General features: G+C 42.7%; 6 protein-coding genes across 9 annotated transcripts in view; 2 read left to right on the top strand and 4 right to left on the bottom strand.

Moving 5' to 3' along the window:
- Positions 1 to 10,783: 10,783 nt before the first annotated feature.
- rpap1 (RNA polymerase II associated protein 1) lies at positions 10,784 to 26,047 on the bottom strand. The gene is made up of 27 exons (XM_044047964.1): positions 25,978 to 26,047; positions 24,759 to 24,956; positions 24,470 to 24,618; positions 24,277 to 24,369; positions 24,008 to 24,170; positions 23,730 to 23,894; positions 22,896 to 23,093; positions 21,487 to 21,602; positions 21,292 to 21,390; positions 20,801 to 20,902; positions 20,548 to 20,715; positions 20,202 to 20,381; positions 19,259 to 19,393; positions 19,000 to 19,170; positions 17,993 to 18,150; positions 17,417 to 17,584; positions 17,116 to 17,311; positions 16,826 to 16,935; positions 16,127 to 16,322; positions 15,702 to 15,848; positions 15,421 to 15,563; positions 14,652 to 15,084; positions 14,040 to 14,158; positions 13,722 to 13,953; positions 13,402 to 13,578; positions 12,373 to 12,429; positions 10,784 to 11,983 (listed from the first exon to the last, which is right to left on the bottom strand). The coding sequence occupies exons 2-27, from the start codon at positions 24,952 to 24,954 to the stop codon at positions 11,834 to 11,836; spliced, it is 4,221 nt and encodes a 1,406-aa protein (XP_043903899.1). The 5' UTR covers positions 24,955 to 24,956; positions 25,978 to 26,047; the 3' UTR covers positions 10,784 to 11,833.
- A 264-nt stretch (positions 26,048 to 26,311) lies between these two features.
- On the top strand, positions 26,312 to 31,839 carry si:dkey-13p1.4 (transmembrane protein 151B). Of its 2 annotated transcripts, none has more exons than XM_044047669.1 (2): positions 26,312 to 27,099; positions 29,583 to 31,839. In XM_044047669.1, exons 1-2 carry the CDS (start codon positions 26,956 to 26,958, stop codon positions 31,200 to 31,202), a joined length of 1,764 nt encoding a protein of 587 aa, XP_043903604.1. In that variant the 5' UTR covers positions 26,312 to 26,955; the 3' UTR covers positions 31,203 to 31,839. The 2 variants fall into 2 exon arrangements, 1 of the variants encoding a protein (XP_043903604.1); XR_006361999.1 differs by having other exon boundaries at positions 27,051 to 27,099; positions 29,483 to 29,628.
- Positions 31,840 to 32,496: 657 nt separating this feature from the next.
- On the top strand, positions 32,497 to 36,383 carry lrr1 (leucine rich repeat protein 1). The gene is made up of 5 exons (XM_044047670.1): positions 32,497 to 33,037; positions 34,028 to 34,126; positions 34,450 to 34,702; positions 34,930 to 35,404; positions 35,781 to 36,383. The coding sequence occupies exons 1-5, from the start codon at positions 32,855 to 32,857 to the stop codon at positions 36,034 to 36,036; spliced, it is 1,266 nt and encodes a 421-aa protein (XP_043903605.1). The 5' UTR covers positions 32,497 to 32,854; the 3' UTR covers positions 36,037 to 36,383.
- On the bottom strand, positions 36,315 to 39,078 carry dnaaf2 (dynein axonemal assembly factor 2). Of its 2 annotated transcripts, none has more exons than XM_044047667.1 (4): positions 37,609 to 39,078; positions 37,423 to 37,494; positions 36,979 to 37,308; positions 36,315 to 36,878 (listed from the first exon to the last, which is right to left on the bottom strand). In XM_044047667.1, the coding sequence occupies exons 1-4, from the start codon at positions 38,911 to 38,913 to the stop codon at positions 36,603 to 36,605; spliced, it is 1,983 nt and encodes a 660-aa protein (XP_043903602.1). In that variant the 5' UTR covers positions 38,914 to 39,078; the 3' UTR covers positions 36,315 to 36,602. The 2 variants fall into 2 exon arrangements, with proteins under 2 accessions (XP_043903602.1, XP_043903603.1); XM_044047668.1 differs by having other exon boundaries at positions 37,423 to 37,485; positions 37,663 to 39,078.
- Positions 39,079 to 41,749: 2,671 nt separating this feature from the next.
- klf11b (Kruppel-like factor 11b) lies at positions 41,750 to 45,953 on the bottom strand. Its single transcript, XM_044048152.1, has 4 exons — positions 45,730 to 45,953; positions 44,371 to 44,655; positions 42,763 to 43,759; positions 41,750 to 42,539 (listed from the first exon to the last, which is right to left on the bottom strand). The coding sequence occupies exons 1-4, from the start codon at positions 45,766 to 45,768 to the stop codon at positions 42,238 to 42,240; spliced, it is 1,623 nt and encodes a 540-aa protein (XP_043904087.1). The 5' UTR covers positions 45,769 to 45,953; the 3' UTR covers positions 41,750 to 42,237.
- Positions 45,954 to 54,489: 8,536 nt separating this feature from the next.
- The window catches only part of grhl1 (grainyhead-like transcription factor 1), a 20,937-nt gene continuing 7,507 nt past the window's right edge, over positions 54,490 to 67,919 (bottom strand). For both annotated transcript variants that reach the window (XM_044048099.1, XM_044048100.1), the window contains exons 9-16: positions 67,406 to 67,500; positions 63,675 to 63,918; positions 62,867 to 62,994; positions 60,337 to 60,365; positions 58,465 to 58,550; positions 56,805 to 56,890; positions 56,573 to 56,637; positions 54,490 to 55,563 (exon numbers count right to left, since the gene is read on the bottom strand). In XM_044048099.1, the coding sequence (XP_043904034.1) occupies positions 55,449 to 55,563; positions 56,573 to 56,637; positions 56,805 to 56,890; positions 58,465 to 58,550; positions 60,337 to 60,365; positions 62,867 to 62,994; positions 63,675 to 63,918; positions 67,406 to 67,500 (848 nt within the window). In that variant the 3' untranslated portion in view covers positions 54,490 to 55,448. The remainder of the gene's footprint in view (positions 55,564 to 56,572; positions 56,638 to 56,804; positions 56,891 to 58,464; positions 58,551 to 60,336; positions 60,366 to 62,866; positions 62,995 to 63,674; positions 63,919 to 67,405; positions 67,501 to 67,919) is intronic.

The raw sequence follows: 67,919 nt of genomic DNA, 5'->3' as shown, positions 1-67,919 counted from the left end.
TTTATAGAGCTATTTAAAGAATGAACTGTACTAAATAACTCTATAATGTTAGCATTAAATATTAAAGTGAAAACACCTCGTTAAGTCACATTAAATAGAATAAAACAAATGCTTAAATAATAAATCAAGAGAGAAAAAAACTATACTAAGCGCCTCTGTCTGAAAACAACCTAAAACGTGCACAAGTGTTCAAATAACTACAGCATGTGACGTCAAAAATAAAACAAACACAAAAGGTCTAGTTAGGCCAGGTTTGTTCAAGAAATGCTTGAGTGTTATTTACACAAAATGCCAAATATCACAGAATTTGACAAACATAAAAACAGTGGATTTGCATCAGCAAGGTCTAACAACAAGCCACTTTTGTACAGTTTTATTATTATTACAATATATGAGTAAAAACACACACACACACACACACACAGCAGTTCCAAATGACACCTTTGCGTCTATTCTGGGAACTGTTTACTGATGTGGACGGCACTTCCTCTGACCCGACCTGCGACACCGTGGAATCTACAGCGTGAAAACGGGATTATTTTCGCAGAGTCAGTCGTGTTCATGCTGCTGCTCATACGGAATGTAAACACAGCTGCACACACACACACACACACACACACGTCTTCAGGACTGTGCTGTGAGTGAGCGAGTGATGCAGAGGCAGGTGAAGAAGAAGAAGAACAACATCTACTGCTGCAACATCAATATGCCAGGAATGCTGCACATAATAAAAGCACACTAGAATGAGTGAAATGTTAAAATACTGACATTGAGGCTCTCTGTTTTGAGCCCCTTCCATCACATAAACCCAGAGACACACATGCAGGTCATTTCTCCATCGGCGAAACACTCTGACAATAATGATGTGCCATTAAAGGGCCAGTGCGACTCATAAAATGTACACTCCCACTTGACAAGAAGTGATTGCAGCGGCAACCTTGTGACCTTAAGGTTTTTCTTGCCTCAAAATCTCTTGGTTTCATTCATGAGGCTAATATCTGGCAGATTATACCTCACCCATTCATTTTGACTCGTTTGAATAACATTAACTTGCCAGTACAGCTCATGAAATGCTCATTTGCACTTGCCCAAAAGTCATCGCAACTCCTACCTTGTAAGCTACATATTTTTTCTGCCTTGAAAATGACTTGATTTCATTCTTGAGGCTAATATTTGGCAGATTATACCTCATCCAGTCCATTGTACTTGTTGGAATACACTTAAAGAGCCAGTTCAACTCATAAAAAGATTTGTCTTTCCTCAGTATCACTTGGTTTGATTCATGAGGGCACTGTCTGGCAGATTATACCTCACCCATTCATTTTGACTTGTTTCAATTGCCAGTACAATTCACAAAAATGCTCATTTGCACTTGCCATAAAGTCATTGCGGCTCCTACCTTGTAACCTACATATTTAAATTTTTCCTGCCCTAAAATCACTTGATTTCATTAATGAGGCTAATATTTGGCAGATTATACCTCACCCTGTCCTTTGCACTTGTTGGAGTACGCTTAAAGGGCTAGTGCAACGCATAAAATGTACATTCCCACTCTACATCTTGTTTTGTTGATAAACAAAAAAAGAAAAGTCAACAAATTTTGATTGTCGCGGTTCAAAGATGCTTAAAAACTCTCCCTCTCCTTCCACGTCCTCACGGCCGTCTTCTCCTTCACCTGTACGTCCCCACACATCTGCTGCCCATTCACAAGCAGCCTTGCGCCTTTTACAGCCAATACTTTGATCCCAGTCTTTGTCAAATCATAAGTGCCTTTGGTCTTGGATGTGTTTCTGATGTTCCGTTTCCTGTTGTCTGTCTTGTCTGTCTGTATGACACGTTTTCCCTCCTCTCTTCCCGTAAGGCCTGCTTTTCTTCATTCACAGTCTGTGCCTTTGAGTGTCTACAGTTGCGGTTTTACAGTGCATCCTGTTTGCTTTTGGCACCGCTTGTGACTGCGTGTTGTTGTTATGAACAAAGATGTCCAATTGGATTGTGATCCAATAAACAAATCTTTGTTTTACCTATAACAGTTGTGTCTAGTGACACATGTGGCCTTGACTTAACTTAAGCCACATCACTGAGCCATAGGCGGAGTTTGACCTTTGACCTATTCAGTTTTGACTTTTTGTTTTTAAATTAGTTTGTTTATATTAGTTTTTAGAGCGGGTTTGCTCGTTTTTTGGGCAAATGTTTAAGTTTGTATTAGTTTTAGTGTTAGCTTGAGTTAATTTTGTATTATTTTGTATTTTCCAGGTGCAAGACTCACAGGGGCTTTATGAGTCCTCGTCTGTCAGATGTTAAAATCCCCTCTGAGGTGCAGGAACACAGACAGACACTCTGCCTCCGGGGCGAGGCCGGATCATTCCACGCTTCATCCTGTACATCCAGCAGCTAACACACAATCGATGAAACTGTCTGCGTGTGTTTGTGTTAAGTGCATCACGACACACTGAGGGTGTTAAAGAGATAATGATTCGCACAAAGCTCGTTTTCCAAGTCATCACTTCACTATTGATGGTTTTAATGGGTTTATAAGCGCCCTCCACCGCCCCAACACACACAAAGAGCTGTTGGTCTAATTAATGAGCGCGCACTGAATCATCAAATGCTGCTTTAACTGAAACATTTCTCCATTTACGTAGACGTTAACGTGCCCCGAGGTTGCCAATCAGAGCTTAGCTGTTATTGGAGGATTTACAGATCACTCAGGTATGACCTCATAGTGTGTTTGTATTTATCAGTGGTACATTTGAAGGTAAACAACATTATATATAAGGACACACACACGCACACACACACAAAAAAAAAACCTGCTACAAACTGAGTCATATTAAATTGGATGACGTTCATGGAAGCGAAACAGCAACGTCTGAACCGGGAACAGTGGTCATTATCGGTATATTATGTATACGAGTCCTCTTTAAATGAATAATTCATGGGTAAAACATGGGGACAACAGTCTGTGCAGTCTAAAAGCTGTACGTACATATTACGCTCATGAAATAGACATAAGAACATACAATAATACAACAGAAACGGCCACAAAATTAGTTTTCCCTTGATCCTGTCGTGTCAGGGCAGGTTTGAGCGTCTCGATCTGCCTTAACTGGAAGAAACTCTTCTGAACAACACAAAAACAAGATAACGTAATAACTCCTACGCCTTTTTTCCACGAAGGGATGGGAGGATGACCTAAAAAAAAAAAGGTGAGATGTCACAGTGTACGCATGAATGTGAGTGAGTTATTCCCAGACGTTGCCTTCGACTGGCTTGAATGTCACAGGCGCTTACGCTTGAAGATTTTATCACAAATGATCCTCATTTATAGTAACTCTATATCTAACTCTAAACATTTGTTATATTACTTTATGTTTCTTCAAACATCTGTTGCACCCCCCCTCCACCCGTTGAGGAATTCAAAGTAATTACCAAAAACACTGCCTGCGTCTCTACTGACGTATGTCGAGGACCCCCTTCAGACCTGAATACGTGAATAATCACAGAAACCATGTTCAGAGGTAGTTTGAGGACACATGTGGTCACATTCCTGAGTGGCATGAAGACAGTCTGTCCTGAGGACACACTTTCACAGTTTTACGTATGTGGGTACCAGGGGGGACCTCCTCATTTGACCTTGTGCAAGTTTCAATGGTTACCGTCTTCTTCATTGTGTCTTTTGGCCAAAAAATGAAATAAAAACGTATGAAACCAACTGGAATGGAAAGTGTTGTGCTAACTGGAGCATGTGCACTCGTCACATACAGTCCAGGCGGCGTCAAATTGATAATGTTGTCCACAGGGATGGGCAGGAAATGGTGAAATCTGCATTACAATGACACCATTACGCAATATAAACAGCCAAACCAAGACACCAGGCATCTGGACCTGATCCACTATCTCAAGGCTTACTAACTATATTAGGCCTGGCACATGCTGCTCACCAGAACCATCAGAAGTACTTCACTGATTTGCACTTAGCTTTGTATTACTAGAATAGGGGGAGTATTTTTGAAAAATTGTGCCTACCAACCTCAGTTTCGAGTCGAGAAATATCTTCATTCTTTTCTTTGTTACGTGCCCACCAATGACACTTCCTGTTAGCATAACTGTTAGCAAAGATAGTGGACACTGTTTACATTAGAGATATCTTCATTCTCTTCTATGTTACGTTCCCACCAGTGACACTTCCTGTTAGCATAACTGTTAGCAAAGATGGCGGACACTGTGTTTACATTAGAAATATCTTCATTCTTTTCTATGTTACATTCCCACCAGTGACACTTCCTGTTAGCGTAACTGTTAGCAAAGATGGCAGACACTGATTACATTCTGGGAATGAGGTCCCGTCCCCCTACGAGTGGGTCTAGAAAGTGCGGAATTAGCGTTGCAGTTTCAAGGCTCGGACCAAGTGTCACTGGTGGGCACGTAACAAAGAAAAGAATGAAGACATTTCTCGACTCAAAGCACAATTTTTCAAAAATACTACCCTTATTCTAGTAAGTAAATGCAAATCGGTGAAGTATTCCTTTAACTCATCACTGACTCCACAGGTTCCATCATAGATCATCAAAAATCTCCGTAACAACGTGCAGCTTTTTTACAACCATCCACTCTCACGCTCACATCTACGGTCAATTTAGAGTGTCCAATTTGCCTAATCCCCATATTGCATGTTTTTGGACTGTGGGAGGAAACGGGAGAACCCACAGATCCCTCCCCCCACACTCCAAACTCCATCTCCTTGCTGCAAAGGCTAGAGTACCTACAGTAAATGTCACGTGATCTAAATGCTCCAAACTTATTTTTCCCTCTACTTCTTCCTATTTTAGTATTCTCTTCTCGTTTCTCACTTCAAACACTCACATTACAGACAGTGGAAGTGAAGCAAGTCCCAATGGCTTTAGGCAAAAAAAAAAAAACTTGTCTTTTTTAAAATAAAATCAGCTTCTCGAGGGGGTCTGACTGAGAGAGGAATCTTCTCTCTTTCATGCGGCAACACACGGCCCCTTCATGCTCGGCGAGAGCGGCACGACCCTCGTTAGCGAGGTTTTTAAATATTTAATACCCCCCCCCAGCTACAGAGAAGGACAGAGGCCGCATGTGGACAAGATACAAGAGACAAGCAGCAGGAGGCCTCGTGAGGCAAACACAGAGTGGCAGCGAGTTTGAACGTGTGCCCAGCAAATGACGGTAGAAGTCTGCATTAAGGCAATTTCAGTGGGGATGACATACGGTATATGTTTAAATGAAGACAACTGACCGATGTTTTCTGTCTAAGTGAGGACACACAGAGATGCTTTAATGCTTTCCATAGACCCTTACCCTAATCGTAATTACATTACGCTAACCCTTAACGTCACCCTGACCTCAGCCTTAACCCCTTCTGTGTTTTTAAGTTTTTTTTTTGTGGTGCTTTACTGGACAGGACAGTGATGCATGAAAGGGGGGAACAAAGCACTATCCTGGGTCACTGCAAATGGGCCCTTTGCCCTACGGGGGCACCAGCTCTACCGTATCAACTTCACTAAGTCTTAACCCTAAAAAAAGACTTGTAAAGTCGCAGGGACCATCCAAATTTGTCCTCACAGCCAACTACAGACATGCACACACAGAGAGACACAAGGGACCAACCAACCTGACCGAATGTGTCCAACATTCAGGAGAGCAGAGAACCCTGTTATCTGTGGGGAAATCCACGCAGACACATGCAAGCTCCACACAGAAAGGTCCCAGATTGGGAATCGAACCCAACACCTTCTTGGAACCCCACCGCACCTACCGCCTATATACATACATACATACAGACACTGTACTGACTCATGGATGCTCTCGCTGCTTACCCAGCTGACAGCTTTTGGTTGCCAGAACGTTCCTCACAGGTTCCCCTGTGGTTGCTATGGAAAGTTTACCTAACATTCCCCTAATGTTAGTTTTTGGTTGCACATTTGGTTCCTACTTTGTCACAACCTTCATACAACCTTCAGAGAACGTTCTCTAAAGGTTTCTAGAACATCCCAGTAACCACTTTTGTCACAACCTTTAACGAACGTTCTCTTTTGGTTCCCCTAATGTTACTTTTATACAACCTTTCTAACACCTTTAGAGAACGTTCCCCTAACGTTATTTTGTCACAACCTTCATACAACCTTTATAGAACTTTCTCTAAAGGTTCCCAGAAAATTACTTTGTCAGAACCTTCATATAACCTTTAGAGAACGTTTTGTAAAGACAGCATTAGTGCTAGACAATGAATGAATGAATGACCTATTTGTCTATTTGTTTTCTATTACCACTTTTATAATTATCATCATAATTATTATTACTAACATTAGTAGTAGTAGTCATAGTATGGACAAAACAAGGACATATACTATATCATTTTGTCCTAAATTGTAGATGTTACCATGTACCTTTATATTCTGACATTTTAAATAACTAAAGTGTGGGAAACATTTGCATGTCTAGCATTTTTATTCCCTTGTCCCTCTTTCCCAACCCCAGTCTTCTAGTTTTTCAACCTGCCATAACACTGGCTGTGGCCTGAAGGCAGGCTTTGTTGGCCAGACATCGTGAGAGCATCGTGTCTTCCGTGTAATATAATCACTTTCAGTGAATGCAGTGCCTCATGCATTAGGACCTGGTGACACTCATTTAGTCCACTTAAGTGCCCGCATGTCTCAGACTTTAGAACTTGAACAGAAAGAGCCGAGAGAGAGAGTGACAGTCGTCTAAACAGCATCTCTTCCCGGTGTGACGGGGGAATTACATTTTTTTAAATTTTTCACACTGAAGGATTCATGAGCGCAAATCTATTTCTCCGAAGCTGTCAGAGCCTTTAAAGAAGACCTCTAATCCCGGCTCAAGGCTTCCTCTGAATCATTTGCTGTCTTTTTGACAAAATAGATTTAGCCTTGAATCATCACACTCTTGCGTTTAAATTGCAAGTAAACAGAAGAGTCAGTCGCTGTAATCATTTATTAATAACCAAATACAGACTTTTCTCTGATAATCACACATTGATTGCGCTCTCACAGCATGCGCGGCGCCCAGAGGCCTTTGAAGAATCTCGGCACGCTGTGATGATTCTGAAAATGAGCAGCACTCACACTCGACAGAGGAGAAGAGAGTTCTTCTTCAGATCTCACTTCTTCTGACGTAAAAGAAACTAAGAGTAAACGGTAAACTCGGTGCAGCAGGTGGTCAAAAATGATACACACACTGTCTATTATGGATGTTTAATGATCACGACCTTTCAGGTATTTTCTTTTTCAAATTATAATTATTATTATTATCAGGGGCTCTGTTGGCCCTGATCTTTCCAGACAGAGATGTCAGCACTTTAACTTGATAAATGAATTATGTGAAAAGTACATTAGTCAATTTAAACAATTAAATGTAGCGCATGTTCACCAGCAAAGTACATACAAACACATAATGTAATAATATGGTATGAAACATGTACAACAAAGTACATCATCACAAAATAACACCACTGAAAGTTGCCTCTAAAATGAATTGTGTGTAAATGATTGTGTAGTAAACACAGGACGGGCGCAGATCAGCTCAGCCTTCAAAATAAAGCGTTGGAGAATAAAGTGAATGGATATTCTGGTTTTAAATGAATACATGTTTCATTGTTCACGGTCTCAACCCCATTTGGATGCAGAGTAAGGAAACGCATTGGAACATGGGAAGAATCCAGAGGTGGAAAGTAATGAATTACATTTACTCACGTAACTGTAACTGAGTAGGTTTTTTGTGTACTTCTACTTCAATTTTTAAACTTTGTAATTTTACTTTGACTTAAGTATGTTTTTTTACATCCACTACTGAGTAAAAAAAAGATGTTGGCTGGAATTTAAGGAAACCGGCAGTGAATGAAGAGGACAGGTGAATGATGACAACAGGTGAATGTTGAGGACAGGTGAATGATGAGGACAGGTGAATGTTGAGGACAGGTGAATGATGAAGACAGGTGAATGTTGAGGACAGGTGAATGATGAGGTGAATGTTGAGGACAGGTGAATGATGGACAGGTGAATCTTGAGGACAGGTGAATGATGAGAACAGGTGAATGTTGAGGACAGGTGAATGATGAAGACAGGTGAATGTTGGACAGGTGAATGATGAGGACAGAAGAGGACAGAATGATGAAGACAGGTGAATGTTAGGACAGTTGAATGATGAGAACAGGTGAATGATGAAGACAGGTGAATGATGAGGACAGGTGAATGTTAAGGACAGGTGAATGGTGAGGACAGGTGAATTGGAGTTTATTAAGGTCCCTGAGTGAGCGAGAAAGTTAAAGCATTTGTGACCTTTGACCTATTTTGACTGATACATTATGTGTTTACATATTTTATTTTGTCAGCACTTTCCTTTGTAAAGGTTTGCCTTTAATTAAAAACAATTCATGTGAGATGTTTGTCCCCTTGTCCTTTTGCGTGACACGAGAAAGAAGCCCCAGTCACTTTAGTACATGAGTACATATTTAAACCAGTACTTTTACATGTACTTAAGTAAAATGTTATTAAAATAGTGGTACTTTTACTTGAGTAGAATATTTACTGGAAGTATCTAGTAAGTGACTTGTGTTGTACTTGGATACTTCCCCAGTATTGACAGTAACTCTCCTCTTGCTCTTGCAGCAGCTGTTTACACATCACAAACACCCCGTCTGTGTCCGACACCAATGTGTCTCACACTCCCATCGCTTAAATCTCAGAGTGAGCTCACTGTCAGTTCAGAGATCTGCAGATCTGCCCCCCCGCCCCCGCACCCCGCCCCCGACACACACCGCTTCATGCAGCACACCTCACTCACATCTCCATCCCTTATATGGTCCACCACGTCTCCATCCATGCTAGTACACGGAGGTACTGACAAGACCATCCAGGATTAAGGGCTTTTCACTTCACGGTGCATTTATATGAGAAGAATTCTGAAGGCAGGAGCTTTTAAAAGAGGAAATCATGAATTAAGATTTTGAGTCGTGCCCTTTGTGGCGAATAGTTTATGCTTCTCCCGGAACAGAAATAAAAACAGAGCAGCCACTCATTTTCGACTTCGTCACCCGGTTTAATCTCAGCGGCGCTTGACTGCACGCTTCTTCCTTCCTTTTTAATTTCCTGTGTGAAAGCAACGGGGTGTGACTCAGAGAGAAGTTTTCAGCAGTAAGATGTTGGGAGCGGTGACGCGTCGCGCTCCCAAACGTGTTATTACATACAGTATATTAGCTGGCGGGAAAGTGAGGCTTCGGTGAGACTGCACAGCAAAGGACGGTGAGGGAGGGCGTCAAGTGGGCTTTCAAGGAAGGATTCAAACAGGAAACCTGGCTGCAGATATCTCGTTTTTGTAGCCAAACTATTTTTTTTATTGTTTTTTAACGGCTGTCGGGACCGTGTGACGACTGATAATGTCCACAAGCAGCAATTCATTGAAGTGGGAAGACTCAAAGCAGCAAATAAATCACTAGACGCGTGAAAACAAATGAAAGATGCCACCAAAGTTATAATAGTTTGGGATTTTTCATTAGTTTTAGGTTTTATTTAATTAGTTTTTTGTTTTTTTTCAAATGCTTCGTTTTAGTTTAGTTTTTATTAGTGTCAGTTTTTTGTAATATGGAGTATTTGCCAGGTGCAAGATGAAAAAAGTTCATTACAAGTACTGTGTGTCCTAAAAACCCAACAAAAGACGCCGTTTTAAAAATGTATTATTAGGAAACATGAACAGCTATTCCTAATTTTAGTTTTCAATATTTCTTCGACTTTAATAACCTTGGCGCTATTGTCTTTTGGTGGCAATCCACTGAAGCGGGACAACTTAAAAGCAGCAAATAAATCAATAGACACGCGAAAACAAATGAGTCCAATCAGAAACAGAAGCGTTCCGCCACCGCTGGACGACACAGGGACTGTTAGAAGACAACGGTTTAATGGTTCATTTGATATGTATCAGTATCTGAGACACGCAGCATGTGTGATACTGGCCACGCCTGCGTGATCTTCACAAATGTTTAACATCTATCTGGAATTGTGATACATCCATTTGTTTTTTGTTGGACCCAATCTGAATCCACTGTACAAATGTAATCACATCTACATCATGGAACACACAGGACCAGACCACTGTGGTCTCCTCTCTCTAAAATTCATTAATTTCTGTTTTGATGCCTTATTATTTTACTGCTAAAATGTGTCACCCCTCGGCCTTGTCGCCTCTGTGATTGCCCGTTTTCTTCCCCCCTTTCTTTTTTAATTAAAAATTAATTAAAAAATTAACTCTTCACATGACAGACATGAAATACACGCGAACCATTTGAGTCGTAGAGGAAATTAAAACTCCCTCCAGAAACATCTCAGAAGGTGGACGACGTATTTTACAGCCGCAGTAAAAATCGGAATGCCATGTGTTGCACACATCGGGCAAATCGAGAGTTCTACGTTTTCAAAGGCAAATGTTATTGTCGAGTACTTTTAGAGCAGGATTTGTGCAGGTGCAGGGCATTAAACTGGGCAGTCTTTTATAGGTCCTTCATGTGATGCACTTCATTTGTTATCTAATCAAGCACCACAGGGGATAGAAAACACAGTACCTTATGGGCATTTTCCAAATCTAATGAAAGACTGTAAACGGTGATGGAAAAACAAACGGTCACAAAGGGACTCCAGAGTGAGTGTTATTGATCAGTGACACTGAGACGGATCAATCTGCATTTAAATAGTGGCCACTGGCTGCTATTACAGAGCCGACTTAATCAAAAAAAAACAAAACCCATTCAAAATGACATTATAAATGAAAACTGTTTAATTTAAAAGAAAAAAGACAATTGCAGGCACATGTGAAGTATTTCCCTTTACTTTTCTGCGTTTGGTTCGAAAAGCGTGGCAGAAAAAGTGCTGGTGTCACAAAGAAAAACATCACATTTCTTCCATTTGGCTCAGAGCAGAAACGTGACTATTTTGCGTCCCGCTGCATTGTCGCCTAACTCTTAGTGCTCACGTGAGCGTCCATGGTCATTTGCCGTGGGAGTAATACATGATTCATTTTATACTGCATTTTTAGTTGCGATATAAAGTAGAAATAATTGTCCAGAAGTCACTAAATAGATTGTTTTTCTTTTCATATATGAGCCGCGTGAACTTTGAACTGTGACAAATTCCATCCGATATTAAACATTATTAGTACTTTTTGCTCACGTGTGTTTATAAAGTTGGTGAATAAGATTTCTTTTTTTCATCACATTGTCTAGGTTGGGCTGGGAAAAGAAAAGGATATAAAACACAAGTCTTATATCCTCTGTATATAGTGTATGTTTAAACATAGTAATGGAAAAAAGCAGCCAGAGCGCTCTGTGTTCTAAGGGTTAAACATGTTTGACTCCGTTTAGAAATAAACCTTTGAGATCATTTTCAGAGATGCTGCTTTATTACTACCAGCCACGGCGATCGGGCTGCTTTTATTCATCGTGAGTGTGTTTACCCTAAAGGATTTATTTGTTCTAAACTACACATTTGCCTGATGGTTTGGATGATTTCTGCGCTAAAAATGGTTTGCAAATGATAACTTGTTTGAGGGTTGAGCCACATCGACCTCAGGTTTGATTTCCTTTGTGCCAAAGACACCGCAGAAAATCTTCTTGTGACCATGATGAGGCAACTTAACATTTCTAACAATGGCCTCACTCGTGCTCCCATCACCTACCTTCTCTCTTTCCCAGTATTCACACCTCGCAATCATCTCTCCCCTTCCATTACCTTCCTCTTCTTCACTGTCACCTCGAATCATTTTTCAGTTTTGAGCTCACAGAACTCCACTTTTGATTCCGCTTCGCTCAGTCTCCTTTGTCCTCGCCGCTGTTCTGCAGTCCCAAGACAGTCTGCAAGCGCTTTTCCCGGATGGCGGGCAACTGCTCGTACAAATCAAAGCCAAAGTCGGCCTGTTGCTGGGGAAGACGGAAGAGCAGCATGTGGTTCTTCAGCACCTGCAAATGAATCCCAGGGGACAGAGGGAAGCGGTGAGAAGAGTGAAGTAGCAGCACAAACAAGAACTGACCGCAACAGTTCCATTGTATTAAATGACTGTGTGTCTGTATTAAGCAAAAATGATATTACTTAAAGAAAATAATACAAACAATGACATAAATAACATAAAAACACAAAGCTACTTTGAAAAGAGAGGAAAGAAGTCAAGCAGGCCAACTGTGATCAATAAAAACAGCAACTGACAAATTAGTCAGAATAATATGTGGGAGAAAAAACATCATTAGTGACTTATGTGAGAAGGAGGTCTAATCAATAAACACTTTGCAGCGTATGAACATCAAAGAGAGTGAAGGGAAGACGTGGCATGGCTTTTACAAAGGAAGAGCACCTCATCAGTCAGGTAGTAGATCTTCCTCAGCATGCTGTGTCGAGCTGCTTCAACCTCCTGGAAAAAAAACAAAAACCTCGTGAGTGCGTTGCACCGATAACTGTGTATTTTTCAGCTTCACCGATGTGGAACAGTGCGTGTAAATAACTCGCAAAGTGAGCCAAGTTGTTCCTCTGACACATAATTAATAAACGGCCACTTTTGTCGTCTCGTACGGTCTAATGCATCGAATGAGCTCACTAAATCCTAGTGAATGGAATGAGCATTTGCCACGAATCAGGACGTCTCCAGCAGCATGTGGCAGTTTGGCCTCAGGTTTGGCTGTGGCTGATTTAACAAAGTCACAAAGCACAGCACTTAGCATACACCACATAACCAGAGGATTTCAGGGCGCAGAAACAGACTTCATAAATAAAAGATATTCAGCTTTTTAAAGACATTTGTGTTTCTGGTTAAAACGTTTCTAATTCTAAACAGGGGTCCCCCCCCCCCAGAAAAGAACAAATTGCCATCAGCGTCTGTAAAGATCCTGGAGAGCTTCAAACTCTGCTAGATGTCAGGCTTCCAATATTAGACATTAAGTTAAGAGGACTTGATATACTATTCGTTAAGCTTCCAGGTTATTTTCTAAATGTAGATTGTACATTTCAGATGTTTTAGCAGCAAATGAAGTTAATATTCCAACATGTTCAGCTTACGTATCCTCAGAATTAAGCTTCCAACTTGGCCACTATTACTTGTACAAACAAGGCGACACCTTTTCAGATAATTCAGCCTCTTTCTGTCATTAGGATATGCAATTTTTGTCCCAATTTTTTATTTGTTTTTAAATCCTTAACCCTAGAACTTTAAACTTTCTATGGTATTTTCTTGTTTTATTGAATGTTTTACTGTTGTTTTTAGGTCTATTGTGTTTTTTATATTTTATTTGTCTTAATATCTCTGATGTACAGCACTTTGTAAACAAACAAGCTTTATAAATGAAGTTGGATTGGATGGTTTTTTTTATCAACTGTGTGTGTGCATTACCTGTGCTGCTGCATCCTGAGAAAAGATGAAGGAGTTGACGTGACACACGGCGACCACATACAGGATGGGACACCAAGACAGCTTCAGGGTTCCCGTCACCAAAGAGCGGAAGTAGAGGTGGAGGAGAGGGAGGGAGTCTTCAGGCGGAGAGGTAAACCGCTCAATCGGGATGGACAACTTCAAAATGAAACACATTCAAATAAATTCATCACAGGGCGCTCACAGAATATTTGTGTTATAATGAAACAGTCAAAGAGACGGAAAAAAGAAGGTCACTGATAATAAAAAAGCAGCAGCATCATCATCATCATCATCATCACCTTCTCCAGAGTGACTCCCAGTGACCTTAGCATTCCCACATGTTCCCCAAACACTGCCAGCCTCATGGTGGCGCTGTACCTCCTCTGCAGGGGCAGGAGAACCCAGCAGCCAAACAGCCAGTCTCCAAATGACACAGCTTCATACTGAGCCAAAAGGGCTGAGTACAAGTCCTGGAATGAGGCCAAACCTGGAGGAGGGACATTCAGGTCCAAAGAGTCCATCCGGGATTGCCTGTAAATGAAAGACGGTCCATTTAGTTTAGAACGACCTCCTTAAAGGGCAAGGATTTGAAACATTAAATGAATGTTATATCAGACCTGGTCAGCAGTCTGAACAGACCCCAGGTCAGTTTCTGCACAGGTCTCTCCAGGAACAGGTCACTGGAACACAGGAACACACAGGAGAGGCGGGCAAACTTGGCCACCGGGGGGATCACCTGTGATAGGAAAAAAAAAATGAATGTTACAGTGACTAATGGCGGCAGAAGTCAGTCTATAACTGAATATTTAGAAGTTACATCAGCCTTTCGCAAACGTGAGAATGTCACAGGCCAATTTCAATTCTGAAATCCTTCCGCAGCCCATAATACACCACTCTAATCAAGAGACACTCCCCTCCATCATGACTGAAGAGTCCAGCATCAACTATGATCTGAGAGAGATGTTTTTAGAGAGTAGGAGGGGATGATAAATCCTGCAACATCTGCTGTACTAGGTATGAAAAGCCAAATAAAAACAAAATTGAATCCCAATGGTTTTGTTGTGTTTGTTCTATAAGTCGATCATAGATATTTCTTGGCGTATCCTCAAAAATAGACGATTTATTGTTCTGGATGTGCAGTAAACACCGGGTTTTGAGGGGATTTTTGAGTGCAGAGACAGATAAATGTTGCACTGAACAAAGAAAACCAGCTCGATTTGAATGTGTACCTTTAGAGCCTCCTCTCTCCACACCTCCAGCAGCAGCAGCCACTGCAGACAGTGGGTCACCACCTGCAAAGCTCCCTGAGGCAGCTCTTCCACGGCTAACACGCCACCGCCGGAAAGCCCGGTTCGCGTGTACAGGCTGACGAGTGGAAGGTAAGGCCAATCGGACGGCAGAGTGGGCCCAGTGAGTTCTGGGAGGAGGTGGGAGCTGATCCAGGGGTTGTGGCCGAGGAGAGCATCTCGAGACAGCAGCACGGCTGACTCCAGGTGGGCCAGTTGAGTGAGGAAGCACCCGCGAATGGATGGCAGCTGGACGCAGGCTTCTCTCAAGAGAGAACCGACAGTCTGGAGAGAGGGAGTGGTGTGGTGTTGTGTCGTCTCATGGAGCTTTAGCTCGCCCAGCTCGATGGCTTCGGGTCCTCCACTGTGGCCCTCACTAGAGGGCAAGCAATCCAACAAATGTACACATATAATAAATATAATAAAATAAACACAGGGAGTGAAGCACGTCAACCATAACTCTTGGCAGTGTGATTTTAAATATAATGTAATTTGAGAAGTTAGATTATCGTTATGACCTCTATACAAGCTAAATGTGATGTAGGGCAAACTAACCACTTCTCATTTACTTCAGTTCTAAACTGCACAAGTGAAACGACTACGATCGACACAATACACAGAAAAACACAGACAAAACAAAAAGGTCAAAATAAACTTTGAAACTGAGGGTGATGATTATTTTGGCACTTACTTGCACCTAACGCAAACTTACGATATGAAGTCCTTGCTGAAGACGACGGTGGAGAGCAGTTCATGTGCCAGGTACTCACTGCCTGGTAATAACCATGTGAGCAGAGCCAGCGCCACCTGGTGGTACAAAGACGCATGTTTTGCTACTTCCTGCTCAATGGGAACCTGAGAAAAGACAGAAAGAACACAGAGTTCACGTGACATTTCCATGACAGGATGTACAAACATCAAAATAACATGTGATCACACAGCAGCACATATTTATGCAAAAATAAAAACGGCTTCGACTCATCGTCTGCCTACCAGTCTGACTGCCAGCCGGAGCAGCAGGTAGAGGAGATGGTGTTCGTGTCGGAGAAGCCAGGCTCCGGTGAGAGACAGGGTGGGTGTGGCCCGACTGCAACCACGAAGGTAAACAATCACAGGTTCTGACAAGAGGAGACCCTTGAACTACACGGCGTAAAGGACAAAAAGCAGACACAGAAGAGAGAAAAGAGTTAGATAAAATACATTTGGGATGTCACAACAAGAGGGCAGCAAGATGCAAACCACAGACAGGATGCAGATTAAGATTAAGAGCCTAACCACAGACTAAATAGTTTAGTAATTTGTTTCCACGCTGACTGGAGATCAGAAAAGCAGTAAAGTAAACCCCATAATCACCTCAACTCTTTTCTCTGTCCTAGGATTACATATAATACATATAAAATAATACTATAAAAACCTACCTTACAGCTGAGACCTTTGTGGATGCCTGTGATTGTTTGCAGAAGGAGACTCAGCCCCGTGAGAAGAGGGAAGGGGGAACCTGGGACAACAAGGCCTGGGCGAGTCCTCCAGTCAGAGCACACCAAACCTGGAAGACTGGGAGTGGTTTCTGGACCACGACGACTAGACTGGACAGTGCACACTACTGAGGAAGACCTGGTGTCGCAAAAGCAAAAAAAGAAATGAATAAATAAATATTTTTACCACATCACAACTAATAACGTAGCTGATACTGAACGTATGATTTCCAATCTCGCCTTTTCTGTCGGAGGTAAATAACAAGCAGAACATTCTGATGCCACATTGGTTTGGTTTTAACCCAAACTTGTTCAGTAAGTTCACAGCGGCCGAGATCTTTCACCTAATTCTATCTAATCTGGTCCTTTTCAGCCAAATGTAATCATCCTCCTTCCTTTATGGAAATGTGATTTTCTCAGACACACACGATAAATCGCGGTCACATCACGCAGTGACAAACTTGTGACCATGTGACCGCCCAAATCAAATCAGTTTGTCTTTGAGTTTCGTTGAAAACGTGAAGAGTTTCTGAGATTCCTGAGCAATTACATTCATGAGAGAGGGATGGAGAGAACAATGCTTTACGCTACCGCAGTTTTCACATTAACTCTTTCATCTGACTTAAGGTAAAGCAAACATACCTGAGGTTTCCCATCAGGTCTTGTACGACATGGTGAGAAAACAACGGGAGGAGAACCTCCGATGTGAGCTGCTCCAGTTCTTGAAGAGTCTCCACTGGCTTAAAGCAATTCTGAGAAACAGAGTTTGATTAGATTGATTGATTAGCTTGCATTTTACACTACATACATTACTATTTGTCAAGTTTTGTCTTGTCATTTTACAGAAATTCACCTCAGAAACATTCATGGATTTGTTCACTTAACAAACAAAGAGTGGCTGTGGTAAAGAAGTGCAAAAAGAGAGATAATACCTGTCTGGAGAGATGATGATAGTAAGCGTCTAGGTAGACCAGGTAAGCAGGTATGAGAGTGACACTGCTGTCTTTCTGACCTGGATTATCAAGGCCTTTCACAAAGCCTTTCAAATGGCCCAGCAAGGACGTGTGCAACCCTGTGACATGACCCCAAGACACTGGCGGAGGAGGGGGGCACTCTTCTCCCTGAGAGCTGTGGTAAAAACATGGAAACGGTTTTATGTCAAAATAACCAGTGATGTTGTGCGACGACTCCAGGGCAGCGCAATTTCATTGATCCCATTTCAGTCGTCCGTACCTGACCATGCCAGCCTGGAGCTCCTGATGGCATCCGGCGGTGTGTGTGACCTGTGTGAGTAAAGAGAGCAGAGCCAGAACCCGCTGAAGCTGCAGCGGCAACAGATCCGACGGGTCCAGGGATCGGTGAACCGACTGTAGCGCCTTCACTAAAGCCGGATACAGGTCTCTGAGGAGAAATAACGACAAGCCGAGCGCTGCGTAAAAACCATGGGCAGCATATAAAAGGTGGATTGAGTCTTATTGAATAGTCACCAGGGGGTGATACTGCATCTGAAAATGAGCCTGTTTCTTGCTTGATTTATGGCGTCAGTAGACATTTTCCTTAGGAGTTAATGGCCTCAATCGCTAGTTTTATCCTTCTGAAGTTCCTCATGATGTCAAGCTTGTACATTATGCTCCCATTTATAAAGATAATAGACGATAAAGCACGACACACAGTGTAGGAGGTTCAAAAACTCATGGTGACTGTCAAATCTTCCACTTTTTATATACAGTCTATGAGAAGGACCGACGAGGTAAGTATCCAGACATAGAACACAGAATGAAATGAAATCTTTCACAGATATTAACTCACATGTATAAGTTACAGGCCTGTCCATAGCCGGCTGCAACGGCCCACAGCCTGTAGGCTTCAGTGGAGACCCTGAGAGCCTCTGTGGGCTCCAGCAGCAGCTCACTGAACTCGGCGCTCAGGAGACAAGACAGACGCTCCCTCACTCTCAGAGAGTTTAACTGAAGAAAGAAGAGAGAGGAAGATATATTATTAATGCATGAAGACATATGAAAAGTCAAAAAGGTGCACAGATCTTTAACAGATGTTGCAAATCATTGTTGTTCGCAGTTTATTTTAGAAAATTAACCCTTCTGTTGTCACTAATTCTCATTACCATAACTCCTAGACCGCTTGTGATATCTAGAATATTCAAAAACTACCGGAAAGCAGAGAAAAAGAGCTTAGAGGGACCATATACCTTATATCATTACGGTAGCCCTCAGGACTTCTCAGTACCTGAATATCATGGTAAGAACCCTCTTATCATATCATATATATCATATAATATATTTTTGTATGCAATTTGTGTAATGACTTACTGATGACTTACTACATTTTGCTATTTGCTATTTTACAGCTCATTTGTGATGGAGTTAACGGCAATAAAACAAAATAGAAGAGTAGTAGATAGAAGAGAGTAACAAAAGACTATATCTGAGGCAAATGGACACGGTTGTACGTTTGAGGTTGAGCCTGTAACTTCTGTAAAGTTTTTATTATATGTTATTTTCTCATTTCTAGGGTCAATTTTTCTCAAACTAAACTTTTCTTACACAGTTCACTGTGGTCACGTGGAAACCAAGCTGCACAGAGAAGGCCTTGTCGTCGCATCTCTACCACAGACCATTGTCTTCTTTCTTATGCTCGTGCTGAGTTTGGTCACAGACTAATTATGACATCACTCACAAGCTGTCTGTTCTGCTCTATTCTGTGGCAGACCAAAGGCGAGCAGTTATGCGAGATAAAAGTAAAACTTTAGGATGAGATGATCTCTTTCATACATCATATTGTAGCATTTTCACACTTACGAGTCTGGCACACGCATGTCTGCCAGAGGAAGCAAGAACTCTCAAGAGCTTCACGGCGCTGGTCTGTGGAAGTCCGTACACTGACTGAGGAAGGGGCGACGATGGTGGCGCCCAAGAGGTGGGAAGAAACTCTGATATCACGGTCTCCATCAGACGAGGACAGTCCAACACCTGAGGAGTGAATACATCGCTGATAAATTTGGCCAGAAGATGTTTTTGGATGATAATAATCCAGTGAAAGACTGTTACTGTCGTTTACCTGTGTGGCAGATGAAGAGGAGTGCCGGGCAATACGAGTCAGGATGCCCAGGACATCCTGGACCACTCGGGGAGATGGTCGCATCACCTCGAGGATGTAACGTAACCTGGGGAGCAGTTTCATTTTAAGCAGACCCTGAAAAAAACGACAAAGAATAAACAGTCAATCTTCATTTACAGGACTTTGTGTAAAATGTAAGTGAAATGATTTACCTCCTCCTTCTTCTGGCTTGTGTACAATCACATGATTGTATAAACTGTTGTTTTTTCTATGCCTTTACATTATATCCATAGCTGGGTCAGCTCTACGGAGGCTGACATTTCTTTCTTTCTTTTTATTTTGCTCCTTTCATCAAAGTGTCGAGTACAATACAGTACAATGTTACACAAATCCTTAATTGCTTTTGAGACAACACTTTCCACGATTGGAAAGGATCAGTGAGAAGAATATAATTCTTATTTATGTCGGCCCCTTACTTAAACTCAAAGAATCTTAGATGGTCTGTCACTTACAGTTAGCTACACCCCTTAGATTACATCAACAACAAAAACAAAAACAGTGGTCATTTTCAAGACCAAAATAACAAAAAATGTAAACATCCAATCAAATGTCCAATGTATATTTTATCACGTTTTGTTTTTTTTTAAATGAAAAACGTGTTCTGTTGAGAATTCCAGGATTTTACACCAAAAACAGAAGCACACATTTGCTTTATGGTGGTCCGAGCAACTTTAAATCAACTCTCCTCTTATGATTTTCATCTTCTGACGTGAACACAAATGCAATACTTTGTTAAACATCGTCAACAGTGTCTGTAATTCTATTATCTCTTTAAGTTTCAACAACCCTGATTTAAGAAAACACCTTTAATGTCATAGTAATAAAAATGATCTATTTCAATAATAATACAAATATTATCGGATGATGTTATCTGCTTCTTTACCTTGACAACATCCTGTTGGGCCACATCATGATCACTCTTCCTCTCTTCCTTCTCCTTGGCCGTCTCCTTCATAATTTCATCCAGCCCTTCATCCTCCTCATCTTCTTCCTCCTGAGCAGATGGCAGCAGAGGGAAGGTGGCCAGACCACAAAACCAGGAGAAGGTGTAATCCAAACACTCCTGAGAGGGAGAAGACACAGAAGTGAAATACTTTTACAAATAAATAGTGACACAACATAAATAACCACTCTGTGCTTCTGCATGTTTTTAACTTGACAGAATCACTGCACAGTCACATGCTTGTCAACGAAAACGAGTGAAGGCTCTGATTATGTCGTTGGCTTACCTCGTCTTCTGCACACACGAGAAGTGCTTTCAGTGCATGCACAGACGCAGACATCACTCCTTCCACGCCGTCGTCCAAGGCAAAGCGGAGCAAGAAGAGCAGGCCGGCGTCAAGCAAAGTCGCCGTCATGCTGCTGTTGAGAAGGGACAGGTATTCTCCAGCACGTGCCTGCAGGGTAAAAACAATGAGCAGAGGGAGTAAAGGAGCTGCCGATGTGTGTGTGGCATTATGCGAGTGTGTTTATTTTGTGTACCTTTGAGAGGATGTTGGCTAAAGTGCCGAGGGCCAGACTCCTCTGCTGGATCACCTGACTCCGAGACAACAAGAAGAGCTCCTGCAGGGAGTAACCTGCCCGCTGGGGGTGAAAAATCCTCAGTGTCAAAAATTGAGTCATTAAAAAACAAACGGACCAGGGGCTTTGTGTATATTATGTATTGTTTTTTGTCTTACTTTAATCGATTCATTGTCTATTCTGTTATCTGACCGACTTTTTGATTCGGTGACAAGTAACTTTCCCCGGCACAGGACCAATAACGATAAATGTATTACATCTTTGTCAAGAAAGTAAAATATGACATGACCCTGACCCAAACTATTTGTTTGTAGGGAAAAAATTAAAATAAACTAAAGATAACTAAAGAGTTATTAAAGAGCTAATAACTAAACCTGAATATGGCTCTAAACATTATAGCACTGCAAGATTTATACACACGAGACAAACACATTTTCTTGGTGCCTACAAACCTCTGGCTCCTCTCCATGATGGTGCAAACCCAGGTGAGTGGGCAGATCCTTAGTGGGTGGTATCAACCTCCCGGCAAAGTCAAAACGAGCCTGCATGGCCTATCAGGACACACAAAAGACTTGTATTAGTCTGGAAAACTGAGAATGGTATACGTCCTTTTCTTCTGCTGGTACAATGAGGAATAATCTCCCTACCTTCTTGGTTCCTTTCCTTCGTGGTGCGGGCAAATCTCTCATCCACTCCAGCTTCTCTGGCTCCAGCTTATCCATATGGACCCACTCTTTCTGAGGCTTTACTGGCAGATCTTCTTCTGTATAATCACACATACACACAGTCAGATAACAGACAAAATGCATGTAGTATGTAGAGATATATGCATAAAATCAACTAAGCGTGGGCTTTTCTTGGACACCTTGACTGTGGGACACACATTTTATTAGGTACACATGATAAAGTGTCTGTTAACGCAATATCTTATCAGAAATTCAATGCATTTAAGTTCAGAAACATGGTCAGGATGACCTGCTGAAGTTCAAACTGAGCATCAAAATGGTGATTTAAGTGGTTGTTGGTGCCAGATGGGCTGCTCTGAGTATTTCAGAGAGGTCAGAGGAGAACAGCCAGACTGGTTCAAAATGATTAAAAGGTAACAGTAAGTCACAACACTGACACAAATTACTACTTGTTACAACATGTCAATCTTGAGGCAGATGGACGACAGCAGCAGGAGCGCAATTTTGATTTCATTTTTAATCTAATGTGGCTAAAAAAAAAGGAAATCTTACCCTCAGCACTTCTACTTCCAACAGCTAGAATTAAAAATGCTCCGTAAGAAGATGAGGCAATGTCTGGCTATTTATTCTCAACCCAAAAACGAGGACATGTCTCAAAGGGAAAGGTGCAAGAAGCAATAAATAATGTTTGGCAGGGACAACAAAAACAGCTTTAGTCTTTTTTTTTTTTGCAAAACAGAATGGTATAAATGATGTGTAAGACATGTCCGCCTGTGATCCATGAGCAATACTTTCATCAGGACTGGGAGCATTCTCTCAGTGATCTGCAGTAACTTAATTGCAGAGAGTGGCTGCTTCTGGCTCCGCCTGCTCTTTCTTCTAATCACACAAAGTGAAGTCAATGATCAGTTTTATGTCTGGAATTACGCCATGCAGCACAAGCGTCCTGCATGAATTACACAATTAGCAGCCAGCCTTTATACACAGAGGAAAAGGCATAGAGAGGAAGGAAGTAAAGAGCAGGAAGCTCAGGACAGACGAAAACAAGGAGCGACAGGAGACGGTGCCAGGTTTGCTGATGTGCAGTATCACTGATGAAATATACAGATTCAGCAAAAGGGATCACAATTTGACTAATCTGAATGAAGAAAGAGGTGATGTGAAATAATTACTGACATAATAGAGAACAGAAACTGGCAAGATGGTTGGGGCACCAGTTAGCTCAGTTCATAGAGCTGGCACCCTGTAGGGCAAAGGGCACATTAAGGGTTCGATTCCACAGTGAATCCACCCACGATTACCCCCACACATCCCCCCAAAAGGCAAAAAGATATCTTTAAAAAAAAGGTTAATATTGAAAACATGCGTACCTGTTATAGATGACGGCACTTCCTCCTCCTCTTCCTCCTCCTCTCCTTCCATCTCCACCTCTAGAGGTTTCTCAAACAACGCAGCGTTGCTGGAGGAGCCTGACTCACTGCTCCCAGTTTCAATGTGTTTGGATGGGGGTGCTGAAGACGGGACGCGCTGGTCTTTGCGAGATCTAACAAACTCCACGAGTCTCGGATCTGGGAAGCAGAAATAATTGCGTTACACACTGACGAACGTTCCTGATGTGCTACACATTACGGTCCATGTTTTCATTTAAATCTATCAGTGTTACCAATTATTTATCTGAAGTGTGACTGCCCACACTTCTCATAGTAACATAGCAGTAGAAAAGGTCCCAACTTATTGCCATTGCAATAAGACTAAGACTTATACTTTGGCGCTACTGGCTGCTGATTGTTTGTTTATACGTGCACTCAGATTAAAATAATGACCAGGTTCTTCCTTAGTGTCTGAAATAATATCAGCGATTTATTTTCTCCCAATGTCGACATTAAACATGCATGTTTCTATTAGCAGTAAACGAATCAAAAACAAAACAAACCCGAGCACAGTAGAAAACTGTTTGCCTCATCAACACCTGAGTAAAGTGACTCAAAGTGACTCAAATAACCCAGCATATAAGAAATTAAATACAACTCAGGCCACATGGTTGGTGTAGTGGTTAGCACTCTTGCCTTTGCAGCAAAAAGACCCAGATTCAAGCCCCGGTTGGAACAAGGGCCTTTCTCCCTGTGTTTGCGTGGGTTTTCTCCGGGTTCTCCTGCTTCTTCCCAGTCCAAAAACATGCAATATGGGTATTAAGTGCTTCCTACCAAGCTGAGTTAAGAGTTTCTTCTGCTCCTCCACGATCTCAGACTGAGACATCGTCTGGAGTCTGGCCTGGTTCTCCCTGTGAATCCTCATGGTTTCTCCTGAGCTATCAGGTCCCCCAAGACCCTGACCAGACACCAACCTCGGACCAGAGACCAGAGGTGGTTCTAGAAAACAGAAAGAGGTGAGAATTAAATTATAAAATGTTATAATACACAGTATAACATCCTCACATCACAACGTGAAGTTTACTCATATTCTCCTGCAAAATCACACTGACCTGTCTCCATACTAGTCTCAGGAGGACGATTCTGCTGCCTTGTTTCAGGTGTTTGAGCAGATTCAGTAGAACAATGTAACAGCGTCTTCGCTTCCTTCAGTCTTTGAGCTGCAATCTGACGAGCAAAGATGCTTTTCTTTCCTCCAACTGAAGACAGAGGTGCCTGGTGACAGAGGAATGGATTCATTTGAATTAAAAGATAGTGTAAAAAAGTGAGTTTGTCATTTGAATTATGCACTTTGAGAAGAATGGCTGTAACGTCTTTGTACCTGACTGTTGTTTTCTGAGCGGTGAACTACTTTGGGGAAAGCCACACCAGTAAATGCTGGTAAAGATATTGGTGTTGAACTTGTGTCTCTCTCCTTAAAATAAAGAATAATATTAATTGTACAGGGGTGGGGAAAAAAGAAAAACAAGCAACTGAAACTTTGTATGGTGCGTCGACTCACAACCAACACTTACAACAATCCTAGAGAGAACAGCACTGATGTGAGTGTCGTGCCTGTCCAGCCTCTCCCCAGGATCCTCATCCTCGAAGGTGACACGACTGGCTTTGAAGCGAGATTTCTTCGGTGGCGCTGGAGTCAGAGAGGGGAGCTGGTCTGGAAGATCTACAACAAACACAAAGATCAACAGTATGACTGTAGTTGGTGTAGCTGGCTCTTGGTTCAGATCAGCAGTAATATAATTTAATCTCTACTTCTTGTTAAACACATCAAAACGTGGACTGTCAGCGAGTACATTTTCATACCTTCTATGGAAACCACATCCCTCTCACGTGCTCCAGTCTCCCCGTTGTGTTCTCCTCCGCCCACACCAGCCTCGCCTCTCCTCTTGTCAGGACGGCGGACCACATTAGCAGCAGATGGGGCACCAGAGGTCAGAAACCGCTCCTGCTCTCTCAGGAGGTCTGCCTCCGAGTCGGTTGGCTTGGGACGCCGCAACATCCCTTTTAAGGGCACAAAAGGTTGATATTAATGGCAGTGCAGTGCAATGATACAGTCAACCTGGGCCAAAACATGAGGTAGACCTCCATTGTTTTCATGTGCATTTAAGATGTGCTCTTTTGGAATATCACATTAATGCTTTTTAGTTTGTTGAGTAAATGACAAACAACGCCCAGATATCTTGAGACTAAAACTATGCCCCAGCTTTGGCATTTCCCTGCACTGGAAAAATAGCAGAAATTGTGTAATAGAGGTGGTGTGTCAACTCAGAGGAAGAAGCTAATATTACTACAATAATACATAGGAAGCAGCAACAAAACACAACCATGTATCAACAGCAACTAGTGCTCTAAATTTACATCATAATGTGGGGACTACCTGCTGCTTAATAACAGCAGTATATGGAAGTCTTCCATTGATCACATTTTAGAAAATTTGACTACATTTTGCAAAAAATTTGACTATAACCCAAGTTATTCATGTCCCAAATCCAGCAAATACAGGAAACATGTATGCAGTAGTAAAAGTATGTTGAACCTGGAGTGTAACCCTAATTAATGGTATTGGTAAAACCTGAGTTTGTCCAACTATTCAATATCGAGAAATGTCTGCGCTATAAATTAAATTCAACATTAAGTCGTTCCCACACACATGTCACAGACTTTGACAGACCAAAAATCAACAAAGTTGGTGCTGCCCTGAGAGTTTAGCACATAGTTCCTTTCACTGTCCAGCAAAGGACACACGGGGCCAAACTTGGACGAGTTTGGACAAATTAATGGCCAGTTTTAATGTGACCAAAACACACACTGCCTCGTTTTCACGTGTAGTGTTACTAAGTTTACATTGAACACGCGCCGAGGGGGAATTGTATCGTGCCGTTAACGTTAGCTTAGCCTTAGCTTGACGTCACTGACCTCTCTCAGTCTAGGCTTTATATCATGAAAAGCGTCGCCAGACTGTGTAACGACAGTGTGGATGTTTTCTACTGCTGTAAAAGCGTGTGTTGTTGTGTCAGCTAACCTTCATTTAAGTGCAGGACTCCGCGAGTGTGTTCTCATCCCAAGTGAACACACGGAAGACTTTCAACGTGACACTGAGTCGTTGCCTTCAAAATAAAAGTTCTGTCGACATGAACGGAAAAGGTCGACGAGAGAAGACTTCAACAAAATCAAAGATATTCAGAATCTCAAATATTTGAAATAAAGCACTATAATGACTACTTTTAGAAAGATATTTGCACATTAATTGTTCCTTTTCTTCTCTTTGTTAACTATATATATTTCTTGGTTTGTACAGTGTTAATTGTCTAACACGTCATAGCTGTTTTTATTTGCAAAACTTTATTTATAAAAGACAGTGTACAAACAACACAGGAAATACATGTGATTCAATGTGAGAGCACAGACAGTGCAAATCATTCTTACAGCGCATTTTCTGAGTCGGCTCTTAGAACCGGCTCCTTCACTAGTCCGACCTGGCACGAATCGGACGGCACACTTTAGATCCGGATCAGAGAATGACGTGTAATTTAGGGGTTTGCGTATCTTGAAGATAACGTCATTCTTCGCTCTACTCGACATCCGGATGAACACACACTGCAGTGCTGTTTGATTATGTAAAGTTTCATTCCGTCATTTTATTTCCCCTGCTGCAGACCACTGTGGCCAGTGACAGGAGCCTTTGCTGACTGCATCATGGTCAACCTCTGCTGTCTCTGCTGCGGTGAAATCCCTCAACCCCGCCCTCGTCCGTCCGGTCAGTCTGCAGGACCGCCGCGGGATCCCCGCTCCTCTGCGCAGCAGCAGCAGCCTGTTGGCTCCGGCCCAGACACTGTGGCGCTGCAGGGGGCGCGACAGCGGGGAGCAACCGGGGAGACCTCAAGAACTGAGCATGTGAATAAAAAAGGAGTGAGTTTATAACCTATCATCTCCCCACTCTTTGTCACGGACATGAGAGAAGTGCAGCAGCGGCAGCAGCAGCAGCAGCAGCGGCAGCAGCATGCTCTCCTCCGACCAGGACCCTGCGGAGGACACGACAGCCAGCGCTCCCAGTGATGCTGAGGGAGAAGAGGAGCAGCAGGTGCAGGAGCAGGAGCAGGAGCATCAGGACTCACCGGCTCAGAGGAGTGATGTCGTGGAGGAGGTAGATACAGACTTCATCACAGATTATTTGATAGTTATCAATAAGTAAAGTTGTTGTTTGGGGGGAAGAATCCAGTGACTGTAGAGGCAACAACCCTGTAATAAATCACTTCATTTGCTCATGCACCTGTCACCATGTTACAGGTGATGTAGATTCAGCTGTGCTCTGCTTCATACTAGTGTGATGTAAGGTGCAGCTTTGACAGGGAGGTGGGACAGGTTGCATTTGCCTGCTATTGATTATTTATTTATTTATTCTTACCTGTGTTTTATGTCATTTTAATGTTATTGTACAGCACTTTGGGCAACTGTGTTGTAAAGTGGATTGAATTGGATTGCTCTTGCAAACTTTAACAGACCCCGGCTGCAGCAGATTTGACTGAAATCTATCCCCAGATAACCTTATTTAAAAATGGCCACAGTGGTTGGCACACTTGTTCAGGCCAAGATAGGCAGCATCAAACACGACACACTCAACACACTTACAAATTTACACAATTGAAACACAACGGACAGGGGCAAACACACTGCAACGACCAAAACACATGCAGAAGGAGAAAACGAGCTGCAGAATCTCACTACGCCCCAGAGCAAACTACTGCCCAATTAGAACACTGATCATCCTCTTGTGCTTTTAATAAAGTAAGAATGAAGTAGTCCCCGAATATCCTGTGTTTTTTCTCTCCTGCTTGTGTTTTCTCTCCTGCTTGTGTTTTTTTCTTGTTGCTGTCGTTTTGGGATTTGTGTGTGTTTTTGCGTCGTTTTGTTTCTGTTGATGCGTGTGTTTTGGCTTTCTACAAATCATTTTTCTCTTTTGCAGCGCGTTTCTCGTGTTGCATTTGTTTTTGTTTTCATTTGCACTCTTGAATGTGCAGCGATTGTGAATATGCAGCTGCATGTGTTTTGGGTCGTTGCAGTGTGTTTACCCCCGTCAGCAAACTAAAAGCCATCTTTATTTATTCTATTAAACACATTCACACAAGTAATCACCCAAGGAAGTCCATATAATGTCTGCATTTAGGAACGCCTGCTCTGCTGAAAAGCACGTGAGAACTGAATCTCTATATTTTCTCCTTAGCTAACTGAAGTGGAACCAGCAACGTGACATCACCGCCCCCTGTGTCAGTGCAGTAATGGACGGCCAGTTGTCAGCATAAATCCTTTCACTTCATAAAACACCAGAGGAAGTGCACAACAGTGCACGATCTCATTGGAAGAAACGTCACCACAACAGTTACACAATTATATATAATATAAAGTGCCATGAAGGCGTTCCAAAATGTGTGCGAGATGTCGGCTGGTTGCTGGTTTAATCTCCTCATGCGTAAAAAGGGTTCAGCTCTGCTAGTGTTTCTCATGAGAATAGCTTTGTGTCTTTGCAAGATCATTTCTGCTAAGTATTGTGAGTCACTGTGAGTTACTCACAATAGTGCTTGTGTAAAGTCAACAATTTGAAATTGAAATCAATCACATCACTATATTGATCTCTGACACCTGTGTGTGTGTGTGTGTATAACAGCGTGACTTGTATTATTGTAATCTAAATAAGAACTTTAGTAGTACATTTTATAGTATCAAATATTAGTTAAATTCTAGCTATTAATCCAGGATTTGTAGTCTCCTGTCTGCGTTTATACAAGAAATAACCTGTGATGTTATTTAGACGTCTTTACCAAAATAAAAAGTAAATTTCCTCAATTAACCTCAGTTAATCCTTAGAACACGGAGCATTAAAACGTACAGTACATACAGAGGCTATAAAAATGTGCAATATAGAGTGTTTTATATCCTTTTTTTCAGCACAACCTATATAACCTATACAATCTGATTAAAAAAAAAACCTATAATCATTTTCACCAACTATATAAACAAACCTGAGCAAGTAGTCAAAATGTTTAAAATCGGATTGAATTTGTGAAATCTAATCTAATCTAAAAACGTCTAATTTTGTGACTTCTGCACAATTATTGCTACTTTATATCACTACTAAAAATGAGATATAAAATCAATCATAACTTTGACATAAAACAGATTTTTAAAGACAGAATATGTGACCTATAAACACACACCCCCAGGATGTCCATATAAGGAGTTGTGTATTATTCCCAGGGCAATTGACCAAGGGTGCACACTAAGGGTTAATCCAGGATTTGCAGTCTCCCGTCTTATGAGCAATAACCTGTGATGTTATTTACACATCTTTATTACCAAGTATATTTGCCCCTAAAATTAAAAAGTCAGTAAATTTCCATGATGGATGTGTGAAAACACCTCCGTTAATAATTGTCTGACAGCTGCATTAATGCACATCCATGGTTTCATTGAATTCCAATGAGCTTTCTCGACTCTGACTTACTGCATGCTTTTTTTTTGCAATCTTACAGCTCAACCTCCACTATTTGCATTTTTCCCACTGCAAGCCCTGACATCACTGCCGTTGCTCTAACCTAAGGCCCGTTCCTCCATGTGTTCCTCTCCCTGCAGCAGTGTCCAGTGCAGCAGTCCCTGGGTGCTTGTGTCTGCCGGGAGTCCCACTGGCGCTGCCTGCTCCTCTCGCTGCTCATGTACAGCTGCATGGGTGCCGTGGCCTGGTGCCAGCTCACTCGGGTCACCAAGATCAGCTTCAACTCCGCCCTCACCTCCTCCTTCACCGCCTCCTTCACCTCCTCGCTGCGCGGGGGGTCCGGCATGGGCGTCGCGGGACACTCGATGATCTACCACGACAGCCCCTGCTCCGACGGCTACATCTACATACCTCTGGCCTTCCTGCTCCTGCTCTACGCTCTGTACATGGTGGAGTGCTGGCACTGCAGAGCCCGGAGCGAGCTGCAGTTCAAGGCCAACGTGGACGGCGTGTACGAACGCGTGCTGCGGATGCAGCAAGCCCAGCCCTGCATATGGTGGAAGGCCATCAGCTACCATTTCGTCCGACGCACTCGCCAGGTCACCCGGTACCGCAACGGGGACGCCTACACCACCACGCAGGTGTACCACGAGAGGGTGAACACGCACGTGGCGGAGGGAGAGTTCGATTACAACCACTGTGGCATGAAAGACGTGTCACGCGACCTGAGGGGCTTGGAGGGACATCCGGCGACTCGCCTGCGCTTCACCAAGTGTTTCAGCTTCACCGAGGCGGGTCCAGAAAACGACTACCTCAACCAGAGAGCCAGGTTCTTCTCCGAAATCGAGGGATTGGACGATTACATGGAGGCCAGGGAGGGGATGCAGCTGAAGAATGTGGACTTCAGAGAAAACCTGATCGCCTTTGTAGACCCAGATAGAATGCCTTGGTATAATTCCCAGGTTGCTTTCTGGCTTGCAGCATTCTTCATGCTGTCGTGGCCTCTGAGAGTACTCATCGAGTACCGCACTGCTTATGTGCACTACCGCATAGAGAAACTATTTGGGTTAGAGTACAGTCAAAGTAGCCCGTCTCCTCTCGATGAAGTGGGGGCCAATACTGGCTGTGCTATTCCGAGAGTAGACACCTTGGACAGCACTGAAATGGAGTGGCACATACGCTGCAACCGCCAGGTGATTCCCAGCTACTCGGAGGCCGTGCTGATAAACTCAAACTCGCTACATGACACTGAATGCACCACGTCCTCAAACTGCTTCCTGTTGGACAGCGTCCAGGCCGCTCAGAGTTACGGCGCTCTCCAAAGGCAGGACCAGTGCGAGCAGTGCAGCGAGCTGACCGGTCAAGGGGACGGCGGCGGCGACGGCAGTGGCAGGAGGAGGACGGTCACGAGCTCCAGCTGCTCCTCCATCTTCTCCTGCCGCGGAGCGCTGTTCCAGTCCCACCTCTCCTCGGACACGTCTCGCCTGTCCCTGTGCCGCATGTACGGGTCCCACCGCACCGTGGCCCTGTGGAGGAGCCGCAGCAGCAACCTGACGGACCCCTGCTGTGTGGAGGAGCAGTGCTGCAGGTCCGAGTCCAGCCAGCTGGCCCTCAGCGACAGTCCGCCCACCTACAGGGACGCTCGCTTCTTCCCGGTCCTCATTGTGCATCAGGCCGAGGGCTGTGGCAGTGAGGACGGGAGGGAAGTGAGGCGTTATTATATACGGAGAGACTCGTCCTGTGTGGACACGTCTCTGTGAAGGACCAATAGATACAGTACGTAACCATTGGACGGATGACGCCAAATCGTCTATTTTAAAACAATCCCACTGTAAATATGAAGCAAAGAAACAGCTGCAGGATGTCACCTATGCACCGAGATGTTCTCGTTGTCTTGTAGCAGCAACAGTGTGTCATCGACTGTGTGTGTGTGTGTGTGTGTGTGTGTGAACATCCCTTTGAGACATGGCACTGCATGATCTGATTATTCCCCACGTTTAATCACAGATTTAAGTTGTCAGAAATCAGGGTGAGAGGAAACTTGGCAAATTCTCATGTGCGTGTTTAGTTTATTTGGGGCTTTGATGGATGATTTTTTGCATGTGACAAAATCTCTTTTTGTTGGTCTGTTGACAAACGCCAAGAAGGAACCAAAGACATTAGTTTTCTCCTCTTTATTATCATTTTATGTGGCGTAGACGACATGAAGTGAATGTTTTAAGTGCAGGAAATAAAGGTGGTTCCAAAGATCGTTGCATTTAAGTACCTGTTATCCGTTTAACAACATCTAATGTTTTTTTTGTAAATTAATGTTAAAGTTATTGTCACTGAAGAGGATACGTGATCTTATCTGACACAAAGCTGAAATGTTTTTACCAGTAAACCATTGTCAAACTCTTCTGCTGATATTCTTGTCTGATATGAGCCCCCATCAGTTAAGGTTTTTGGTTTGTTTTTTTTGATTTCTCAAAAGTGAAATGATGTGGTGGACTGTAGAAAAGAAGGAAAAAAAACAAATAGTATTACATTATTATTATTGTCATTATTATTATTATCATATATGGGATTATTATAATGTGCCACATTTTATGCACTATCTTCAAATTAGTCACTATAAATCACTGTCCTTATGTCACTTATGTGTAAACAGTGCCATCTTTTCTGTGGACCATTCTTTCTGATGACCACTAGATGTCGCCATTGTCAGAGACAATACTGAAGGGAAATGGTGCTGATGTGATGTCAGTCCTTACACGTGAACGTTGTTTCAAGTTTAAATACAATTTTAAACGTTTTCCCCCCAGATTTAATAAGAGAATTAATTGGACATACACAACGTGAGTGTACCTTCATTGTGTGCGATGTTTAAACTAGTTCACGTTTAACCATCGATGACAAACACATCATCAAGATGTTAAATCAATATAGTCAAAAGAACACACATCATTTAATTAATTAAACATTTAATTTAACTAATGCAACTACTATTTAATTTAACTAGGTAGGTAAAATGTTTTGTGTTTTATTTTGAAGTGCTCCAGCACGACGCCCTCCCAGTACGCTGACGTCACTTCCCGCGCGCGCGAGATCGCGCTTCTGCTACTGACAACAAATGACATCTTAAAGTCTGAAAGACACCCGCGGTTTGATGAAATCTTAAGAGTAAAACTCACCTGTGCTCGACGCGGACCGTGTCCCCAGCTGGGGACTGAATGTAGAGTCTTGCACGGACGTTGAGGACCAGTTATGGTCTGTTGTTGACATCCATGGTTAGCACGGATGTGTCCCCAGCTCCCGCTCGCGCTGCTGTTTTCGCGGAAGTTGTCCTCGTCTGGTATGCATTCAAACCTTTAGTTCGCTCCGGCTCGGCGTTCGAAGCCGGACCTCGGTCGGTCGCCGGTGAGTCGGTGCGATGAAGCTGCAGTGTGATGTCGAGGTGGTGAATCGGATGCTGCCCACGTACGGGATGAGAAGTCGGGGGAAAGGGGCGAGAGCGGTCCTCAGCATCGGGAGACATGTGGACAAAACAAGCCAACGCAGCAACATATACATGATGATCTGCACGGCCAAAGACAGAGCAGGCTCAAAGTACAAGGTCTGTATTGTTGCTCTAATACCTCAGTGTTTATGTAGCTGTCGTGTTCCTACATCAGGCCGATCATAGGCCAGAAATGACATAAAATGTCAGATGATTAAAGACTGAAAATGGAGGGAGCTAGTCCAATGTGTCTTTTTTAAACTTCCGTGTGGACAGAAAACAGCATTCATTTGTGATGATCGATATTTAATATCCGTTACTGATATCACAGCCTTGAAATCCTGCCGATACTGACATCAGTCCGATACGTCTACGAAGAAGATATGACTGTCAACACCTAACTATAGTCATTTCAAAAACATAGTGCTACAACTTAAACTTCGTTTGGGATCTCACAGAAACTTGCGTGATTTAACGTGACTTCAGAGTGTAAACAGACATGGAGGCGGAGACTGTCATCAGTTAGTAGCTGAGAAACTGTGGCTAAAGTTTCGGTTCTATATATGTATGTATATATAAATATGTATGTATATGTATATATATATATACACACATATATACATATATATATATACACACACACACATACTTTTGTTCAATGTAAAATGAAACAGTGTGTGTGTATCAGACACTGCATTTGTGAACTAATTGGAGCCTGAAATATTGTTTTCTTAACAACCAGGACATCATACTAGTTAGTATAGAGTTAAAAAGGCAATATTATTAATTTATCTATTTTACTTTCAATTCAGCTCAGTCCCCAATTACACTACGAGTCACTCGAATCCACTTTTTTTGAATTATTCATCATATTTACCACCGATTGGAAACCAGAGGAGTGTTGTTTTCAGAGTCAGAGATGTTATCGCCGCGTAACCGTCTCTGACCTCTGCAGCATCAGAGCGAACCAGCGTGATGACGTAGGGGTGAACATGCTTTCGGTATTCATGTCTCAACATGCAGAGTGAATGAATCACTCGCCGCCCCGGCCCGTTGTTGTGAAATGTGTTTTTTCCACTGTTCACGTTTGCCAACTCTCTCTTGCAGCTGAAAGACAACATAGAGAAGTTCTTCACGTGGTTTGTGGAGGAAGGCAAGGCCACCGTCAGATTAAAGGAACCTGCGGTTGACGTTTGTTTAAGCAAGGTATGACACCCAGCCTGCCGTCACTTCAATCTCTGCACGGTGATGAATCAACTCACGCCGTTGTTTTCACGGCAGCCGATGCCCGGGCAGAAAACCAAAGCAGAAAAAAGGACGAAAATGACAATCTCAACTTTAGAAAGTAACCCGTGATGCATCGTACAGGCATTTAATTCGCCTATTTTTCATGAATCACACACATTCTTCTCCCAACAGAGCAAAGTTCATCATGTTAATTCAAAGATATTTGTGGTAAATGAATAAAAGAAAGTGCGAGACATCCCATCTGTCCTCCTCTAACCATTTACTTGTTCACTCATCTTCAGGCTGACGCTAACAGCTTGAAAAACTTCCTCTCGGCCGCTCGCCTCGCGGACAGAGGAAGCGACGCGAGCAGCCTCCCCCTCTCCACTCTCACCCCTGTGCGCGCGAGGGACGTGGAGCAACCCAAGAAGAAGATGACCATCGTCTCCAAGAAGGACTATCCGCTCACGTCCAACTTCCCCTACTCTCTGGAGCAGCTGCAGGTGTCCTACTGCAAACTGTCGCGTGTGGACATGCGGATGTTGTCCCTTAAAGGTAAAGTGGATTGATAACTTTTTTAAATTTTTTTATCTTTCTTGTGTAATGTCTTCTGAGTCTGAATGGAGCTTTTTAGTGAGCTGCAGTCTCAAAAACACAGGAAATGGATTGTGCCAAGAGCTTGACAGTTAACGTCATGGAAATGTTGATTGTCCGGGAATGTCTTACTAAAAGAAAACAAACCTTTGAACCCTTGAAGTTCTCATATTTTTTTTCTTTTGCAGCCCTCCGCAAGCTCGACCTCAGCAACAACCACATCAAGCAGCTCCCCGCCACCATCGGTGACCTCGGCTGTCTCTCCGAGCTCGTCCTCCACAACAACCACCTGGAGACGTTCAGCGACGCGCTGTGCCTGTCCACCCTGCAGCGCACCCTCCAGCTGCTGGACCTCAGCCAGAATCGACTCAAGTATTTCCCGCCACATTTCTGCCAGCTCAGGGAGCTGGTCAACCTGAAACTGGACGACAACGCGCTCGTCTGCTTGCCGTCGCACGCCGGCCGACTCCAGAAGCTGAGGTTCCTGTCGGCGGCGCACAACCAGCTCACCGTGCTGCCCGGTGACTTCCGCAAGCTGAGCCTGGAGAACCTAGACCTGTTTGGAAACCCCTTCATCCAGGCCAATCCTCTGGACCATGAGATGCAGCTGACGTTTCCCCTTTCACTTCAAGAGATGGCGTCCAGAGTTGTGGCCAACCTCAGGTTAGAATTAGAGCTGATTCTTTTCATAAAATGTCAGAAAACCTTCAATAATGTTGATCGGTGTTCGTCAAACCTGGAAATGATGATGTTCTCAAATGTCGTGTTTTGTCCACAGACCAAAATGATTCACTTTTAATGATTTCTTTGTTATCCAGAGCAAAGAAATGAAGAAAATAATCACATTTAAGAAGCTTAACAATCAGAAATGTTTTAGTCATGAAAAAAGCTTGGAACCGATTCATCGATTATCAAAATAGTTGTCGATTAATTTAGTAATTGATTAATAATCTATTCATTGATTATTGTTTCAGCTGTAGTTATAATTAAAGTCATGTAATCATGCTTGTTTTGATCTCATGATCTCTTCACTTCACAGGATACCGTACGGACCTCACCTCGTCTCGGCCCACTTATGTCGGGACCTCGACCGAGCCAAGACGTGCGACTGCGGCTGCGTCTGCGTCAACTTCTTCATCAAGACGGCGGTCAGCATGAACCTGCACCAGGTGTCGCACACCGTCGTCCTGGTGGACGACATGGGAGGCACGGACGCGCCGGTGCAGCGCTTCTTCTGCTCCCTCTCCTGCTACTCTGAGTTTCTGGACAACTCCCTCCAGAGGGGAATCAGATGAGCAGGAACAAAACGAAGCTTTTGTTGGAAAAAAAAAAAATGGGGTGCAGTGGTATTGACTTTAAATATCAACGTTGACTCCGTTATAAGTTTCGAGCAGCTCGTTTTACACTCCCCTTCAACTTGTGACGCACTTAACACGTGGTGGGCAACAACACTTATGCCGCTTTTTCCACTACATAGTACGGGCCATGTCGAGTTGAGTCGAGCCGTGCTGGGACCATGTCGTGGAAAAGTGTCTCCCTGCCTCTACGAGTAAAACACAAACATTAGACTCCGTTAAACTGAGCTAGTTTTTATTCACGTACAACCTACTGTGTGAAAATGTCAATAAAATATAAAAGCATTCATTGTCTTGACCCTGAAGTGATTTTTTTGTGTGTGTCATTACGCCCTCCGGTTGTTTTTGGTCGAGGAGCGTTAGTCAAAAGGCAAAGGACGGACATTTTTTATGAGGTCACAAAGGGAACAAATTAGATTTAGGTCGTGGTCTGGATATGTCGACACTGAGAAAGAGCAGAAATTGGTGGTTTGTGTTCTCTTTATAGTGTTTTTGTCGTGTCGTTCTCAGTCCAACGTGTAAATCAAGGTGTTTCGAAAGACGAACCCAGCAGACGTGGAATGGTCACTGATCACCTTCTCGTTTCCGTCCGCGTCCTTTTCCCTCAACAGAGCAGCCTCTGGTCCTTTGGTTTCAAACACCTGCTCCGTCTGCAGGTCGTCCTCGTCCGTTTCCTCGCTCTCATCCCGCTTTCCTGGGCCTGAGAGGGAGGCGGAGCCGGCCTCTGCGGTGTCGTGAAGTGATGCGGTCCTCGTGGCTGTGTGGGATTCATCTGCTTTGACCTTAAATACAAAAAAAAAAAAAAAATCAAATATGGAAGGTGATAATGAGGTGAGGTCGACCTGACATTTCTACATTTGACCTGGTTAGATCTTGTCTTACTTGCACGTTTTCTTTTGTGTTTTCAGTTTCCCCGGTGACGTGCGGAGTCTTGACCGCGGCAACCTCTCCTTCTCTGTTCTGTTCCTTCCATGTTGCCTCCTCCACATGAATCACCACTTCACTCTCTTCTCCCTCCCTCCTCTGCTTTCTACATTTTTCCTCCTGACCTTTTACACCTTCCCCCAAATCTTTACCTTCCAGGACCTTTGTCATCTGCTCTTTTCTTTCCTCCTCACCCTCTACATTTTGTTCTTCACCTTCCAGGACCTTTGTCATCTGCTCTTCTCTTTCCTCCTCACCCTCTACATTTTGTTCTTCACCTTCCAGGACCTTTGTCATCTGCTTCTCTTTCCTCCTCACCCTCTACATTTTGTTCTTCACCTTCCAGGACCATCTGCTCTTTCTTTCCTCACCCTCTACATTTTGTTCTTCACCTTCCAGGACCTTTGTCATCTGCTCTTCTCTTTCCTCCTCACCCTCTACATTTTGTTCTTCACCTTCCAGGACCTTTGTCATCTGCTCTTCTTTCCTCCTCAGTTGTTCTTCACCTTCCAGGACCTTTGTCATCTGCACTTCTCTTACCTCCTCACCCTCTACATGTTGTTCTTCACCTTCCAGGACCTTTGTCATCTGCTCTTCTCTTTCCTCCTCACCCTCTACATTTTGTTCTTCACCTTCCAGGACTTCTTCTCTGTCCTCTGCTGGATCTTCTCCCGACTTTGTCTGCTGCTTCAGCTCCTCCTGTATCCACTCCTCTTCAACACCACTCGGCTGCTCCACACCTGTTGAACCTCCCGTCTCATTCTCTTTATCATCATCATCATCATCATCATCGCCTCCTGCACTCCCTTGAGCACCTGGACTACCAAACATAGCAGAATCCCACGCCTCTGTGGACGGCAGGACGGGCAGTGTGACGGTCAGCTGCCCTCTCTGCTTGTTGAACTTGGCCTGTCCTTTGTCTTCGTCCACAGGATACGCTAGAGGCAGCTCCAGCCTGTACGCTGGTTTCTTGGAGTCCAGGAGGAGACGTCTCTCCTTCACCTCGAGGTCGGCGTCTCTGACGGACTTGAGCAGCGGCAGGTCGACGGTGACGACGATCTCTTTGGGCCTCGGGCTGGTGGCCGAGTCTCTGGAGCACCTGTAGTCCTGCAGGTCAATAAAGGACCGATATTTCACTGTAAAACGTGGCTTGGTCGGCGCTGAGGCTTCCTGTGGTTGGATCTGGACGCTTTCATCAGCTTTGGAGTCACAGTTGTGTGTCGCGTTGGGTCTGATTTCGTCCTGAATCGGGAAGGCCAGAGGGTCAGGGTTCTCCGAGGCCTCCTTGGCTTTGTATCCACTTATTGGTTTCCGGATGACGCACGGCTGAGGCGTGCCCTTGTACTTGGCGTTCAGCTGTCGCACGTTCTTTTTGTCCAGTGTCACCTTTAAAGTGTCCTGGATCCCGTTGACGGCCGTGCTCACCACCAAGTCCATGAACCTCTTGTCTTTGCTCGCTATGTGGAGAGTGTCCGGGTGGAAGACCACATCGTAGATGATGACCTTGTTCCCCTTTGGGTCTGAGTCCTGTCTGCCTGGGAGCAGACTGTGAGGCAGGGTCCAGTGCTGCCCCCTGCGGCCGTCCTCTGAAACGCCACTCTTGCATTCAGGCTTTCCAACTTTATCACTGGCGCAGATGTTAATGAAACACTTGTGCTTGCCGTCCACGCTGGTCTTGAGCGCCTTGAAGGGCGTGGGATGGATGAACTCGATGTTGTTTCCTCTCTGCTGCTCCAACAGTGTCATCTCCTCCTCGTATTGTCTCCGAGTCTCGGGGTCGGATATTTCCTGCACGTACTCGTGCAGCATGTCCCGGAATCGCTCGTCTTTGAGAGCTTTCCCGAGTCGGTCCACTTCCTCCGACGTCAGGGTTAGTTTCTCTGGATTCTCCATGTTGAGGATCGCGAGGGAGAAAACCCAAAAAATTGAAAATAAAGTTGATCAAATACACAAAATACAAACAATGCGGCTCGTTTCTGGAGAATCAAAGGATCAGCGCGGTTGAAAGGTCCAGCAGACTCATGTTGGGGCTGTGTAACCATGGCAACGCGTGACAACAATGGCAGTTGCCTTGTATCCGGCACTTGTTTATTTATCTATTATTCATTTATTTAAATATGAATAAAAGAGGGAAAAAATAAGGGAAAAACAACATATTATATAAATTAATTGCCATCTAGTTGCTGAATGCATCAGTTTTACATGACATGGTGAAAAGTACTTAAATGACATAAAATATTTACTTCCGTCATTTAGAAGGAAACAGGTTTGAGCTGATAATGGCACTATATGTTACTTAATTTTGAACCATGTCACGAATACTTAAAAACAGAAAAAATCAACAATTTGTTGCTTTATACTATAGATAATTAGTTGATTAATTGATAATTTTTAATTTAATTAAATCGTTTTTAGCGTTATTATAGTATAGTAATGTTCTTCTACAAATTCTATTATTTTTTGACACGTAACTCCTAACTACAACGTGTACAATATGCAATACTTACAACACAGTATATAAAAATACTAGTCAGTCAAAATACAATAAGCAGTACAGAAATCTATAGAAAATATACGAGAAAACGAATAATTCATAATATTCACATTATGTCCACCTTTCATTACATGCGTTTCTATTAATTAAACAACGAAAATGATGTATTATTCGCTGTATTTTCTTTGTTTATGTGTGTGTATATAGATATACGTTATTAGTGGTCGTGTGCCGCCAGCAGGTGTCACTGCAGAACACGGCTCGGGTGGAACATGCCGGTCAGTGAGGCGAAGGGGGCGGGGACGTCGGGGAGAGCGCTGATTGGTCGCACCCCCGGCAGTTCATGTTTCCTACTGTCTCATTGGCAGGGAGTTACTGTTGCTAGGTGTGTGTGTGTGTGTTTCTATTCAGTTTTGACTTTGTTTTTAAAATTAGTTCGTTTTAATTAGTTTATATAGCGGGTTTGCTAGTTTTAATTTTTTTGTAAATGCTTAGTTTTAGTGTTAGTTTCAAGTTTTTTGTAATAAGGCATATTTGCAAGGTGCAAGAAGGTCATAATTAGTATTGTGTGTCATAAAAACCCAACAAAAGATGCCATTTTAAAAAAGGACAAACGAACAACCATCTCTAAATCACCTGCTGAGTTTAGATGCAGTTTGTGTGAAAGGTAAAAATCAAATAGCCAACAGACGAAAGACACACATGAACATAACATAAATAAATAATAATGATGATAAATAACCCTCATGAGACACATACATCACATTGTTTGTGAGTCAGGAGTCTCAGGAGCTCAATCTGAACAACAAACCCAATAAAAGACTAAAGGTTTGATTCACCCAATTAACTACATAACCAGTGTTATGTTTAACGTGTATAACCTTGTGTCCCACATTGTAAACAAAAATGTTATTATGAATGAAAATACACTTCATATGAACCCACAAGGATTATGTGTGAAATAAAATGACGAAGACGAAAACTAAAGCACATCTGTTAGTTTTGTAAAACACATGATTCAGTTTCAGTTAGTTTTTATTTTGTTTCAGTTAATGAAAAAAAATTTATTTTAGTTTTCATCATCTTTCATCGTTTTAAAGTTAGGGTTAGGACAAGGTTAGAACCCAAGGTTACACCAGTAGTAATTAAGGTTAAGTTTTAGAGTAAATCAAGGAAATTCATTTTAAGTCAAGTCAAGGTTTTGGGTTTAAATGTGCAAAATTCTGGGTTCAGTCTGTTTCTGGATGTCTTTACTGGATTTCATTCATTGAACACACTTTCTTTTTTTTTGTTTCTTTATTTTGAAACTTCGATTGGCCGTGTTTCAACTGGTAAGGTGGAAAAAAAAAACTTTAAACGCATATAAACATCACTTAGTGCATGTACAGCAAACATTGGCAATCCCCCCAAAAAATGCATCATGCACATAGTTTCAAAGTATTTAGACATAAATCCAAGTCTAACAATTGAGCACATTTTATTACAAAAATTAAATGTTTAAAGGCAAAAACTCCATCTACACACCAGAAACCAGGCCAAAGCTCACCGGCTGCTTCTTCCTTGTTTGAACAAGCCTTCCATTGCACACAGTGGGTTCTGGATCCTCAGTCTTTGTCAGCTCTCACTCACTCTGTACTTGTTTACTCCCACTGTGAGTCTGTGTCACACTGTGAGTGTGTGTGTGACTCCAAGACCTGGTGATGAGCAGATCACCCTCAGCTGGTGCACTCAGGCTGGAAGGGGTGTGTCCCACTGTTCACTGACGTTTATTGTATTGAGTTTTGATTGTATAAATCTCTTGTGGAGTGTTACGCAACAAGCCCTCTGCTCCACTGCCTCCTCGCTCCAACGTGACCCGGGCCGAGGCCTCAAATCATCCGTAAATGAACTCCCAACACCAGGCCGGACTCTCTTGACTCATTAGGCATTCTGAGCTCTGAGCTACCGGACGGGACGCGATGTTCTGCGACGGTCTTGAGACCAAAAAAGCTTCAGTAACAAAATACAAGTGACTTAATTCAGGCAGCAGGAAGCCACACATTTTCAGGACGTGAGTGAGTTTCACTGGACAAGAAAGAGCGTGGTCGTGTGGGCACTTGCTGTGTGACGCACACAGCAAGTGGGTGTGCGGACACTCACCGAGTGACCTGAAGTGATCAAGTGCTTTTGTCTGTCTATGATTAGTTCATTAGGAAGTCATAAAATAAGCAATGAAATGGACCAAAATGTCACGGATGTTGTTGTTTTTTTTTATTACAAATATGTATTAAATAATATGAAACGTTAGACAGGGAGATATAATCAAAGGTATAATCATAGTACTGTTAATATTCATATTTACATAGTCAATATTTCCCCCAGATATGACAAATAAATGCATTCCATACATCACACAATACATATATATATATATATATGTATATGTATATATATATATATATCAGAATGAACACAAACAAAGTGTTGCGGGAGGACAATAAGGTGAGACAAACATCATAGAAAGGCTTTGGCAGGGGTGCATACAAATAACCACTTATATCAAAGTAAACAAAAGAATCCTTTAAAGGAAAATGCAGTAGAGAGAACGGGGGAAAAAAGTCCAGTGCATTTGTTTTCTCATTCCCATGAGTAGATGAGGAGCAGCCTTGTGTGCTTGGGTGCTCCCTGTATCCCTGTGGCATCTTGGGGGGGTGGGGAGTGGGTAGGACGGCAGTGTCCATAGTCTACTTGGAGCTGGCAGGTACCAGCATGCTCAGCGTGGCAAGGCCAGGTTTCGAGGCGGGTAATTTGCCGGCGACCATTTTGTTCAAACTCCGGACGTCGGCCTGCCAGGAGGGGATTTTCTTTGTGGTCATGTGGCGCCGCGCGTGTTTGGTGAGGTGGTCGCTGCGCATGAACCGCCGGTCGCACACGGGACACACAAACTTCTTTTCCCCCGTGTGCGTTCGCCGGTGCCTGGAGAGCTCGTCGGAGCGGGCGAACCGCTTGTCGCAGCCGTCCCAGCTGCAACTGAAAGGCTTCTCACCTTCAGGAGGGGGACAGGAAAAACAGGGAGTCAGCAAATGAGTCACATTTAAGTCATCACAGACCAAAACAATGAGCTCACTCTCTTCCCATCACGAGCAACAAGGCCAAAGGAATGCTTTACAAAACAGGATGGAACACTCATCTATAGTCGTCACTTTCAATTCCACACCCTCACCCGCTACAAACAAACCACCCTCTCCCCCTGTGCTGTAAATGCTCACCTGTGTGTGTTCGCAGGTGAGCCTTGAGGTGCGAGCTCTTGAAGTACGTCTTCCTGCAGCCGGGGAAGTTGCACACGTAGTTCCTCCTGCGAGAAAAGTCCATCTTTGTGGGCGCAGCGCTGCTGCCGCCGCTGCCCCCGCCGCCACCGCCAGGCCCTGCAGGCACGTACACGGGGGCCGGCGCCAGCGGTAGCAGCTTGGTGTTGCCCAGGGTCATGACAGTCTGAGGGCAATGAGAAGCCTGAGCGACCGAGGTCTGAGGGAGCACCAGCATCACCGTGCCCTGGGGCACTGCCGAGCTCACGATCAGGGACTGCTGCACGGGGGAGGTGTTAGTTGTGGTGGGCTGGGTCAGGATGGGTGTGGTGCTGGTCTGAATGCCGCCATTGGACGTCTGAACGGTGCTCGGAATGAAGGCAGAGATTATACCTGATTGGCTGCTGACGGGGAACATCTGGCAGATGATTTGAGAGCTCCTGACTGTGGGTGGGGACAAGGTTGTGGCAAGAGAGGGAGGAGGGGGCGGGCTGTTGAGCAGTTGAGTGTTGAGAGGAGTGGGTGTGAAGACACTGTCCAAACTGTGTTTTTTGGGACTGGGCTGCAGTTCTGACTGGGGTGGCGTGAGAGGAGCGGGAGGGGAGGGAGGTGAAGTTATCTGCTCAGTCCTCGTGACGTGCTGCCGCTGCTGTTGATGCCGTTGTTGCTGACAGACTGCCGTAGTCACTGCCATGTCTTTAGTCCTCTGCGGATTGGGGGCCACTGGAATGCGGCGTTGGCAGGGGGCGCTGTCTGCGGTGTGCCGGATGACGCTGGTGGCCATGGCTCGGCAGGGCTGTGGCGGAGATGGGAGGGAGGAGGCTTTTTCGGCACTGGGTGCCAGGAAAGGTTGATGGAGACCCGGCCCACAGCGCTGTGAGGACACAGCCAGGCTTGACTGCGGGCCAGTGCTGGATGTTGAAGTCTCAACAAAGCTGGGACTGTGAGGGGGAGTCATGCACTAGAAAGAGAAGGAAAACATGAAAGAGGTTGAGGAACTAAAGACCACTCCAGTACCCTCGCAGCAACAAGGCGACATGTAGGTGTATCAAGTATTTTTTAAGAGATTTTTACGATCCTGCATTTCAAACTTTGTCCTAATAGTCAACCATGCATCTCATATCATAAACCGTGTTAATCTTTGGACATTACATCAAAAGGCCATCAGATTTAATCCAGACCTTGACGTACTTATCATTCATCAGTTATCTCTGTGACTTTAAACCACAGACCGCGCACAAAAAGTGCACGTAGTTGTCCAGTTTGTCCGTTGAAGCTCAACAGGAAGTGAGACTTGTCCTGAATGTCTTTGTTCGAATTAAAGTGTACAGAAGAACGACCCTGTTTTTACATTACATTACATTAATTACATTGATTTAACATTTTTCCTGAAGAGTCATGAATAAAGCGTGGAGTGTATGAACTGGACACCAGTGTGATTGACAGCTGGTATTGTCCAGTAGGTGCCTGGGTTGCAGAACGTCCAGATTCTTGTGCGCGATTGATTGACTGACACACGTGTTAAGTAAATGGCCGGACACCTGTGCAGTAGTATGCGGAGGAGGCTCTTACCAGGGATGAGAGAGACACAAAGTCCTTGGGGGCCTCTGGAATTTCTGGCGGCAGGAGGGAGTCGCAAGAGTCTGAAGCCGGGGTGAGGGGTCTCGGCTTGCAGGGGGGGTTTGGCCTGTTGCCGCCCCCGAGGAAGAGGCTCTGACCCCAAGAGCTCATGCACACGAGCGCTTCGGCTGCCTCCAGGTCCGTGTACTCCAGGCCCGAGGTTCCACTGGAGAGAGACTGCTCGCTGTCGTGCCGCTTCCTCTTTGCGATTGAGCCACAGTGGTCTAGGTAGTCAATCTGCAAAATTTAAAAAAGAATGTGTCAACATGGTATTTCAACAGTGTTCATTATATATGTATACATTAGATTAAGTCTATTTCCTTTCTATATACTGGGCCACTTCACCCAAAAACATAATAAAGTTTTTTACTAATTTCCACAGATAAATGTGTTATTTGATCATCAGATACAGATGAACAGAGGAAGTTGGGATGGACAAAAATGAAGAAAATAACAGCCCTGCACTGCTCTTCACTGTATTTATATTTATAACATGTTTAAAGAGTAAAGAAATCTGAAAAAAATACATAAATTTAATCTAAATCTGTAATTACGTGATTATAGGTGTATTCTTCATTTGACCAAGTGGTAAAAATGGGTGAATTGACTATTTCTTGTACTTCTATTTCGTTATTTCGTTACTTCTATTACTATTCTTACTGTACATATGACAATAAACTACAGTGAACTAGAAGACAAATGTCACTTCTATCACCTGAAGGAGACACAACACATTTTCTATTTAGATTCTCTCAGTCAGCATGAGCTCAGTCAGTGTTCCTGCGCTTGTAATTTCCCGGGCCAAAACTGCAGGATAGATGCCGGGTGATGGTGACTTCACCTCGGCCCAGCACGCACGCACTCACTGCCTCTGGCCCGGAGCCAGGTCACCTCCCACTGCCAAATATAGACCCAACAGTGACGTGCAGCCCCGAGATGAGCCATGTGAAATCCCCGTGAAGCGGGCTCGAATCAGGAAGTGGGCTTATTGTTTAAAAACTGTTATGTCATTGTCTTTTACACTGAACAAAGCATATTTATTATTTTTGTTACGCTTCACTCCACAGTACAAAAACGCAACACGGTGACACTGACAGGCTTCCGTACGTCCTGACGTAACAGTAATAACCTCATTAATATGAAATTGTTCACATTAATTTGACAAAAAAAACGTTGTTTTTTTTGTTTTTTTTAGAAATTATTAATTGGCTTATGATTTAGCTTTAAGACAAACAAAATGTCAAATCACCTCGTAAGTGAAGTGATTACACAACACAAAATAATAAAAAAATAACGGTGTAAATAACTCACCCCGTGTGACTCCATGTCCGTAAATCTTCGCGACGGCATCGAGTATTTTTTAAACTGTGACTTTTTTTTATTCTGTTGTTTGTTGTTGTTGTTGTTGTTGGCAAAGCCAGTGTAGAACAAAGAGACGGCGGTGCTGATGCTGCTCGTCGCCGGGTTTTTTCTCCTGACTGCCTGCCTTTTCTCTCAGCTGTGTGTGTAAGACATTGGGAGGAGGGAAAAGCAAGAGAGGAAAAAAAAAATGGAGAGAAAAAAAAAAGAAAAACAAAACTCACAACACGCACTGGCGGGTGGCAACACTCGGCCAATCACAGCCGAGTGTGTGCAGACCTGCGGCCAATGGCAGAGCAGCGAGCGCGTGAACAGTGCGTGCCCGCTGGACGGTTGGAGGAAATAGGGTGCGTGGCCGTTGGTGGGCGTGGCCGCGGAGTCAGCAGTGTCAGTGTAAACCCGATGAACTGCCAGCCGTTAAACTGGGCGAAAGGTCGATTCAGTCTATGAGGCGTTCACGGACCGCAGGAATAACGAACCCTCGACGCTCTGACAGCCCCGATATATACAGTGTATACATATGTATATATTTGAATATTTTATGTTTGGTGTTGTTTTAGCGGGATATGATGGAATGTTTATGAGACATTATGTGCCAGAATGTTTGCGGTGTTTCTCCTCTTGTGTGTATACACATATAAATACATGTGTATATAATGTTTATGATACTTTCTGTGCCAGAATGTTTGCGGTGTTTATCATCTTGTGTGTATATATACATAATACACGTATATACCTATATATACATATATGAAATGTCTATGATACGTTATTTGCCAGAATTTGCATTGTTTATCATTTTGTGGATTTATACGTATATATAAAGTCACATCCTTATAAAACAATACCAAACAAATGAATATATATTCATTATAATCTACAATCAAGAGAGGGTGTATGCACACAACACTAAATCTGTATCTAAAATGCTACATTTAAGATGGATTATATTCTACTATATACTATCAAAATATGTGATATACTACTAAATACTACTTCCCCTCAGCTGATTGACTGTAAGACGTGCTGGTTTTACAACCGTTTTTTGTTTGTTTTTTTGACAAGAAAGTGAAGGAACCTGCCGAAGAATCATTAGCACCACTTTTTCCCCTACAACACCTGAATGCCACACCAGTGTGAAATATTGCGTGGTTTTCTATCTATTACTATTGTTGTTGTGTTGCTGCTATGTGAGCAGTTTTCTCATGGAAAATGAGCACATATGCGAGGGCTTTAATTGCCACGTGAATGTCTCACTAATGGACAGTTAAAGATGCATTTTTAACGCTGTCGCTCAGGGGAATTCATTTGTCATTTTTGTCCCTTTAATATGCTTACAACAGGTGATGTCGACTACTGTATGTGACCTAAAGGGCCACAAGTAACTTAACTTTAAACACGGGTCAACCCCACTAATGGTCATGATCTTGATGTGTCTGTTTTTTAAACCGTGTCTTGGGTGGAGGCGACAACATAGCTGCCTTTAGATCCACGTGAACGACGCGGAAGAACGCCAAAGCTGTATTCTCCAGCCACTGAATGCCTTCCTTTAGACTTAATATACGTGTTATTGTACGTGTGGCTGCTTCTCCTTCTTCTCTGAGATCACTCTCAAGAGTCAGAGAGTTCAAAATTGCGTCCTGACCTACATATGCCGTTACATCACCAACTGCATTTAGACAAAGACTCAAGTGTAAGAAGTCCAGATGAACTCTTCAGAGCCAAGATATGGGGAAAAAATATACATTATTCATCTAATGTAGCTTTATTTTACTTTTTTTACTTATTATGTTCATTTTAAGTTGTATCCTCTGTGTTTTTCAGGGTGTGGTTTTCATATAAGCACACCCTAACTGAACTGAAAGTGAAATACTTGATGTTTGGGATGTAGAGGGATGATTTAGTGAGGCCTGGTTGACCAAGTATCATTTTCAGGAGCACACACACATAGTAGTTTAAATTTTTTTTTTTTTTAAATAAGTGTTTGTGTTCTAAAAAAAACAAAAAAAAAACGGTGTTTGCACACAAATTCCACAAACTCGTCTCGTGCAGCAGGTGTGCTGGTCCGGACGAAAAGGCTGCACCCGACTGTACCACAGTATGACTCACATCACATATGAGCGTGACCCCAGGAAGCAACGAGGGCCTGGAGGAGCTGGAGCTGGAGCGACCACAGTGCAAGGCAGTTAGAGGGAGGAGGCAAAAAAAAAAAGGAGTTAGCATGACAAGCAGCACCAGGCCAAGGGTTCAACTGCCTGTTTGTGATGTAAGTAGGGTAGTCGACTTCAACTTAGTTAGGGAATCTGGAGGAAAGGTTACACTGGCCCTATCTGGGCCTCAAACACACACACACCTCCCCTGTATAGTCCACTCCCCCAATTCAGGAACTCCAGGAACAGCTCAGGGGGTGAGGAGGGACAGGGGGGTGGTGTAATTGTCCCACCAGGGTTAAGGGCTATATTTTACCAAAGGCAGCTACAGGCAAGTGCCACATAAACCTAGTATGTGTTATGACCGTATGAAGCCCAAGTGGGCAAGGGATCTTGGCTTGTAATCAGAGAGTCGCTGGTTCAAATCTCTGCCAGGTCAAAAGGTCGGAGTGCCCCCGAGCAAAGGTGCCCATCACCCGAATACTCAGTCTCTCCTAATTCTAGGAAGGTTCCTAGAAGAGGGTCAAACACAGGGAGCTATTTCCCAACAGGGTTTCAGAAAGAATAGAAAATAATGTTTATGTACAACGTGCTGTACATGGAGTTTAAAGCCTCTGAACAGTATAATAACATATACATGATTAAAGTGTGTTAAAAGTGCGCTAAAACACACATCTACATGCTAAAAATGACATGACACATTCAAATGTAAATGCATATACATCACAACTACATGCTAAACACATGACACAGTCAAATAAACCAAATATACCTAAAAAAACCTTTTTCCTTTTAGCCAGCACTTAACCTTAGTTGTAAACAAGTTTTATATTTCTGATATTAATCTGATTTCGGTTGGCAATGCGTTCCAGAGTTGACGGCCCGTAATGGGAACAACAGCGTTTGAAATAAAGAGTGTAAAGCTGACGTTACACACACACACACACACACACTTGAACGTTTGGAAAACATGACTCAGTCAGTTGCTTCTCCTCGTCACAACAACCTGGAATCTGGGTGAAAGGACAGGAGTAAAAATCCCAGGCTAGAAGGGAGACCTTCCTTCCTGTGGGGGCCACATGGTGGGTGTAGTGGTTAGCACTGTTGCCTTTGCAAGCAAGAAGACCCGGGTTCGTGACCCGGGTTGGAACAAGGGCCTTTCTGCATGAAGTTTGCACGCCCTCGTGTGCGTGGGTGTTCTCCGGGTTCTCCGGGTTCTCCGGTTTCTCCCCACAGACCAAAAACATGCAATATGGGGATTAGGTAAATTGGACACTCCAGTGTGAGAGTGGATGGTTGTTGTGTGTTTCTGTGACCCCGCCTATCGTCCTATGTCAGCTAAGATTGGCACAGCGCCCCCCGCGACCCTCATGTGGAGGATAAAACGGTAGAAAAAGGATGGATTTAATGTGTATTACTCCTAAAATAAACCTTCTTTCCATAATTCATTCGTTTGTCAGTCATCCCTGACGGATGCTTTACTGTATGTATGTACCACACATCCCCCCCGCCCCCCACCGCCTCTACTCCAACACGTTAGAATGGAGCCTCAACTCAACAGGGTTTCCTCGACAAGCAGCGGCTCCTGATTGGTCGGGAATCATATTCTCAGCCCAATCTGTTGCCATGCAACACTGACTCATGTGCTGCCGTTCCACTGTCTGTTGTCCTGACAACATGAGGAACAGGAGGCAGGATCGAGTGCTCCCTGGAGGAGTTCCCGTGGCGACGGTCTGAGCGCGTGTGTGGTTGCCTAATGATGAAGGCTCAGAATACGTGACATTATTAAACATTATATTATATTATATATATCGTGGAATTCATGCCGCTTCAGTCTGTAATCACTAGCAGTGCACTGACCAGATGTAGCTTTCTGTATTATTGTCTCATTCTGTTCTCATGTGATCGTTTTTGCATGACATGTCTGCAGAGTTCTGGATCCTTTATGGTCCCGGTGCTTTGATAGGGGGTCACTTTCATTGACCATTGTCTCTGACTTAACAGTCACTATATTACAAGGGTTATGTTTCTAATCCCCCCCCCCAATCTGAAGTAGGATTACACATGATGATTAAGTGCAGAGTCAAAATTGATTGAACACATTCCCACTGAAAATACTTGTAAAAGCACTTTTCAGTTCTGTTATTTGAAGTCTGGTTGTCGGTGGCTTGCATATGCCGTTCTCGTGTTTTAAAATTGCCTTTTATTTATTTGCACTGCATGTAAGAGACATGATATTTATATATATAGAGAGAGAGAGGGTGGAGAAGCAGAGAGTCCAGTATCTGGCTCTAAGATGTTAAAAATGTCCAAATATCAGAAGTTTGAAATGAACAAAAACAAACACAAATGAACAACAAGCTACATTGGAAACATTAACTCAGTCGCTAACGCCGAGATGACTTCAGTACATAACTTGCCAACGTTAGTTTGAATGAATTTAAAGCTGTAGTGTGTAACTCTAACTTGTAAATAAATGTCTGTTCCATTCAAACCAGTGTCAGATGAGTTTGTCTGTTCTAAATAATAATGTAAACCTGCAAACCTAACCCATACTGCAACTTTAAATGGCTAAATGAACACTAAACCTATTCAGCGCACAAATGGGCCTAAAGGTATAAAAGTCATTTATGTTAAAGTGCTATCTAAAGCCCTTTTTCTACCACAGCGACTTTTCTCATTTATTTTGGAAAACCTTCTCTTCGCGTTTCCACCGAAATGACCTCGGGGAAAAACTTTCCCTCAACCGGGAACTCAAGAGGGGCCAGCCCCGCCCCTCTTGAGTTCCCGGTTGTGCTGGAGAACGCTGATTGGTGGAGCACATTTTGCAGCTGTTTATGTAGCGCTTGTCTAGTCTTGATGACCACACATGACCCATCAGCATGTAGACGAGAGGAGACGGCAATCGATTCCACAAAGTCCCGGTTGAAAGACAACTCGTCTCTACCGCTGAACTTACAGCCCAACGTAAGAAGAAGGAGAACTTTGGTCATTTCCAAAATATGGTGCAAAAGAAGAGCGGGCGGACGATGAGGTCCAGGCTCTTTCGAGGTTCGGCGGTACTTTTCAGTAGTGACCAAGTGTAAATCCGAATAGCGCGTGGAACTGAATGTGCGACACACGCCAAACCAAGTCCGCGGAAAGCTAAAGAAACTTAAACAGGAGAATAAGAAGCTCCCCCGGATGAAGAAGATCCTGGTAATAAGAGTTGGTGGGAAGACGGGCTTACGAGCTGTGGACAGGGCTGCCAAAAATAAACACCTCAAGGACATGATCAATTTTTCTCCCCAACGCGGAGAAAAACCTGGCGACCGCAGACTTTGTTGGCTGCTGATTGCGCAAATAGTTGAGATGGATTTGCAGATACTTGATAACGGCGTAATAGAACGACGTGTCGTTGGATAAAAGAGTCTGCTGCAGTTTGTCCGGCGGGCCGAACTTCATGTGAAGGAGCGTAATCATGTTCTTGGTGACCTTCTTGAACTCTTTCTCGAATATCTGCGTGTTCAAGTGAATGTCCTCGATGGCGACCTTCAGCATTTGTGAGAGGCGCACGATGATGGTGTCCACGTCCTTCATCCTCGGCGGTCCCAGGTCGTGCCTCAGCAGTTCAGTGATGAGGCTCTGGGAAAAGGAAGTGATGAGGTGCCTCGCCACCTCCTCCTTCTCGTCCTCATCGAGAGGCAAAACCGCGCAAAACCTGCTTTTATAGATCTTGTACTTGCGTGCGGGGAAATCCGGTTGCTGGTGCACGTGGGAGGTCAACTCTGACGTGGTCGCCATCGCGATTAAATCCTCAATGTCGGCGATCGCGCCGGCCACGACCTCGCAGCAGGTGGTTTCTGCCGATTCGTTGTACATCCAGAGAAGCACCTGCTGCAGGAACTTCTCCACTGCGTCCTCGATCAGCGCGTACAGCACCTCGGGTGAGAAGTAGGAGTTGTCTACCCTCACTGTGGACTCAGAGAGGACAGAGTCAGAGAGGCAGGTGCCCGAGGGGACCTGGGGTTTTGGGTATGTCCGGTCAGGCATGAGAAAATCATAGATTTTATCGACCAATTCCCAGGAGAATGTCATGATCTTGCCACTGGACTTCATGTTCCCCAGTTTTTCGGATGCAAGTTTCTCTTGCTGGTTTTGTACGTTCAACAGAAAGGCGGCCTTGAAAGTCTCCTGACGCTGCCTTTTGCTGCCATTGATCAAAGTCCCCCTGCTGGTTGGACTGATGTTTGCAGGTGTGTGCGTGGCAGAGAAGAGGTCACATTCCAGCAAAGTGTCATCACCTCGGTGAGAGTCACAAGACTCGACGAGCGTCAGCTGAGAGGCCTGTGGCCCCGGCGCGAGGCTCAGCAGGAACTGTTTGTCCTTTCTTATCAGCGCACTCTTCAGGTTTGCCATCATTTTTTCAAATTCTTTCTTGACAACGGCGGAAAACAGCGGGTAGGTGATGGTGAAAAACCCCTTCTCGGCCTGCGAGGCGAAGAACTCGATTACCCTGTCAAACGTTAAGGCCATGTTGAAACAGGGCTTCAGCAGCCTGCTCTCGGAGCGCAGGTCGTTCCATATGTGCATGACGATGTCGAACGCGGCGCGCTGAGCCTCCAGGCGCTCGGTGCGAGCACCGTCGCTCTCCTCTGACGCGGTCCGCGTGCCGGACCATTTCATGAGGATTTCCGTCACTTTTTCGACGGCCGACAGGAACGAGATCTTGAAGGTGTTGCGATGCTCCGTCTCGCAGCTGAAGCTCCTCTGCTTCAGCCAGTAGCACAGGCGTTGGTCGATCAGATTACCCAAACACAGGGCGGCACAGCACACCATCTGCTGGAGAGACTTCGTGCTGGACATGGAGCCCTTGACGTAGACGGCAGGCTGCCGAGGACGCGCGGGGCTGCTCGTCACCATGGCCTCGATGCACTGCAGCTTCTGCGAGACTTCCCACTCGACGCGCGCCGTCAGCTCTTCGGCGCGCTTGCATTTGAACTCGGGGACGTGGAGAGCGTCTGCAAATATACCGGAGAGCGAGTCTCCCCGGAACATGTCGAGCTCCTTTAAAGCTGTGGCCCAGTGAGTCTGCGATGGCGTCCTGGTGATGAAGGCCACCTCAAACTCTGGCAGGGTCATTCGCACAAAGTCGGTGACCAGTTTCTGCACGATGTCTGTTATCAGATCAGCCAGAGAGGCTCTGATGGTGGAGTCACAGGTGCCTGCAGCTAACAGGCACCACTGTGATGTGGAGAAGCCTTCAAAGTGTTTTATCACGATGGGCAGAAGAGCCTCTCGTATCTGGGGAGGACTGTCCATTTGGGCCCTTGGTGAGAGGCTCTATACATCTAATGTAGTTCTCCTTCGGTGTTTTACAGCAGCTGCATGTGTAATGTTTCATCACTGTCTTGTTCTCTTTTTTCGTCGTTGTACACGTTGGCTTGGTGTCATTTCGTTTTTTTCCCCCCGGCTTCTGTTGACACTAAACTCTCTTTTGTATTGTTCACTCGGTCCCGTTGTTCTCAAAAACATAAATATACACTTCCTCCCTTCTTACCATGTCACCGCCCTCGCCTGCCTTTGATCTGGTACATGGGTTGCCGTAGTAACCGACGAACACTGTAGGTAAACTTCGTGTGCCAGTGATCTGCTGAACGGCCGAGTGCACATGGATCAAAGTAAAGGCTTTAAAATACTTGAGCGTTTCTTACTCAGGCAAACTTGTTTTCACATTTTTTTTTAATTAGCTGTTCATTGTGTTGCTGAAAACGTGTCAGGATTATTTTTTAGATTCACTCCTCGAGTCGTGATGTAACCGCAGACACAGTGGTTGTGAGTTTTTAGACAGAACAGATTAGAGATGTTATTTTAAGCTCCAACACGCTGAATCACAGGGGCACAAAAACGACACTACAAACACTAGTTTTATGCAGTATGTATTGTCATAACACTCAAAAGTACCTAATCAAAGGTAATACTTCATCCTTTTTTTGCATATTGTTGCAAAATGTATGCCAGGTGGTCCGTTTCTAATGGTTTTCAAATTTTTTTCATGTATTTTTTATTTTTCGTCTGTTTTAAACAGCGTTAGCGAAAAATACACACACTCGCACACCTACGCACAAAAATGTCCCCATTGAAACTCAGTCAAATCACTGTTTTGGATGCATCATGACAAAAGCATGGCAATTTAAGGGCTAAAAACTTGTATGATGAGGACATTTTTTCTTTCATGTTTTGAAGGCGCATCTAAGGGTTAATTGGTGACATGAATTAAGGTCCATTCTAATGTTATCTTCACTATCTGAGATTCATTCATTTTTTACAGATAAAAAAAACAGCTACTGTACCTGAGATTATGCGATCCATTTCAGATTATTACAGAATAAGTGACAACAACCAAAAACGGCAGCTACATGAGAGCTTTTATTGAGCACTTTGTGCATCAAAAATCCTTTACAGAATAGACATGGAAAAAAAACATGTTAATCACTTTTTGTCCCTTGACATAATGTTAGAATAACTTCATATAAAAACAAAACAAAACAAAAAAAACATTATATTATTTGGAATAAGAGAATTTTGCAAAAAAAAACAATGACCCACATCCTCTTAATAAATATATACACAATAAGTACTGAGATATAAAAAGACAGATCGTATAGAGTTTATATACAACAATATTTCCATTTTTAAAAAAAATCTTTTTTTTTATCAGTTAATATGTGTTGTATAGTGATTTTTTTTTTTTTTTGGCAATAGAGGGATTTCTTTCGTTACCGTGTGACCTAAATACCGTATTGCACTTCCAGAACAGACTTGTTTAAACTGTCTCATTGACCTGTTTCATGATAAAACTACTCTACGGGGGGAAGTTAGCTGTGTTTTATAATTATCAGTCTATTAAGTGACTGTTTAATACTTACAAAGAGGCTGTAACTTAAATTGATCTATCTGAGGAAAACATTTCTTAAGCCATTTCATTTACAAACAGAATGCATTTACACTACTCTAGCCAAATTGTACTATAATAAAGACACTAAATACTGCCGTGTTGTTTTAGCATTAATACACTGAACCTCTGTGGCTCCCTCTTTACTGTTTCCTGACTTCAATTTGTGCGTAAAAAATACCAAACTTTCAAATAGGGGACGACGACGTCGACGACGACGTGTGAGATGTTTCTCGGGGGGTAAAAAATTCTAACTGTATCGAGAAACAAACGCTGCTTGCATTGCATGAGGTATAGCAGCGCCACGATATTTTTCCGGCACAAAAAAAATAAAGGAAGAATGAGGCACTGATATTTGAGGAGTAACTCATATCTCACTGAGCATAAAAAAGTACTGAAATTAAGCAAAACATATAATTTATACTCTCGAATCGACACCGTTGTCTGTTAAGAGCTATGGCTTTTTTGAATTCCTCTTTTGGGCCTCTTTGACATTTTCAATTATAGATCGAGTCCATAATCACTACATATTTACACGTGTAAACCACTTTTCCTGATGGATCCAAATGTTGTCCTCCACACGACGATCAGATTTCAGTGAGCGTGAGTTTGTACATGCCGCCCAACTCCTCCATGGTGATCTGGAAGGTGTCTTCGTTGGAGTAGTGTTTGATGATGTTGTCGTCCATGTGGACCAGAATACTGTCGGAAAGACAGACGCGAGCGTAAGTGTCCGCTCAATTCAAGCTCATATAGAAAAAGTTACTTCAATGTATGTAAAGTAAACTTAGCTAAATCAAAATATCAGTCTCTCGCTGAAGTTTGTCCATCAATCTGCATCCCAGGTTTATGTTTTAGCAATAAATTAGACGACACGTGTCTCACTACTACAGGAATAGAGCAATAGGACCAGATTATTCTTCACATGTCAACTTTAAACTTGAAATTTCAAGAATAAAGCTGGAATATCATGTCGAGATTAAAGGAATTCATTTTGAGAATAACGTTGGAATGTAGATTAATGTCGACATACCAAGATTAAAGCCGAAATTTCAAGAATAAAGTTGGAATATGACGTCGAGATTAAACTCAAAATTTTGACAATAAAATTGGAATGTAGATTAATGTCGACATGTCAAGATTAAACCCGAAATTTCGAGAAAACGTTGGGATATCATGTCGAGATTAAACTCAACATTTCTACAATAAAGTTGGAATGTAGATTAATCTCAACATGCCAAGATTAAACCCGAAATTTTGAGAATAAAATTGGAATATCATGTCGAGATTAAGCTCAACATTTCGACAATAAAGTTGGAATATCATGTCGAGATTAAGATCAACATTTCGACAATAAAGTTGGAATGTAGATTAATGTCGACATGTCAAGATTAAACCCGAGTTGGAATATCTTTTTTTAAAACTTAAATTTCATCTCGATATCCATCAGAGAGAGTGTGAACGCGAGTTTTTCACCTGCTGAAACTCTTTTTCTTGACTGAAAGCGGGAAAATATCGGAACGTAAAATCTCCCTCTCTTTAGTGACGTCACCGACCGCGCAACTCGAGTCGTAAAAAACCTGGACACCTGGTGTCTGTCCTAATTCTCGAAAAAGTCAAATTGAATCTTGTCATATCGACTTTAAAACCCACTTTTCTTCAGATGAATGAAATCAAATTGAAATATTATCGCGGAATAACAAATACTCACCCTTTCTTGCACTTCTTGTACACTTTTCCAACTTTCTCCAAAGGTAACTCGTATTTCTCTGAAATCTGTTGTAGAAAAATGCAAATGAGTGTCAAATTCTTACTGTACTTTCCTCCACCCCCTCCTTCACTCCCTTCCACCCTCGCTCTCTTGACTCAATCATACCTTATGTCCATTTTTATTGCCCACACACACACACAAACACATTAACAGCGCCAATAAAAGAACTCACAGCTTCCATCAGGCCTTTCAGCGTGGGATTCTTCAGCATGAGGGCGTCAAACACTTCCTCTGTCTCCTTGCGCACATACAGCAGCACTGCGCGGTAAACAGAGAGGGGAGGGAGTCAGACGGGGGGTCGAAACAAACAAAGCACAAACATTCACGCACTAAAACATAAACCTGAAAGAAACCTCAGGGAGAAAAAGTCACGGGTTGACACTCGGCGAGTATCAAAGAGTCAGGCTGACGAGAGACGGCCTGTCTGCTGCTCCGATGTGATATTTTGTGTGGGTTTGTGTGACTTTACTGCGTCAGAGTAAAAGCACATGTACACATTTTATGGTTATAAAAAGACACTACGCTAGCACAACCACTCAGTCACTACAGCACAACCGTCTCGAAATAGATCGAACACTCATTGGATTTCAACCTTTTTTTCTTTTTCTGCAGGATCTTGTGATATTTGTGGTCTCAACATGAGACTGGAGACGTCCTCTGGTTTCTCTGCCAGCTTCAGCTCAAATACACTATTACTGTATGTGCACATTAGTTTCATTCACTTCCATATATGGACAAATGGAAAGTGACTACATTAAGTGTACTGTACTGCAGGGGGATTTCTCACTACTGCAGGAATACACTCAGTCTTGGATAAAGTACTTGAAAGCTACAAGTATCGTACCAGAAAATGACTTTGGGAGAAGTTAAAGTCACTTTTAAGAATATTACTTAAGTAATATTAAGTAAAAGTCTTAAAGTACCTGACTGTACTACTGTCATTTTCTGATATAAAATGTACTTTTAGTATTAGAAGTAAAAGTAACTAGCAGCAACAAACAGGCATTACGTCACCAACTCAACTTTTATTTTGTAGTAACGAAGATGGCTAAGGGAAATGTATCGGAGTAAAAGTAAAAGTTGTCAGAAATATAAATAACAAAGTAAAGGATGGATATGTGGAAATTCTAGTTAATATTTAAGTTAAGAGTCCATAATGTGTTTCTACTCTCTGTAAGGACATTCAATGAGAGGGAAAACTAATAATGACTCATAAATAGTCTTTTTCATGTGAAATTTTGGCTCAAAATGATAAAGATTTGACATTTTTAGAATGTGTCAACCTAAAAAAACCCACATTTCCTCATCTAAAGATCACATTTTTGTGTTGTTGAATTCTTGCAGCCCTGCAGAAAACGATATTATTCATTCAGAATCAGCGTGAATTGGGCGTCCTCTTGTCGCTAAATATAATTTGAGACTACTCGGTTACATATTTGGTACTCGTCGAGTTGAGTTGGCTGCATGCTTATAAATAGGAAATGGGCTAAAGGGCACTGTCTTGTTTGCATGTGTGTGCACGTAGTGATCAGCAGTATTTTGCTGGGTCAGAGGAGGCCTCAGGCACGTGTGTGTGTGTGTTTTCAAAGACCTGCAATCGTCACATGGCCCAGAGAGACTGAGTGTGGTGGTGGGGGCCTTCAGGGGCCGACCAGAGCAAACAGAGCACACGCACTTATTATACTTTTCCACGACGTGGTCCTGGCATGACTTGCCTCGGCACGGCACGGAACGGTTCCTTTGCTTTTCCATTAGCGATAGTACCTGGTACTGGCACAGTCACCGCACTTACACGACACAAACACACACTCACTCACTCATTACTCAAGTACCTTTTTTGGGCTCCTCCAGTCTTGCCATCTTGTTTGGAGGCGAAGAGAACTCTTCCTCACTGAAGGGTAACCTCTTCATCCCAGAGCTGCAGTGGACACACACACACATGAGTTAAATGCCCTTTGTGACCTGCAAACAGGCTATAAAACACAAGCGAGCATGCACACATACACACACACACAGGCATTTCCTAGAAACAACTTCCCCTGTGGCCTTCCTGACTGCTGGGTCTCTGGTCTGTAGAGAATGCACGCTGCATGGATTCTATGGAAATGACACAAAGTCTGTCCCTGGTTCTGATATAGAGGTTTTCTGTATAATGGGACGCGGCCACAGGTTGTCTTAGTTCAGTGAAGGCATGGGACGAAGGCACTGACCAATGTTTGCAATATTGAAATAATATCTTTTAATATAAGTCTTTAAATTCATCTGTTGCCTTCTGTGTGCACCTACAATTAGGGTTGCAAAAAAACAAAACAAAACAAAAACCTTTAAGTTTGGGAATTTTTGAAATATTCCAAATAGGAAACTTTCCACAGGAATTTTGGGAAATAACGGGAAATTATGGGAATGAACTGGAAATTTTCAAAGCTGAAGGTTGGGAACATAAATATGGTTGGTAAAAAAATCTTCTTGGCTATGTATACAGGGCTATTCAGGATTCTGAACGACCAAAGCTCCTTTTCTGAGCCCACAACACAGATACAGAATATTAAAGCCACACATTTGAGCCAAAGGACGACATAAAGTCGAGTCCGTTTTGAAGATATTAACGGTCATAATATCATTAGGACTAGGGTTGGGAATCGTTATCGGCCAGATACTGGTCAAAATCACTGGATCAAATATCAGACAGATAAAAATGTAGAATCCAGTTAATCCAAAAATCCTATTCATACGTTCATAAATGGTCTAAAATGACTGTATCGGAATAATATCAATATCGGTAGATACTCAGGTTTTTGATATTGGTATCGTATCCCTATCGACATCCCTAGTTATGACTCATAATACCAAATTTGTCGTCTACTAATGTCTTTATTCCCGTTAATTCCCATAAATTGCTGTGGAAAGTTTCCAAATTAAAGTTGTGATGGAAAGTTCCCAACTTTGAAAATTCCCAGAATTTTGCAACCCTACCTACGATCGTGAGCACAGATAGGATACATGTTTTTATGTGGGAAAAAAATAAAACATTATTAAATGAGATCACAGTCTTATTCAAAAATAAGTTACAAGGACTGTATGTTGGTAAGTTTGACAGGATTTTTAAGTAACTTTCGTGAAATATTAACATTTTTGTTTTTTTTCCTCCATTCACAATTATAGTGATGTGTGAAATTCACCACGATGCAGGTTAACACATTCATGACATCATCATTGCACCACACATGTATTTGCAGTCATCTGGTGCCGGCTGGTTTCAGCCCTTTCTTTATCTGTTTGTACATTCAGGCGGACATTGCACAGACTTTGCACCCGGGGAGCTGGCAGGGTAAAGTCCGTCTAATGTCTAGTTCCGCTGAATGTGACACATACATACTGTGGGTGTAACGTGTAGAAACGTTCAGGGATGGCGGCGCATGTGTGAAGGCAGCTTTTTTTTTTTTCAAACCGTTTTCCATGTTGAAAGAATAACAGAAAATGAAGAAACTCTAATAATCTCACAGACATAAGAGCATTCCAGTATTGTGCTGCTTCAGACTGCAACCATCTACGGAAGGCTTTCTCATGCCTGTTATTGTCTTATTGTCATTGTTGTGTGTGTGTGTGTGTGTGTTTGTCGCTGCTGCTGCTGCTGCCTCTCAATGGGATTATCCTGGTTGAAATAAAGGCTACAATAAAATAAAAGAAATGAAATTAGAACTCACCTGTCCTCTCCGTCTTCTGCTGCGAAAGGCTGCGAGACAGAGAAGAGGCAGAATTTCAGTAAAACAGGACGTAAAACAAACGCAAGCATATAAAATACAAGTCGATAAGTGGCTTTAAAAATGCACTTGAACGTGATTTTAGTCTGCACTCCAGTATCATCCTGCAGTTCAAACACGTTGTGTCATGTGTCAACGAGAGCAGAGGCCGAGTCAACAGCCGCATCCAAGAGGTTTCCTGTGTCGATCGATTTGTGCATCCTTTATTACCGAGTCTGGTCCACACACACACACACACACAGCAGCATATATGTGGAACAAAAGCCTGCATATTTAAATCTGAAGAACTGATGATCAAAGAACAGGTGCAAACAGACAGGAGGTCACTGACACTATTAGTGATTATTTTTGAATATTACTGCCATAGAATAATTCAACAAAAAGTCAAATTGAGTTGAATGAGTAATTATTAGACTTATTATCAGAATCTTGAGGCATTTTTTTGTGTTTTTCCTGGAAAGCAGCTAGTTTTTTTGTTTTTTTTGGTCATAGCCCTTTGTCCTGCAGCTGTATCGATTGCAGACTGTTAATAGAAATCTATTTTGGGAGGGATCCTGGTAAACTCTGGAGTTTATCAGAAACTGATAGCGCAGAAACTGAAATGTTCAGACGGGTTCAATGTCACCAGCGCAACCAAAAATAACCCCATGTCTGTCTGTCTGTCTGTCGCTCGGGCCTCGCTGTGAGGAAAGCAAATCAGCGCAGAGGAGGAAGGATGAAGTTATTCGTGCTCAGCTGTGTGTTGCTCATGTTCTAACCAGTAGGGGGGGCTCTTAATTTACAAAATAGTGGAGTTTCTCAGCAGATCATCATCCTTTTTTATGTGAATTACCACCAAACGTGTGCAGGCCAGGTGGATCTCTGGAAGTGTCACAGATAAGTGTTACTCTCCTATACTCTATATATGCTTCATATAGCATCCACACATGCAGTTGCACGCCCCGATTTCTTCTGTATGTGTGCGAGAAAGGCTTCAAAAGTCGTACAAATGTCAAAGACATACGTGTCAGATTGACAATGGAGGCCTTCACATAACAGAAAGCATGTTCATCCATTTCAAAATGCTTATTCAAAGGCTACAAAAAACACACCTATTTTTATTTTAACCCATGGTGAACTGCAGTGGGAATAATACACAACTCCTTATATGGACATCCTGGAGGTGTGTGTTTATAGATCACATATTCAGGCTTTAAAAAATGTTGTTTTTTCGTCTTCTTATGTGTTGTTGAGTCAAAGTTATGACTCATTTAGTGTCACATTTGTTTAGTAGTGATATAATGTAGCGATAATTGTGCACAAGTCACTAAAACTAACTAAAATAATTGTATTTCAGGTCATAAAAATGAGCCAAACGAGCTTATTTCCCAAATTCAATCCGATTTTAAACATTTTGAGTACTTTATTTGCTCATGTGTGTTTATATAGTTGGTGAAAATGTGCTGGAGAAAAAGCATACAAGACCCTCTATATTGCACATTATTATAGCCTCTGTTTATACTGTATGTGTAAGGGGAAAAAAGCAGCCCAAAAGCTCTCTTTGGCATGCGTGCTTCTCATTACCTTAACTCCTAGACTGTTCGTGATCTCTAGAAAATTCAAAAACTACCGGAAAGCCTGGTAACGACCCATTTATTTGAATCAGGTGTGTTGGAGCGGGGACCAGGATTAGGAGTACCACAAAAAATAAAACTCAAACGCCTGCACATGCACACCGAAACGTGAAAACTTGAATTCCATACATATGTACAATAGTTCAAAGTTCAAATTGTAAATGTGAAATTGTTTATGTCATTTTAGACTTCCTATTTTGTAACGTGAAAAATCCAAATCGGTTTTTTGTCTTTTACTCCTTTAAACTGTTATTGCACAGTCAAAGACACACTAAGAATATTCAATAACTGCCACATATTGAAAGTTGAAGTTACTACAGTACTAAAATCTAAATAAATCCAGGCAGCCTGATGATCATAATGTCATAAGAGGTTTAAAGCAATTATACAATTACATAAACACAGTGCAGTCACTCTCTGCCTCCTAAATGTCACTCACTGGACCTTTAAAGTGTTTGTAAGTGTGGTATATTCCACTTGAGTCACTGCTGGTGAATGATTCATTTTGTGAGTAAGCAGCCTCCCGAAATACAGCCGTGCGTGTGTTATACCGAAGCAGAGCTCTCCGTACGTGCCAAGTAACAGGCAAAGCAGGTCACCTCGACCCAGGCTGGCTGAAGAGTGGGTGGAGGCGTAAGGGACAAACTGTTTATGGAGCGCAGAAGATGCTACGAGAGGGCGCCAAACAACGACGTAGCGGCACAAACAAAAAAACAAGTCTATTCCCAGAAGCAGCGTACAAGACGTTGGCACAGTGTGTGTGTGTTATTTAGTGCACGGTTTCTCAATCCTACGCCCTGCATGTTTCAGAGTGTGTGTGTGTGTGTGTGTGTGTGTGTGTGCGTGTGAAGAGCACTCACATGGCGCTGCAAGGTGGAGAAGTGAATGTCGGGAATGAAAAGCACCGGCTGAGTCTCGAGGTCGGTCATCATCTTGAAGATGGTCACGTCGTTGCGTTTCTGGAGGATGGGAACTTTGACGTCCACAACTGGGTGGAAAGAAAAAAAAACTCCACATAAAACACTGTTTATCTTTATCTGGTACATTACTGCGCTGTTTCTTAAAGAGTATTTCGTGTCATTCTTTTACTTACTTTTCATTTATATTATACATTTCTTTTGTAAATATTTGATTCTGATTTGTACCCTCTGTTAACCCTTAGTGCACCCTTTGTAAAGTATCAGAAAAAGACTTCAATCTCAGAAGTCTGACTTTTTTAAGATTAAAGGTCATTAGACCAAAGTCAGAATTCTGACCTTAATCTCAGATTTTTGACTTTAATCTGTCTATTTGTTTAATCTCAGAATTCTGAAAGATTAAGAGTCATTAGATAAAAATCAGAATTATGACTTTAATCTTACAATTCTGACTTTAATCTCTCTGATCTTTCTTTAATCTCAGAATTCTGATTTTTATTAAGATTAAAAGTCATTAGATAAAAATCAGAATTCTGACTTTAATCTTACAATTCTGGCTTTAATCTCTCTGATTTTTCTTTAATCTCAGAATTCTGACCTTTCTTAAGATTAAGAGTCTTTACATTAAAGTCAGAATTATCACTGAATTCATGCCGTTTTATTTATTTTTCATGTATTTTTTTTAGACGTGGCCCTAACACTCCTCTGTAGTTCATAATATAACACAATTAATAACGAAACAGTGACTCACAGGCCATGCCGGGGTTGAGTTCAGACACCTTCCCTTTCCGGCGGGACTGCTTCCTCTCCTCGTCCCGGATCTTCCTCTCGGCTCCCTTGTCGCAGAAGACTTTGATCTGGCAGTAGGCGCGGTGGATGGGCTTGTTGCTGCGGTTGTTGTAGCTGTAGGTGTCGATCTGCAGGTTGAGCGGGAGACCCTTCACCCCCTTCTGAGACGAGAAGTCCGTGCTCAGACAGTTGACGGAGATGAAGATCTGTGTGTGAGAGAGAGAGAGGACGGGGAAGACAGCGGGACAAATTAATTATTATTATTATTATTGTTATTATTATTATTATTATTATTAATAATAAATGAGACAAAGAAGTCTACTTTAGTAACCCATCTTTTTCTCTCACTGTTCACACTGGCATCTTTGTGAGAGGCCTCAGGTTTATTCACTGTTCTGTGCTGCCCTCCACTGGTCATTGACAGTCATTACATGCTTTCTTTTTATTTCTTCAGGTTATAATAGTTTTTCATTGGTTTTAGTTTTTATTTAGTTTTTAAAATGAGTTAGTTTTAATTAGTCTTTAGCGCGTGTTAGCTACTAGTTTTCCTAATTTTGTTAGTTTTCGTGAACTATAATAACCTTGTATTTGTAGTAAACAAGGTAATGTTAGGGCAACCTTTAGTTTTTAGGGGTTACAGTGGAGTTAGATCCCGTCACAGCAGTTCCACCGTCCATTTCCGTCTATCACTGCTCATAAAGGATCAGTGACACCAGATAGAGATAGAGATAAGATACGCTGTGTATGTGGCGGTTGTTTTTGTAATACAGGTCTCTGGTACTTATATAGCAAACAGGTTACTATCATTATGTCAACAAAGAGTGTTTGAAACACCTACTGGAGACGACCTGAGGGCTGAGGAGCACACTTATACTTTGTGTTACACAAAGGTTAAATAAAAAGGTTTTGTTGTGGTTGTTTTGTCGGTGTTTTACGGCAGTTGGTATCTCTCTATTCTCTCTACGGCACATTATAATGCAACAATCCATTCTATTAATTATAATATAGTCAAATGCAAAGAACAGAGGATGTCATTCCTTGTGCAAAATGTATCCATGTTGCACGGTTACCCACAATAATACACAAAATATGTATCATATACAGTAAACTGTATGAAAAATGTAGTCTGTAATGTTAAATGTGATATATATAATATAGTAAAATGGAACCGTTAATGCCTATAAAACGTCTCAAATAAAAATGTTATTGAACCAGAAGCCCAGAATATGGTTGTCCACAAATGAAATGTCATTGATTAAAGATGACAAATGTTGTGATAATGGGTTTTCATGTTTAATTTGGTTATAACAGCTTAAAAAAATAAATAAATATAATAATAATAATAACATCTTGTAAATACATAGATTTTAGGAGAAGAAGTTTAGTTTTACTGTATTGCTCCATACAAACTCATCTGTTCCTTTTAAACTGATTAACTGTGTGATTTTGGTACAAAACGTGGTGCCGTGCTATGACGTGTGAGGACAGCGTAAACTGGGTTTGACAAAGAGAATAAAAATAATGCAAACAGTCTCAGGTTTGTTTGTTTTTTTCCTTTTTGGATGATTCCACTAAATTGCCCCAGAGTATGTAAATATAAAAGGTGGGGCTGCCCTTTGCAAATACACTGCAATTACATATATAATGAAGGGCAATCACCCCGAGGCACACACACACACCAACTGGTTTCCATGACTTCAGAGGACATTGCATTGACTTACATTAATTTCCTGTTGACTTAATTTAACCCTAAAACTAACCTCAGCTTAACTTTAAAAAAAGTTCCCATAATGTGACTGTGTAAACAGATTTAGGTCCCCACAACATAAGGAATACCAGGTACACACACACACACACACGCAGGTTTGTGCAGCTATTCTTCTTAGGACACTATGTTGACTTGCATTAATTGTGATGGCCTTAACCAGGGGTCTACAACCTGGTTTTGTTTTAGTTAATTTTTTTTTTTTCAAACACCTATTTAGAGATCAAGGTGAGAAATGATGTGGGGCGACTAAAAATATGCGTCACATCCTATGTCTGTGTCAAACGTGATATTTAAAAACCTGACAAAACCAAAACAAAGCCATTTCTCTCTCTCTCTCTCCCTATATATATATATATATATATATATATATAAATAAATACTTATATATAAAAGTTAGTTATCATCATTTTATGTGTCAAATGCAGAGTCAAAAATGGCTCTTTGAATTCTGGAGGAATATTATCCTTAATAACCTTAATCATAACCAGCTAATACCTGACTCTAACCTTAACCTAACCACAAATTAAATTCAAATCTTAGTCCTGAACTTTACTAGCTCTTTTAAAAATGAAGTTGTGCCTTATGAGGACCAGGTTTTCGTCAACATGGAGACCACTGGTCTAGACAAGGTCAGTGTTTATGCCAAAGTGAGTACACACACACACAAACGTCTTCATCCGCCACCGTACACACTGATGAGACGTTAAATCAACCTGGTGGGTGGTACTTCCAAAAACACACACCGTGAAGTCAAAAACACACAAGGATGAACATCCTATGGACACAGGCCTCGAGTCATGAGACAGTTGGGCCCACATCCTGTTTTTGTGTGCATGTGTGTGTGTGTGTGTGTGTCCTACACGGAGCCATCGCACAGCAAAATGACTCACGCCGTCTCTTTGTCTGTCAATTAAGTTGTCAGTCGTCGTCATCGTCAGCTCTCGTGGCGGTTGGTGGGAAACCGCGCCACAGAGAGAGAGAGCGTTCAGGAAAATGTCAACAAGAGACGAGAGAGTGGAAAAAAAAGAAGCTCCTCCTCCTTTCTGTCTGTCACCTGTCGGACAGGAATTTATTTGTCAACTGACCAATCCGGTCTTTGTCCACCCCCCCTGCTGAGTTTCCTCATTCCTGCGCTCTTTGATGCTCCTGCCTGTCGCGTAGACATTCCTCAACGCGAAGCATCACAATAGAGGTGACAGGCAGGTTGGACCAGTCACACACACACACACACACACACACAAACACACACAAACACACACACACACTCTCTCTTCTATTGATGTGCATGTTTTTTTTTACGCTTAAATTTCACAGGAATCCCAGTGATTAACGATTATCACCGATGACATCGTGTCCAAAACCTTAACTCTGCTCCATGTCAGAAACTGAACGGGAAAAGGTCAAGATGAGTTCAAGGCATTGACGGACATGGAGACAGTCTATGACCGTGGGCCACATGCGGCCCATACCCAACTACTTAGTGGCCCAACCTGTGGTTCCACCAAAGAAATGACTAGAAAAACACTTTTCACTGTCCCTCAAAGATTCCTGCAGTGGTCGGATGAGGTTTGATAGCAGCATAAGTTATTTTTGTATTCTGCTAAAGGCACTTAACGATGTCCGTGGGTCATATATGACAACTGTTTATCTTATTTCAAAGAGAAACAAATGCTAATATTGTGCACCTTTTTGATTTTGTGCACTGTGAGATGACAAACACGTTTATTTTTAATTTAAAATAGTTGCAGCTCATACTGTTTACTTTGAGGTGTGTCAAAATAATTGTATTGCTTGTTTTTTTATTTATTATTATGTAATTTTTAAATGTGTCATCACCTGCTGATTACTGGCTGCAGGAAATGTCTGAGTGACTGAGTGTGTGAAGTTTGTGTGTGTGTGTGTGTGTGTGTCTTTAACTGTCTTACTTTGGCTTCTTCATTCGTGTCCCAGGTGAAGGAGATGGCGTTGTAGGAAATCTCCTCGATGTTGCCGATTGTGTTGAAGCTCTCCTTGTAATCAGCTGTGACAACAAACACACTGTTCAAATGTACTCTTTCACAAAAAACAGACACAAAACAGTGATTGAGACGTCAAATTGGAGTTATTTACTTCCCGAACAGAAAAATCCATTTTAGTGGTTGAATGTTACACTTGATTAAAGCGTAAAAGGTGAACTCAGTTTGTTATTTGCCAAATAAATCTTTCGGTGGTCTAATAAATGTGTTAAGCTCCGTGTGTATCACATTATATATCCCTGTTATAAACATGATAACAGTTATTTGAATAAATGGAATGAAAGTTAATTATTACTGCTACCGTGTGATACAATGATTTCAGATCTCAGACGTTGTTTTAATGTATTATATTTCAATGTATTCTCCTCTATTGTTCTATTTTTATTTTTATTTCCTGGACTATGAGTGTGTAAAAAAAAGTCTT

Source organism: Solea senegalensis, linkage group LG16, assembly GCF_019176455.1.
Source record: "Solea senegalensis isolate Sse05_10M linkage group LG16, IFAPA_SoseM_1, whole genome shotgun sequence".
NCBI lineage: Eukaryota > Metazoa > Chordata > Actinopteri > Pleuronectiformes > Soleidae > Solea > Solea senegalensis.
Note: the sequence above shows the minus strand (reverse complement) of the source record. Positions and strands in the feature narration are given on the sequence as shown.

Coding starts and splice junctions, on each gene's coding strand:
- rpap1 (XM_044047964.1), bottom strand. CDS start 24,954: ATGTTGCGGCGTCCCAAGCCAACCGACTCGGAGGCAGACCTCCTGAGA. Junction 23,094..23,729: donor GAAACTCTTAACTCAGCTTG/GTAGGAAGCACT, acceptor TCTGCTTCCCAG/ATCCGAGACTCGTGGAGTTT. Junction 13,954..14,039: donor CTGTTCAGACTGCTGACCAG/GTCTGATATAAC, acceptor TTTCATTTACAG/GCAATCCCGGATGGACTCTT.
- si:dkey-13p1.4 (XM_044047669.1), top strand. CDS start 26,956: ATGCTCTCCTCCGACCAGGACCCTGCGGAGGACACGACAGCCAGCGCT. Junction 27,100..29,582: donor GGAGTGATGTCGTGGAGGAG/GTAGATACAGAC, acceptor CTCTCCCTGCAG/CAGTGTCCAGTGCAGCAGTC.
- lrr1 (XM_044047670.1), top strand. CDS start 32,855: ATGAAGCTGCAGTGTGATGTCGAGGTGGTGAATCGGATGCTGCCCACG. Junction 34,127..34,449: donor TTGACGTTTGTTTAAGCAAG/GTATGACACCCA, acceptor ACTCATCTTCAG/GCTGACGCTAACAGCTTGAA. Junction 35,405..35,780: donor AGAGTTGTGGCCAACCTCAG/GTTAGAATTAGA, acceptor TTCACTTCACAG/GATACCGTACGGACCTCACC.
- dnaaf2 (XM_044047667.1), bottom strand. CDS start 38,913: ATGGAGAATCCAGAGAAACTAACCCTGACGTCGGAGGAAGTGGACCGA. Junction 37,495..37,608: donor AGGAGGAAAGAGAAGAGCAG/ATGACAAAGGTC, acceptor AAAGAAGAGCAG/ATGACAAAGGTCCTGGAAGG. Junction 37,309..37,422: donor GAGAAGAGCAGATGACAAAG/GTCCTGGAAGGT, acceptor CAGATGACAAAG/GTCCTGGAAGGTGAAGAACA.
- klf11b (XM_044048152.1), bottom strand. CDS start 45,768: ATGCCGTCGCGAAGATTTACGGACATGGAGTCACACGGG. Junction 43,760..44,370: donor TTGTGTCTCTCTCATCCCTG/GTAAGAGCCTCC, acceptor TTCTCTTTCTAG/TGCATGACTCCCCCTCACAG. Junction 42,540..42,762: donor TCACCTGCGAACACACACAG/GTGAGCATTTAC, acceptor CCCCTCCTGAAG/GTGAGAAGCCTTTCAGTTGC.